The following is a 72,089-nucleotide window of genomic DNA, read 5'->3' as shown; positions in this document are numbered from 1 at the left end:
TTCATGTCAATGCTGAACCAGTCATATAATTTGGACCAACACAGTGTCCTGGAAACATCCACTATATGCTATTATGACTAGCTTCCAATGAAAACATTTGCTTTGCCAGAGAGCACTTAAGAAAGCCTAGTAATGTCTATGTGAGGAGAATTAAATATCCTAAAGTCTTCCTGTTCAGGAAAGGAATTTACATGGAACATATTTGGAGTTTCAGTTACCCTTCAATACCTTTTCCCTTGACATTAAAAAACTAGGTTTTCCTTTACAATTCCATATATAGGATCATAGGATAATAGATTTAGAGTTGATATATGTGCATGTGTGTCTGTGCATGTGTGTGTGTTCATATGATATATTTTATATGTCATGTTATATAATTAAATTTAATTTTTATTTTAATTATTTATAGATACTTACATATATTTATATATAAATCTGTACTTATACCAACATAATATAATTTATATGTTTAAAAGAATATCTAACTTTACTCTTCCTAATGTTTATGTTTACAGTATAGAGTTCTGTCATCTAAATTAATATTTCCTTTATTGTAATCTTCATTTCTTGTTTTATAAAATTTCAATACTGAAAATAGTTCTCCAATGTAGTCAGCCAGTAGGTGGAAAGGCAGTATATCATAGTGAATAAAATCCTGAAGTTGAAGTTAGAAAGGGCTACAACAAATTTTCCCTTTTTTTTTTTTTTAAACTTGATCTTCCAACGCAGTATCAATACTCACCTGAATGGAAATTTTGATCTGGTCTGTTTTGTGCAGATTTTGTTGATTTGACTCTTCTTAAATAGTCTGGTGCTGGCCCACTCCACATCCCTAGTGGACTTAGTGCAGATCATCAATTTACGATAGTCCAAAGCTCAGAACTCTGAACTCAAGCAATTCACCAGTCTCAACTTTTTTTTTTTTTCTAACTGCTATGAGCCACCAAGCCCAGTAGTCTTTCTTATTTTATTTTATTTTATTTTTTTTTTGCTGAGGCAAATGGGATTGAGTGACTTGCCCAGGGTCATTCAGCTAGGAATTGTTAAGTATCTGAGACCAGATTTGAACTCAGGTCCTCCTGACTTCAGGGCTGGTGCTCTATCCCCATAATCACCTAGCTGCCCTGTCTTTCTTATTCTTAAGAATTATGCAACCATAGGTAAGTTATTGATACTCTTTGAGCCTCAGTTTCTTCATCTATAAAATTAATGCTACCTTCAATTGAGAAACAGCTATACATAATGTGATAAATGAATGTAAAAAGCACCATAAAAATGTTGGGCATTAAGAATACACAGAAGCATGAGAAGATTTTTATGAATTGATGCAGAGAGAATTAAGTACAGACAAGAAAACACTAATTTCCATAATGTAAATGAAAGAGACAAGAACCCCAAAATGAAAACCACATAATTATTATAACCAAATTTGGCTCTGGAGATTTAAGAAAATGAACTTATCTTTCTTCATTATAGAAGGAGGAGGCCATGATGTGGATTGTTGCTTAAGCTATTATAACTTTTAATATATTAAAATTCAGGGCCAAGACCTACAAGATATCTTTTCTGATTCTCCCAGATAAATAATCTAAGTTCCTTGAAGCTGGGGACTGTTTTTGTTTAATTTTTTGTCTATTTTTTATCCTTGTACTGGCAGAACCTAGATGGCAGAGTACAGGTTGAGACCTGACCCAACTCTTCCAAGATTTGCCTCCAAATAACTTTTAAAAAATACCTTAAGTAGGAGTAGCTAGGTGTTGCAGTGGTTAGAGCACCAGCCCTGAAGACAGGAGAACCTGAGTTCAAATCTGGTCTTAGACACTTAACACTTCCTAGCTATGTGACCCTGGGCAAGTCACTCAACCCCAATTGCCTCAGCAAAAAAAATAAAAAAAATAAAAAAAAATCTTAAGTAAAGTTTTGGAGCAGCAGAGCCAATAAAAGATCAGAGAGAGACATTTTTTTAGTCTAAGACAATTTAGAAAGACCACATAAGAGGTCTGTATCATCTGGATAGGTGCAGAGTCAAACACAGCAGGACCATCAGTAGTGGGATTTGGAGATGACAATAGCAGCTGCAGCAACAGCATCTTCAGGAACTTTCAGCCCAGAAAGGTAAAGGAGTGAGAGAGAGAGAGAGAGAGAGAGAGAGAGAGAGAGAGAGAGAGAGAGAGATTACTGAGAACCTTGATTTGCATTCTCAGAGTGGAGAGGAGCACTTGTGATAAGTTATGAGGGAACAAGGGTCCTGGCCACATTTCCAGAGTCAAGAGGAGCACTAATGCTGGATGGGGCCCTTTCTGAGTCTAAGCCAAAGTACAGATCAGGAGAGTAGTGACCACACATCCCTCTGAGTACAACTTGAGAAAAAAAACTTGCTGATTTCCAGAAATAGAAAAAGCTTAAAGCTTAGCACAGTGGAACCCCCTCATCCTGATAGGCAGACCCCACTTTGACATAAAGTTTAAAGTGTAGAAATAGGCTGGGGAAATGAGCAAACAATGGCAACGATAGAACTTTGCCATAAAAAGATGTCACAAGGGCAGGGAAGACCAAGATATAGACTCAGAAGACAACAAAGTGAAAACAGCTATAAGTAAAGGTTCAAAGAAAAATGCTAATGGAATCCAAGACCAGTATGAATTTCTAGAAAAATTAAAGAGATATGTAAGAATGGTAAAGGAAAAACTGGGAAAAGAAATAAGTGATGTAAGAAGTTAAAAGAAGTAAGCACATATATGTGCACATTCAATTGTGTAAAGAAATATAACTTGCCCAATAGGAAAATAGGAGAAGAGAAAAAGATATGTAAGGCTGGGGATCATAAAAGGAAAAACAGATTAAGGGAGGCAGTGGCCAGAAAGAAACTGTTGATTTGAAAAGAAACAGGATAAAAAAGAGAAGGAAAAACAAAAGAAAAAAAAAAGAATAAAGGGATATAAAATTATCAGTCACAATTGTGAATGTGAATGGAATGAGTTAACCTATAAAATGGAAGTAGGTAGCAGAATGGATTAGAAACTAAAATCTGACAAAATGTTGTTTGCAAGAGACAAATTTAAAATAGAAAAAAAATTGGATAATAAAAGCACAGGAGCATAATCTATTTTACTTTAGCTGAAATTTAAAAAAAGCAAGAGAAGAAACATGATTCCAAAAAAGGTAAAAGCAAAAATAGATCTAATTAAAATCAATCATCAAAGAAACTACATTTTACTAAAATACATGATTTTTAATTAAGCAATATATGAGATACCATCTCATACTTATCAAAAATGATAAATGCTAGACAATGGGATGGGGGGGGCGGGGATAAGTACAGTAATGAATTTTCGGTAGAGTAGCAAACTGATCCAACCATTCTGAAAAACAATCTGGAACTATGTCCAAAAGTCTATAAAACTGTGAATACATTTTGATTCAATAATACTATTACTAGATTTGTACTCCAGTAGATCAAAGAAAAAAGAAAAGGGTCAATATTTACAAAATTATTTTTAGCAGCTTTTTTTTTGGTGACAAAAATTAAAATTTGAGAGGATGCTCATTAATTGGGGAATGACTGAATGAATAGAATATGTTTGTCCAATTAACTGATGTTTTATTTATTTAATATTTTTTTATATAAAACTAGCTCCTAGTTTTGAAAATATGCATAGTTTTCAACATTCACCCTTGCAAAATCTATTGTGTTCCTAATTTTTTCTCCCTCTTTTTCTCCTATTCTCTCCCCTAAACCATTAGTAATCCAATATATGTTAAACATGTGCAATTGTTCTATACATATTTCCACAATTATCATGCTGCACAAACAAAATCAGATCAAAAAGAGAAAAATGAGAAAGAAAACAAAAAGCAAGCAAACAACAAAAAAGGTGAAAATACTTTGTTGTGATTCACATTCATTCCCCACATTCCTCTTTCTGGATGCAGATGGCTCTCTCCATCACAAGTCTATTGGAATTGGCTGAATCACCTTCTTGTTGAAAAGAGCCAAGTCCGTCAGAGTTGATTGTTGCATAATTTTGTTATTGCTCTGTACAAGATTCTCTTGGTTTTATTCACTTCACATAACATAGTTTGTGTAAGTCTCTCCAGGCTCTTCTGAAAACATCCTGTTGATCATTTTTTATACAAAAATAATATTCTATAACATTCATATATCATAACTTATTCAGCCATTCCCCAATTGATGGACATTCACTCAGTTTTCAGTTTCTTGCCACTACAAAGAGTTCTGCTACAAATATTTTTGCATGTGTGGATCCATTTCTTTTTAATGATCTCTTTGAGACACAGGCCCAGTAGAGACACTGGTGAATCAAAAGATATGCACAGTTTGATAGTCCTTTGGGCATAGTTCAAATTTGCTCTCCATAATGGTTGAATCAGTTCACAGCTCCACAAACAATATATTAGTGTCCCAGTTTTTCCCACATTCATCCACTACCTTTTCTTGTCATCTTACCCCCTTAGACAGGGGTATGGTGGTACCTCAGAGTTCTCTTAATTTACATTTCTCTGATCAATAGTGATTTAGAGAATTTTTTTCATATGACTAGAAATGGTTTTAATTTCTTTATCTGAAAAATTTCTGTTCATAACCTTTGACCATTTATCAACTGGAGAATGGCTTGTACTCTTATAAATTTGAGTCAATTCTATATATATTTTAGAAATAAGGCCTTTATCAGAACTCTTGAATGAAATTTTTTTCCCCAGTTTTCTGCTTCCCTTCTAATCTTGTCTGCATTGGTTTTGTTTGTACAAAAACTTTTCAACTTATATAATTAAAATTATCCATTTTGCATTTTATAATGTACTCTAGTTCTTCTTTGGCCACAAATCCCTTTATTGTCCACATGATCTACTCATTCTTTAGGATTAGATTATTTAGTTTCAAATTAATGGCCATTTATTGAGTGTTATTTTTATTGCATTATGATTTAAAAAGGATTCATTTTTATATTTCTGTTTTTCTGAATTTAGTTGTGAGGTTCTTATACCTTAATACATGATCCATTTTTGGGATAGGTGTCATGAATTATTGAGAAAATAATATATTCCTTTATATTTCCATTCAGTTTTTTTCCGGAGGTCTATCACATCTAACTTCCTTAAAATTCTATTCATCTTCTTAACTTTATTCTTGTTGTTTTTTGTTGTTATTAAATTTATCTAGTTCTGAGCTAGAAAAGGTGAGATTCCCCACTATTGTAGTTTAATGGCCATTTCTTCCTGTAACTCCTTTTTCATTCCTTTAAGAATTTAGATTCATATCATTTGGTGCATATCAGCTTAATATTGATATTACTTCATTGTCTATGATATCTTTTAGCAAAAAACTATTTTAATTAAATCTTTTGCTTTTGCTTTGTATGAGATCATAATTGCTGTTTCTTTTTTTTTTTATCTTCAGCTGAAGTATAATAGATTTTTCTCCAGCCCCTGACCTTTATGTGTGTCTCTGCTTTAAGTGAACTTCTTGTAAATAACATATTGTAGAATTTTATTTTTTCTATCTACTTTCATTTTATGAGTGAGTTCATCTCATTCACATTCTCAGTTATGATTCCTAACTGTGTATTTCCCTTCAGTTTATTATATCCCTGTGTATTATTCTTTCTTTTTTTCACTCTGTCCCTCCTCAAGTGTTTTGCTTCTGACCACCATCACCCTCAATCTTCCCTCCCTTTCCTTGTTCCCTTCTCCTTCTACTTCCCAGTAAAATAAGATAGAGATTTCTATACTCAACTGAGTGTGAATCTTCCCTCTTTCAGTCATTTTCAATAAGAGTGAGGTTTAAGCATTCCCTACCTCCTCTCCTTTCCTTCCATGGAAAAAGCTCTTTTGTACTTTTTTAATGAGAGAATTTATTGCATTCTACTCTTTTTTCCCTACCCCTTCTCTCAGGACATCCCTCTTTCTGATCTCTAAACATTTTTTTTTTATCATCCCTTCATCACACCCATACCCTCTGTCTATGTATACAGCTTTTAACTACTCTAATAATAATAAGGTTTTTAGGAGTTACACATATCATCTTCCCATTTAATCCCTTTAATCTTTTATAATTTCCCTTTTATGTTTACTTTTTTTATTCTTCTCCAGTTTAATATTTTAAAAATCAAATTTTCTCCTTGCCCTGGGAACTCTGAGATTTAGCTATAATATTCCTGGGAATTTTCACTTTGGGAACTATTTCAGAAGGTGATGCTTTGATACTTTTCTAGGGAAGTTCTCCTTGATAATTTCTAACAATATAATTTTCTAGGCTCTTTTTTTGATAATGGCTTTTAGGTGGTTCAATAATTCTTAATTTATTTTTCCTTTATCCATTTTATAGATCAGTTGTTTTATCAGTGAGACATTTCTTGTTTTCTTCTATTTTGTCATTCTTTTTATTTGACTTTATTACTTCTTGTTTCATGAAGGCATTAGTTTCTACTTGCCCAATTCTAATTTTTAAGGCATTATTTTCTTCAGTGACCAATTTTTCCATTGACCAATGGAACTAAAGAATTCTTCTCTTTAGTTGATTTTTGTTCCTTTTTTCCCATTTGACTTATTTTGTTTTTTAAAGTATTACTTTCTTAAGCATTTTTTGGTGCTTCCTTTATAAACTGAAGCTAATTCTCATTTTTCTTTGATGTTTTGTATATAGCCATTTTTAACTTTTTCAACACTCTTCTGAATTTGTATTTTGATCATCACTGTCACTGTGGTAATTTTCTATGGTCAGGTTTTTTTTTGTTGTTGTTGTTATCATTTGTTCCTTTTTCCAGCCAATTTCTTGACTTTTAACTTTATGTTACAGTTAGACTCTGCTTCAGGGGTGGAGGAAGCACTATTTGAAGCTTCATGTTGTCTTTTTTTTCTTCTGTTGTTTCCAGAGCTATTTCTGGGCATCTGTAAGATTTCAGTTCTTCTGAGGTGTTACATGAGTAATCATAAGAACTGTTTTCTGCTTTGGAAGTATGGCTAGTGTCCCTACTTTTCTACAATTAGGAGCCCTAATATACAATTGCTACTTTTTACCTATGACTGTGGTTTGGATCCCTACATGGATAATACAACATAGTCTAATACCCAGTGTCAGCTCATGGATCTTTGTAAATCACCTTCTGATTAGTTGTCTACTAAGACAATTTACTGACTTTCAGATGATAGCTCCAAAAGTCACTGCACAGATTCAGTTGTCTTAAGATGTCCTGCTAGCTTGTGCTGGAACAGGATCTCACAGTTTGTTTAGGTACTTGGAGCCCTGATGCTGGTTTGTGGAGTGGTATATGCTGGACTGTGATTCATACTTACCCCAATAAAATAGATCTTTTCTACTACCCTTTTAAGTTGTCTTAGGCTAGTATATTATTTCATCCTATTCTTTTTTTGGTTTTCCCACTCCAAAATTCATTTAGAGAAATTACTTTAAAGTTGTTTGGAAGGAATATGAGAGTTCAGTTGAATTCCTACATTTATTTCACTATATTGGTTCTGCCTTTGTGGCATATGAATGTGATAGAATACTACTAGGCTATAAAAAATGACAAGTGAGTGATATGAGGGAAAAAATACATGGCAGGACCTATATGAGCTGATACAAAGTAAAGTGAGAAGAACTGAGAGATCATTGAGTACAGTTACATCAACATTATAATAATGATCAACCAGGTGAAAGACCTGGCTACTTAGATCAATACAATAATCTAAGATAATTACAAATAACTCATGTTTAAAAAATGTTATCCATCTCCAGAGAGAGAACTGATGACTTTTGAGTGTAAATTGAAGTATAATTTTCTGACCTTTTTTTGCTTTTTTGTAATATGTGTAATTGGGAAATATGTTTGCATGGATTTCATATGTAGGATGGGACATATGTGAGAGAATCTGTAATTCAAAATTTAAAAAGAAAATATTGAAAAATAAAGATTATATTTTTTAAAAATAAAAAATAAACTGTTATACAAATGATGAAAGCCTAGAGAGGTCTTGGGATTTGTCCAAGTAGCTGGGCCAGGATTTGAATTCAGGTGCCATCTAGTCCTCCTAGAAAGGAGTCCTCTTTCTAAAAGGGAAAAAAGTTACAGTGATTTAGAAATAATGGAGAAGAAGACAACATAGAAAAATAATTATATAGAAATGACTTAAATATATAGATACTTGTATGTACATTATATTTATAATAATATTCAAAGCATATAGAGAAAAAGAGTGAGTGACCGAGAAAGAGGCTGAAAGACAGAGAGAGAAAGACAGAGACAGAGACAGATTGACAGAAAGACAGAGAGAAAGGGAAAGACAGAAAAAGAGAGAATGAAAAAGAGGGGAGAGAGAGAGAGAGTGAGAGATAGAGAAAGAGAGAGAGAGAGAGAAATTTAGAGACAGAGACAGAGAGATACACATACACACAAAAAGTGTGTGTTTATTTGGGGGCAGGGGCAAGGAGGAATTGAGAGAATAAACCAGAGAAAAGCACTAGAGTTAAAGGGAATTGGAAAATCTCTTTCCCATAGAAGGTAGGATTTTTAGCTGAAACTTAAAGGAAGATAGGGAAGCTAAAAGATAACAACAGGGATCAAGACATTCCAGGTATGGCATGGAGACAACCAGAGAAGCTATACAGAGTTGAGAGATATAGTGTTTTGTGTGAGAAAGAATGAAGTAGCCATTGTCACTGGTTAACAATGTTAAATAGCAGGTTATTTGTCTGTGTCCTAGGAAGTAAGGGGAGGTGTAAAGTATCAGAAGACTAATAAATGTCTGAGACTGAATTTGAATCTAGGTCTTCCTGACTCCAAGTTCAGAATTCTATCCACTAAAGTATTTGCTCAATCTTTCTGGAATGGCAGGAATGAAAAAAATTACTATTTCATGATGATAATTTACTTTCTGACTAAAATTTATATCAGAATTTATTCTGTCACAAATTAGCTTCAGGTTTGGGGGATGTCTTTGCACCTTCTGTTTACTTGTTTACAAAATGAGGAGTTCAGATTACATGATCTCTAAATTTCTTTCCAGTTCCAAGTCTCTGCTAAGCTGGACCAGCCTGAGAAAATAAGCCCATTTTCATTATAAAAAAGCATCATTGTAAAGAGCAGAGTGCTACAATATACCCTTATGTTTCTTACTTTCCTGATCAATCTGTTTTTACTAATTTTAATTTATAATCAGCACAACCAAAGCTCCCTAATCATATCAGACATGCCAATCCTTTGAGAAACAAGTAGGGTTTCATGTCAGGAAGACTGGCTTCCATTCTCAGAGGAGTAGACCCTCCAGGCTACTGCTCTAGAAGGAGGGCTATGTGTGTTTCACACATTATCACAGCTAAGATTCAAATCAGATCTCCTCAAAGCCATGAGTAAAATGGCCAGGAAAAATAAAGTTGTGCCTTACCTAGTCAATACAAGCAGGGAAAAAGTGAGGCTGACCCATTCAGGCTAGAAATCTTTGTTTGAGTTTGATAGAGAATGCTTCTGATAAAGTGGAATTAACAGTGTCTCGGGAACCCAAGAATGGAAACCTTGGTTTCCCCATATGTACCTGAGAAAGAATGGAATAAATGGTTCCTGAGATTTCTTCTAGATGTATAATCCTTTGTCTAGAATAGAGAAGATTTTACTTTGAAACTGAATGCATATTCACCTTAGAGATCTTAAATGTCTTTTCCTAATCCTTCATTCATTAACAATTACCTTCAATTAAATATTTACATATATAAAAACATATCCATGTATAAATTTATATAAAAATATACTTACATATTCAAATAGCTACATATATTATAAATTACATAGTATATTAACATACACATAATATATAATGTAATTGCATAATATATACATATAATATATAATATACACCCATATATATATTATAAATTTATCTGTATATATGCTATTTTATCTCAGTATAATAAGTTCCAGGGGACAGGTACTGTTTCATTTGTGTTTCCATAGTGCCTAGCACATAGTAGATACTTAATAAATGTGCATTGTTGAATTGAATGAATTAGGAGGTAGGCGGCAATCAGGCTCATCTTATCTCAATTCAGTTTTATGTTTTGTGTCATATCCCAGTTTAACATAATAAATAAATGAGCCTAGTTCTACCTTGGGGGACATGTCATGGTCCAGGAGGGCCCTTTGGTGGATATTTTTGGCTTGTAAAACCAAGAGACAGGATGTGTTCTCCTTGCTTGCTGAAAGTGCCAGCTCGTGTCAAGCTTCACTAGGCACACAAGGCTCTGATTTTGTATCATTAAAGGCTCATTATCTCTTTTAACTTCTGTTGGAAGCATTCATCCATAGCCACAGCTACTCCTGAAACAATAGAGCTTCCAAAGCTTGGTAATAATGCCCATTTATTTATTTATTTTATTTATCTATAGCAGCTTAAAGAGCTTTTAAAGGATGGATTGGGTTTCACAATATAAAGACAAAAAAAAAAAAAAAAAGCCAACACTATTATTGCTCATGGAAAATCTGGAAGGTTATTTCTGTAAGTCATTTCAATCTTAAAATGTGGAGGAAAATCAGTCCAGGAAAGTTTCTTGGAGCCATGGGTCTGCATATACCTGAATGTTAAATTCCTGTTGGGGAAATATTGTATTTTTCTGAAGGAGAATGGCATGCTTTGCTTCTGCTTAGCCACAAAGAGAAAAATACTTTAATAAGAATGAAACGGGCTCAGCGTATTGATCTTGCCAATTTGTTGGGTATTAATATATATCCGACTCGCAGCTAAACTCTCCATTGAATTCAACAGTGGATTATATGAACAGTAATTTCTACATTTGTGGGCTTTGTTTACACTTTCATTATACCTCTACTGCATTATCTGATGCCTTCGTATAGTTTTCAATCTTATAGCCACTTTAATCTCCTCCTGCACTCAGCATATCTGAGTGAGTTTGTTGGCATAAGGGAATTTTGAAGGTTATATTACAGTACATGAATCAACGGCAAATGAAATGCACTAGAGACACGATCAGCCAGTTTTAATTCATTGCAGAAAGTTATAGATACCAAAATGCATTTAATGTAATCTGATCTCTTTATTCAGTCCTGAATTTACGAGCAATTCACCAGGAGTCGAATGACAACTTTGTTTTAAAAATAGTAGTCTATATCGAATACCATTTTAATATATCTCTGACATATTTACATTTAAAGAGTGGGAGGGGGGCAGTGGAATCTTTAGACATAAATTTCTCTTTTCATAGGGAAAAGCCTGGGAAATATGATACTTTTGTTCACTAGAACATGATCTGTCATTATAACATAGGTCAGCTCGGTGATAACAGTTAAATAAATCCAACTCATCAGTACAGCTGGTAAACAGATTAAGAGATCCCAAGATGACTGAACATTTCAAAGAAGAGGCAAATTGTGTCATCATGCTCTATTCCATAATAGACCATTTTATGCCAACAGAAGTAGGATTGCTCATTAGTCTAGAATGATCAAATAGTCCTGGTGGAGGTTGGTCAATAAGTAGAATGACCAATGACTTTCAATTGAGTTTCTTATAAGGGAATTCCTACAAAGGCCAAACATCTGTCAACTATTGTGTGAATATTGGACTTTATCCCTCCCACTGGGTCCAAAGTCATGTTTGATAACATTGATCCTGTCATAATCATTAGAATGATACCACCCAACTGGATTAAGATAAGATAACTTCCTTTTCTTCATATAGTAGAATCTTTCTTTATTCCCATTAAGTACTTGCCAAATAGAATAATGAGCAAAATGAAAATTGTATTTGCTATTTCCATTAATCTTAATCTCAAAATCCTAGGACCAAGAGCAAGAAGGAAATTTAGTGATCTCTTAAGCCACCCATGTCCCATTTTAAAGATGGGGAAATTGAGACACAGAGAGAATAAATGAGGTACTGTGTATCATATAGGCAGCAGAGCTGAGATCTGAATCCCAGTGTTCTGATAGCAAAACCATGCTATTTTTCAACATTATGCTATGGGATTTTTTTCTCCCAAAATGAAAATGATTTCTTGTCGAACAATTTAGAATAGTTTATAATTTATTTTACCACAATTTATTTATCCTATTTATCTGTCACTCAGAAATACAATGCATTTTCACAGATTCTTATTGTTAGGAAAGACATTTAAGGACATATCAACTGATGCTAAAAATAGAAATCCCCTCTACAACATTACCAATATATTATCTCCCAATTTATATTGGAAGGCTTCTGGTGACAGGAAACTCATTACGGAATACTACCCCCTTATATTTAATAATAAATAAATAAAATTTTAAAATCTACCTTTCAGCAACTTGACACACATTTCTCCTAGTTCTGTGTTTTGGAGACAAAGTAAATCTCATCCCTCCTCCATATCAATAGGCCAACAAAAACCTATTAGATGCCTACTCTGTGCCAATTAGGACAAGCTTTGTGGCACAATGGATAGTAAACTGCTCCTAGAGTTAGAAAGATCTGAATTCAAATCCAGACTCAGACACATATTAGCTGTGTGACCTTGGGCAAGTCACTGTCTGTTTGCCTCAGTTCTTCATCTGTAAAATTGGGGACACATTGGAGAAAGAAATGGCAAATCACTCCAGTATTTTTGCCAAGAAAACATCATGGACACTTCCATGGGAATCACAAAAAGCCAGATATAACCAAATAACTGGAAAAACAACAATGTGCCATTTCCTTCAAATGATCTCTCTACAGCATGATTTGGAGTTCCCTTTACTATCCTGTTAGTTCTGCTTTTCTGTAATAAATACAATGATAGTTTCTCATCAGCACCATCCAAATTGTATGAAATAGAATCTGTCATTTAGTACAAATTTTATATAATGGCAAAAAATTACAGTAGTAGAAGTCTGAATAAAGGAAATTTAGTATAATTCAATAGGTCATTTTGGGGACTAGAATACTGTGCTATGTCATTTTGAAGTTACAACAGCCACAGACAAGATTATTTTCAAAATAGAATTGAAATTGCTAGCTCTTGCTTAATGGATGGTGTTCATTTCCATTCAAGAACTATTCCAAACCAAAAAAATGAATTCTTTTCAAATATTTATATTTGATTTGTTGATTTTACTGTGGTAGGATTGTGAAATGAGACTAAACTTCTTATTCAATTATCCTTTTTATTAAATTACATCTCTTTTTAAAAGCTCAAAGGTTGGTTTGGATAGGGATTTGGTGGAGGATTAAAAAAGAGAATAGAGAGAACTGGAAGAGAGAAACATTTATTTTCAGAATGAATCGCCAAATGCCCTAACATATTTAGTTCACAGAAATAAAAAGAAAAAAAAAAAAACATTGAGTTAGAATAGTCCACCTTCTGCCAGTTAATATAGATTTATAAACCCTCTAAGAGTGCTTGGCTCAATCAAGTTTAGATGATACAAAGAAAGAGTGGGGCTGGGTAGTGGTTCTACCATTTCCCTTAAAAGAAAACTGATTTCAGAGACCATGAAAACAAGAAACTCTAAAAAAATGTTTCTTAGTATATTGTCCAAGTTTTCCTTTGCTCAATTTCATCCAGTTATTTCTAATTAATTATTCACCCACTGTATTAGTTCCATTGTGTTTCTGTCCTTCTAATCCTGGCTGACTGGTCAAATCTCCCTTGGATATCAGCCAGCCAAGCTGAATTGAGTTATTCAAAACTTCATTTATAGATTAGTCTTTCTAATCAACTTTATTTCCTTCTCTCAATCTGACTTATTTTTGTTTTATTTTATTTTGTAAAGGCCATTCTATAAACCCCAGATTAGAGATGGTACAGAAAGTGTTCTAAATATCAATCCTCAGTTCACTATCATGTGATCTCTTTCAGAGTAGGCCCAACCAGTTGGTGACACTGAAATATCCAAGTTATTCTTTTTTCTTAACCTTTTGTTGTATATTGTCAGTTTAGAAAGGTAATTTTTAGGGATTTTTAAAATTCTCTCTCACAGCCACTACAAATATTCAAAGCTATTTTCATGCTGCAAAATTATGTATCAGAAGCCAAAATACATTTTTGATAAAAGATGAAAGCAGCAACACATTCTCTTAATACCTACAATCTTTTGTGGGGAGGATGAGGGGGTGGGGAATGGGGGGGTGCTGAGGCAATTGAGGTCAAGTGACTTGCCCAGGGTCGCATAGATAGGAACTGTTAAGTGCCTGAAGCTAGATTTGAACTTAGGTCTTCCTGACTTCAGGGCTGGTGCTCTATTCACTGAACCAACTAACTAGCCCAGTCCTAATTTTTTATGATCTTAATTATTACCAAAAACCACAAACAATTCAGTATACAAAGAAAAAAGATAGTATGTGAATCTGTAAACTATTGTTCCATTTAATTTGAAAGGATTTATTAATTTTAAAAAAGAAATTAAAATTTACCCTGTTTACTTATGTTCTCTTAAGAATTTCTATTTATTTTTTAAAAATTCATTATTGTCCACTAATAATTCATCCCTCTCATTCTAAACATCACACTTCAAATGAGATAAAATGCTGATTTCTATGTGTTGCACGTAGTATGTGCATATATATGTTTGTTCCCTCCCGATTTTTTTGGTGTTGTTGAGTGTGTATATGACAATCAGGGTTAAGTTTCTTGCCTAGAGTCACAAAGCTAATAAGTGTCAAGTGTCTGAGGCTGGATTTGAACTCAACTCCTCCTAATTCTAGAGCCAATGCTCTATCCACTGTGCCACCTAGCTGCCCCCTCTCTCTTCCTTTTAATAAATAGTTAAGCAAAACAAATGAACATATTGGTCATATCTTTAAAAAGGACTTATGCTGTATATCTCTTTCATTTAACTCCCTGCTAAGAGGCAGTATATATACTTGATATATGATTGGTCAATTCATTGATCAGTGTTGTTTTGGTCTTGTTTGCCTTTATTAACTATAGCTATTATGGAAATTTTCATCCTAATAGTGTTCATTTCATTCTTCTTGAGTTCACAAAATCCTTGCCAAAATTTTGTGAATTCTCCACAATGTCATTTTTTAGTATAAAAACTATTCTATTATGTTCTCATATCACAATTTATTCAGCTGTTCTCTAAATCCCAGCTTTTTAAACTGTGGTTCATGACCCCACATGGAGTCTAATAATTGAATGTGTGTGTGTGTGCATGGGTGTGTGAAATTATGAAATTACATTATAGTAAATGTTTGATTTATATACCTATTTTAGATATCTGCATACCTAGGGTCATATAAAAATTTCTTGGGCAAAAAAGGAATTACAAATGGAAAAAGTTTGAGAAGCCCTGCTCTAAATGATGAGTAGCATCAATATTCTTTCCATTTAAAAAAAAGAAACAAAGATGAAACTATGCTTATTGGGTTTGCTACAAAAAATTATGTTGTATAATCTCAACTGGGCCCTCACTGCAGCAAGGCAATCTTTCTTAACCTAATTGATTTGTTGCCTTATTCACTATCAATCAATTAATCAATCTCAAAGGCAAACCCTGTCTTCAAGGAACTTACTTCTCAAGCCTCCCATGTAGCCCCGTTAACCTCATCTTCTCAGGTGAGGACATTGTTTCATACTTCACCAAAAAATTCAGAGCCTTCATTAAAAGCTCTCTTTAATCCCCTTATTCTTTTCTTCTAGCACTCACTATCTCCCTCCACTATTCCCTTAGTTTTCAAGAAATAGTTTCCTTTCTTCCTGCCCAGACCAACCCTTTTACATGCACAAATAATCTAAATATTTTTTCATCTTCTCCAACAGTTTGCTATTCCACTCTCTGTTATTTAGTCTTTCCCTATTCACTATGCCTTCCCTGCTGCCTAAAAATGGCCTCATTTTACTGCAATTCTTTCCAAAAAATTTTTACTTCATAAAAACAAATTCTGGAAACTAATATTTCATATCTCTCCTGTATTTCTTGGACAAACTCTTTGAGAAAGCCATCTATACTGCCCTCTTTACCTTTCTTCGCACTCAACTATAAACTATAATTTGGCTTCAAATTTGAACTTCAACTGAAACTGTGGCTTCCCAAAATTACTTTTGACCATTTGCCTAATCAAATAGCTTTTTCTCAAGTTTCACTTTTCTTGACCTGTCTCCAATATTTAATAATGAATCAATTGCCTCTCCTGATTAATCTCTACTCTAGGTTTTCATGACATTGTTCACTCATGATTCTGATTGTTGTTATCGTTCAGTTGTGCCTTTGTGACTCCATTTGGGGTTTTCTTGGCAGAGATACTGGAGTGATTTGCTACTTCCTTTTCCAACTCATTTTACAACTCGAGGAACTGAGGCAAATGGGACAAGTCACTTATCCAGGATGACACAGTTACTAAGTGATTGAGGCCAAACTTGAACTCAAGATGAGTCTTTCTGATTCCAGGACTGACACTCTATTCACTGAACTCATTCTTAGTCTCTTTTTCTTAGATCTTCCTTCTGGTCAGACGCAGGAACCATGATGGCATCTAAAGTTCTCTCCTGGGCTCTCTTCTTTTTTCCCTTAGTATTATTTTGTTGGGCATCTCATGAGTTTCAGTTAGTTTAATTATATATGCATGAATATAAATACTAATCTCTCTCATGAGCTCTAATTCAACACCACCAATTACCTTTGGACATCTTAAATTGTTCTATTAAATTATTGGTATCTCAAACTCAATATGCCTCACACAGAAATCATTTTTCCCCCTAAACCCTGCTTTCCCTTCTTTCCAACATTCCTGGTTGTGTCAAAGGGAATTCTCCTAATGTTTCCTTGTAATGATAGAGAAAAATTCTCATAATTTTGAAGACTCATCATGGTGGTGATATCTAGTTTGTTTCTTAGTTCTAAAATAAGTGAATAGTTCATACTACAAATAAAAGCAAAAGCATAGTCTTTGAAAACATGAACAGCACATGAAGTTAGCCTTCAGGCTACCAATGGTCTCCATAATACACTTGTGGAACCCAATGCTTACAATTGATTGGTGATTATGTAGAGAGCCTTTGGACAAAACTGGCTCTACATATTGGAAAGCTGTCATGTGGAAAAGTAATTAGACTTATTTTATGTGGTTTAAGAGAATAGAACTAGGAGTATGGCTGGAAGTAGCTGGACCATAGATTTTTTTTTTCTCAGCATAAGAAAGAATCATCTAGCAATTAAAGCAGGCCATTGATAACATGGGTTGTTTAGTGAAGTACTTGGAGTAATGTAAGTGACCTGGTTGAAGCAGACATTGGATGACTACCTGCCAAGGACATTAGAGAGGAGATTCTTAAATGTGAGAAGGAAGTGGACCGAGGGATATTTCAGAGCCTTTCCATCACTCTAATTCTAAGAATCAAACCAGAGTGGTTATATTCAATTTGAAAGGCAGTCTAATGTTGCAGAAAGATCACTATATTTATTTCAGAAAAATCTAAGTTTTAGTTACAATTCTAACATTTAATTAATTATCCATTTATTAAAAATGATTACTTACTGATCATTTCCAAAATAGAATGGATCATGTTTTTCTCCAAATGTACATTCTTCTGAATTTCCCTATTTCTATTAAAGGCACAACTTGTTTTCACATTATTAGTATTAACTTCTATTTCCCATTCTCCCTTTCCCTGAATATTCAAATAGTTGTTGTTTCTATCCCTATAAATACTCTTATATTGTTCTCATTCTCTCTCTCTTTTATTTATTTATTTTTTAAATAACTTTTTATTGACAGAACCCATGCCAAAGTAATTTTTTACAGTATTATCCCTTGCACTCACTTCTGTTCTGATTTTTCTCCTCTCTCCCTCTTCCCCCTCCCCCAGATGGCAAGCAGTCCTTTACATGTTGAATAGGTTACAGTATATCCTAGATACAATATACATGTGCAGAACCGAACAGTTCTCTTGTTGCACAGGGAGAATTGGATTCAGAAGGTATAAGTAACTCAGGAAGAAAAACAAAAATGCAAGCAGTTTATATTCATTTCCCAGTGTTCTTTCTTTGGGTGTAGCTGCTTCTGTCCATATTTGATCAATTGAAACTGAATTAGCTCTCTTTATCGAAGAGATCCACTTCCATCAGAATATATCCTCAAACAGTATCATTGTTGAGGTATATTGTTGGGAGTTCAAATGTTGGGTTCTTGTTCTTCTATAAAATATTATAAAAGTTCTCTCTGGGTGCCTTCCCTGGAATCAGGATTTTGTCGGTCCCTGTTCGGGCGCCAAAATGTGGTGAGCTTTTTCTTCTCAAAGCACAGCCAGGTGATAAAAGTTCAGATCTTTTATTATCTCCAATATAGCCCGGTTAGCTTAGAGGTCTATCTCTCTGCTTGGTTCCAAGAGCTCCCTCCGAATGTCGCCAAATCCAAAGGTTCTGTCCTTTAGCCTCTGCCTCTGCTTTCTTCAGCCTCCAACCAGCACAGAGATGGAATTTTACCTCTTGTCTCCTTCACTTGGGGCTTGGCTAGCTTTCTGGTGAGTCTTTCAGACCAGCTTGGTATCAGTGGGGGGCGTGCAGGAGCCCAGCCACCTACCACAGTGGTGTGAGATGAAGATGAATCTGGTTGTCCACTGAACTCTCGACTCGTAGCTTCTTCTTCTGAAAACTCTTCTTCTGCCACCAGCCAGCCAAGTGGAAAATATTCTGCCTTGCCTCGGAGAGAGGGCTTCTGGCGTAATTCCACTGAAATCTGACCGAGAGCCTCTTCACTCTGAAAAACTTCTTTGACTGGCCCATTGAAGCTCTATTTATGCTCCTTCAAGAGAGGGGTTGTGGGTTTTCTCCCATAGTGCTCTCTGGCCCAAAGTGCTTCAAGGGAGGTGTGAACTCACAAAGTACTTTGTACTTTCCCTTCTTTGATATCTCTTTGGGGTATAAGCCCAGTAGAAACACTGCTGGATCAAAGGGTATGCACAGTTTGATAACTTTTTGAGCATAGTTCCAAATTGCTCTCCAGAATGACTGGATGTGTTCACAATTCCACCAACAATGTATCAGTGTCCCTGTTTTCCCACATCCCCTCCAACATTCCGCATTATCTTTCCCTGTCATTATAGCCAGTTTGACAGGTGTGTAGTGGTATCTCAGAGTTGTCTTAATTTGCATTTCTCTGATTAATAATGATTTGGAGCATATTTTTATATGTCTATAAATAGTTTCAATTTCTTCATCTAAGAATTGTCTGTTCATATCCTTTGACCATTTATCAATTGGAGAATGGTTTGATTTCTTATAAATTTGAGTCAGTTCTCTATATATTTTGGAAATGAGGCCTTTATCAGAACCTTTGACTGTAAAAATGTTTTCCCAGTTTATTGTTTCCCTTCTAATCTTGTCTGCATTTGTTTTATTTATACAAAAACTTTTCAATTTGATATAATCAAAATTTTCTATTTTGTGGTCAATAGTGATCTCTATTGTTCTCATTCTCAGACTCACCATTCTATTTCATTACATCCTACTTGTAAGATAATTTTCTAATTGGATTTCCTGCCTCCAGCTTCTCCCTATTCTAATCTATCCTCCAAACAACTTCCAAAGTTAGTTTGCTTAAACACAGATATAATCATATAACTTCCCTATTTAACAAATGCACTCTGTTGCTTTTAAGATAAGAAGGAAAATCTTATGTTTGACTTTTAGAGATCCTTATAACCTGGCTCAACCCTGTTTTTCTAGTCTTATTATACATTACTATACTTCCTGCAGCCTTGCTACATCCTGCAGCAAGTATCAATCCTTGCACTAACTTGCTCAGATTGTCAGAAAAGCACTTTGAAAAGTGTAAGAGTTTATATTTATATGATATTCTTAAAATGAAAAAAGAGATACTAAAGAAGGGAAAGGGACCTGTATGTGCCAAAATGTTTGTAGCAGCCCTGTTTGTAGTGGCTAGAAACTGGAAAATGAATGGATGCCCATCAATTGGAGAATGGCTGGGTAAATTGTGGTATATGAATATTATGGAATATTATTGTTCTGTAAGGAAGGACCAGCAGGATGAATACAGAGAGAACTGGCAAGACTTACATGAACTGATGCTAAGTGAAATGAGCAGAACCAGGAGATCATTATATACCTTAACAATGATACTGTTTGAGGATGTATTCTGATGGAAGTGGATCTCTTCGATAAAGAGAGCTAATTCAGTTTCAATTGATCAAATATGGACAAATATGTATCATCTCATATGATACATATACAATATATGTATATTGTATACATATACATATATGGAGGTACATATACAAAAGTGCATTAATCCTCCACCACAAGGAGTTTCCATTCTATTTAACTAGAAGTATAACTTATGGGCAAATTGCTTAACTAAGTTTTCTATAAAGTGGGGTTATCAATCCTTGCACTAACTTGCTCATATTGTCAGAAAAGCACTTTGAAAAGTGTAAGAGTTTATATTTATATGATATTCTTAAAATGAATAACATTAAATATATAATCAATAATATAAATACCAGATAGACTTCTAAACTTGACTTTCATATAAATCTCTTGGATTACATTGAAATATAAAAAGAAAAAAAATTAGCATGAAAAAGAACTGTTATGGAAGACTAAATGGAACACAAAAATAAGCCTGAATGTATAAAGATGACTTTTATAAAAGTTATAATTTTAATCATACACATTAATTCAAATAGTGACTGTATTAATACACTTGAGAAAAGAAAACAAAAGAAAGCAAACAAACAAACAAACAAAAAAAACTTGATAAAAGTGAAATGACCAAATCCAATTATATGCATCAATTCTATCTTCTTGAACAATTATCATTCTTTCGTAAACTGCAATTTCGGCCACTCGTGTGTACCAACCCTTAATTGTGTGTAATTCTTGGGTTCTCAGACAGTTAGTAATGAGACATTTAGCATACAACAGTGCGGCTGCCAGCTATTTACATTGTGGAGTTGAACTCCCAAACAGACATCTAGAAATCATGGATGGCTGCCACTTGCAGCATTCTGATATGCCCATGTTTTTTAATTTGATCTCTAAAATTGGTAACTTATTGCAAAAATTGGTCACTTCTCTGTAGGAATGTAGCCTAAGGATATTATTTTTTCTGATCCTCCCTGCAAATTACCCCATCTCACCACATCCTTCCATGCCATGTCCATTATACCACTATTGAGTAAGAATGATGAATTCATGCTTTACTACAAAGTACCAATAAATTAAACTAAAAAAAATCATAATACTATCTCTACCCAATATTTAGGCATTTATGGGATTCTTCATTTTTTTCTCACTATTTTATGCACACACACACACATACACACACATAATGAGTGCATATCCTTAATTTCCCAAACAACTTCAGTCTAGAGCTACTTTTTGGAATAGTAGCAATGTAGTAGTGCCATAGAAGTTCAAGTTATCATTTCCTGCACTAGTTTTTAGTACCTTGTTTAAGAATAGATTTTTCATTTCTCTCCTTTCACATGTTACACAACTTTTTATAAACAATATCTGGCCTTTGAAAGAGATAATATGGTATAATGGGAAAAGTAATGATCTGATTGCTAAAACATCAGGATTCTAGTCCTACCTTCATTGCTAATTAGTTGTATAATTTTGGCATAATTCACTTAAATTTTCTGGCCCTCCATTTCCTCAAACAAAAATAAACATATATTGGTTTTACAGTGGATGAAGAAACAATGTAATGAAGCAGCTAGAATGTTGGCTTTGAAGACAGGAAGATCTAGGTGCAAGTCTTGCCTATGATACATACTAGTTTTATGACCTTGAATAAGACATTCTAATTTTAGTATTCTGAGCATCTAAATTGATAAATTATAGAGAAAATGCCAACATGAATGATAAAGGTTGTTTCCTAATCAGGAACTAGTCATTTCAATGAAATCAATCATAAATCCAATCCCTGTCTTTTTCTTCCAAATAGATTTTTTCCAAGTAACTTCTACCTCTAAAATTCTACCATTTTAAAAAATTATCAAGAAACTATTTAGGAATATTTGTAGGAGTTCTCTGCTTTTTTTGTCAGAGTATTTTTGTAGCTTTTAATTAAAAATATTTCTGCTTGTTCTTCTCTTTGTGATTGCTATCCCTCTTTCTTGGATCCTCATTCAGTTGATCACTCTAATTCATGTACCTATTATCCACAGTTATTTGATCTTTCCAAATATGAACCTCATTCTTTCAACAAGTATCTGCTGAATATCTACTGTGTGCTTAGGATTATTTTAGTAATCAGAGGAAAGCAAGACAAGAAATAAACCCTGTCCTTTTGAGTACACAATAAATTTGTGAATGTCATAAATACGAGACATAACATTAAGTATTTCAGAGAGATAGTGTACAAAGGACTTTGTAATCTGTGAAGAAGAGTCTTATCAATAGGGAAGATGAGGGGAGTCTTCTTGAAGGAGGAACCTGATATTAATAAATGCTTACTGGATAATTGATTGAAGATTTGATTTAAGATTTAAAAGATAGATAGGAAATTCCAGGCAACATAATTGGGAAATCTGAGTATTCCAGGCATAATTAACTGTGTAAATCATAGGAAATGATGCAGTGTATGTTCAAAGGACAGAAAGTTATTTTGTTTTCTCAGTGCTCAAGAATTTGTTACAGTATAGCTATGAAAAAGAAAAATCAACAATAAAGCTTTCTGAGTGACTTAGTTGTGTTTTTTTTTTTTTTTTTGTTATTTTTGCATTGATGTTGCTCGTGGTTGTTTTAATGTTCCTTCATTAATAGAAAGTGCCACCTTAGATTGCTTTTAAAAGAGACTTGGTCTCAGAGGGAAGAAAGAACTAAAAGCAATGGTAGAACAGAAAAATAGATTTAGACTTAATTTAAGAAAATATGCTCCAAAGATTGGAGCTATGCAAAAGTAGAATATACTGTCATAAAAAGGAGTGGATTCCTTTTCAGTAAAGATCTTTGCGAAGATTAGATTACTCCTTTTCAGGTAATTTTAGCCTTGTTAAGGTATTGATTGGATCACTTGGCTTTCTGACATCTCCTCCAACTCTGAAATGCTGGGTCTTTGTGATCTCATAGCAGCATGTATTTAGAGTCTGATTTATATTGTATATGCTTGGATGAGAAGTAGCCTAGCATAATGGATAGAGAACTTGCCTTGGAAGTAGAAAGACTTGGATTTAAAAATTGCCTGTGACAAAAATTTCCTGTGTGATCCTGGACAAATCACAAATTCTAGTATTCTAGGCAGTTCTATGAGACTACAAGTTACAGAGTAAAGCTTCTTAAACTGTGGGTCCTGATCCCAAATGGGATTGCAAAATGGGATGTGGGGATTGTGAAAAGATGATTTATGATGAGTAAATATTTGATTTTTATGAATATTTTATATACATATAAACTCAAGAACATGTAAAGATTTCTTGGGAGAGAATGGGTCATGACAAGAAAAAATTTAAAAAGCCTTGTTACAAAGGTGTCTACCTGCAGTGGAAAAGAAATTTTCTTTTTTGGAAGCTCCCTCTGTCAATGAAGTCTTAGGTTCTCTCCCTATAGCTATAATTCCTTGCTGCTTCCAAGTATTGCAAGCTTCCTAAAGTCAGGGAATATATATCATTTGTCATTTGGGTCTCTTTGTTCTCACTTCTCCAATCCCCAGCAAGGAGATTACAGTTCTAGAGCTGAAAGGGAGCTCTGGAATCATCTTCTCCCTTCATTCCCCACTTCTCCCATTTTAAAGATGAGGAAACTGAAATGCAGGGAGGTCAAGACTTTTTCAAGATCAAACAGCTCATAGGTGTTAGAGGCAAGATCAACATATTGCTTTGTACATAATCTTTGCTTAATAAATATTTATATTAAAAATTGGAATTAGTAAATCTGACCTGAATTTTTTCCTCTCTTTTCTCCTCTTCTTTAAACAAGAACTTACCAGTTCTAATGAAGTCACTAGTTGGCTTTTTTATGCTATAGTATGTTGTTGTTATTAAATATTTCATATTTGCAAAGTACTTTGCAACCATCTATTATCTAACATAAAATACTACTTTCTCTGAATAGCTATTATTACATTTCACAGTCCTTTCAATTGCTAGCATTGAAGCTTGGAACATCTACCATGTATATTTGGTGTTTACTTTAATATACTTAACAGATACAACTCTCCTGAGATTCCATCCTTTTGAAACATGCTTCCTCTCCCATTAAAGGTCTTAACACCAGCATTTGAGGATTTCTCTCTGGCTTAGGCTAGAGAAAAAGATTGTCAAGGGCCTAGTCTCTGAGTATAGATTTGGAGTTGGAAAGGACAATGTCCCAAGCTCTCATTTTACAGAGACTGACCTTTACCATATTGTTTAGGGCACAGTCACTCACCCTGGCTCCTGTGCATTGTTGACTCTTTACTATTTTTCACCATTATCCCAATATTCAATGTGTGGAAAAGTTCTATCAATTTTACCTCCATAGTGACTCTGGTATATTCCCTTTCTCCTCTCGGATACTGCTACTACCTTGATATAGGTCCTCCTCATCCTCTTATCCCTAGTCTATTGCAATATCCTGATATTTTTCCTGCCTTTTGTCTCTCTTTGATCCATATCATCTTGCACTCAGCTGTCAAATCAATCTTCTTAAAGCACAGATCTGACCATGTTACCCCTTCCCTTATTCAATATTCTCCATTGGCTCCCTATCATCTTCAGGATTAAATGTGAACTCCTTTGTTTAACATTCAAAGTTCTTTACAATCTTGCCCTTTTTATCTTTTCCCTCATCTTATACCTTAGTTTCTCCTTCATACTTTGTGACACCGACTTCCTTGCTGTTCTTTAAACAATATGCTCTATCTCCAGACTGTACATTTTCACCGACCAGTCCCTTTATCTGGAATGCTCTTTTCCCTAATGTTTGCTTCCTGGTTTTCCTGGCTTCCTTAAAGTCTCAAGTAAAGTTCCACTTTTTAAAAGAAATCTTTTCCAATCCCTCTTAATTCTTGTGCAACCTCTTTTTTATTCTTTCTGCCTTCATTTATTAAATTATAAATAAGCATCATAGTAGCACCTATCTTCTAGAATTGTTGTGAGGATCAAATGAGATATTTGTGAAGCTGTTAGTATAGTGCCTGACACATAGTAAATGCTTAATAAGTTCTTCTTTCCTTCCTTCCTTCCTTTCTTTTTTCCTTCCTTCCTTCCTTCTTCCTTCCTTCCTTCCTTTCTTCCTTCCTTCCTTCCTTCCTTCCTTCCTTCCTTCCTTCCTTCCTTCCTTCCTTCCTTCTTTCTCTTTCTTTCTTTTCTTCTTTCATTTCATTTATTATTTCCAATTTCTCCTGTATATAGATTTTTTTATATATAGTTGTTTGCATTTTATCTCTCATTAGAGTGAGCTCCTTCAGAATAGGAACTGTCTTTTGCTTTTCTTTGTATCCTTGGTGCTTCACATAGTGCTTGGCAAATAGCATTTAATACATGCTTATTAATTTATTTATTTGCCCAGATCTCATGGTAATAAGTGAAAAAAACCAGAATTTGAATCTGTTCTTAAAATTCCAAATCCAGTGGCATTTCATTGGCTTATACATAATGTCTTAGACTCAAGGATTTTATCCACTAATTTCTTATGCATGACAAATATTTGCCTGTCTATCCATTGAGCTGATCTTGAATGGAAAAAAGTGAAAAATCTGTGAAATCTATACTTCACTATGTCTTCTACCTTTGTATTTATTGTGGAATGGATAACCAGAAGTATGATTAGAAAAATGTTAGGGATTGTACAGAATAATCCAGTGCTGAAAAAAACTGGCATAATTCTGAATTTCTCAGGCAATAGAGTTTATTTAAATAGAATCAAGGAATTTTCCAAATTTAGAAGCTGAGGTTTCACCTAATCCAATTCTTTCATTTAACAAAAATTTAAATGAGAAAAGTCCTTGCCTTAAATGAGTTTCCATTTTATTAAAAACAAAGAAAATCTCTATCTCTCTGTTAGATTGTCTATTTCTCTGTGTCTCTCTGTACACGTATATATACATATATACAGAAATGCACATATACCTGTATATATTTACATAAATATGTATATGTGTACATAGTCATTTCAAAAATTTAAAAAATTAAATAAAATATATGCAAAGTAATTCCCATAGGGAGAATGTTAACAATTGGAGAAATGAGAATAAAATTCCTAACACTTTGCAGAAAAGCACCAGACAGAGTTGAGGAGGGAGGACTTTTCAAACATGAAGGGTAGCCTGCGCAAAGACACCAAGACTGTGGTCCAAATACTCACATAGATAGACTGTCAAGTACGCCATTTTTGCAGGAATCCAAAACATGTGCCGTGAAAAACAAGAAGTCTGGTAAAAGGCTATAGTTAAATTGTAAAGGTCCTGAAAAGCTAAAAAAAGGGGGGGAGGGGCTACGTTATATTTTATTCTAAAGGCAAGAGGGAGCTATTGGATTTTATAGAGCAGAGAAATTTTGAAGTCACCTATGCTTCAAGAATATTAAATTAACTTGAAAGCTGGAGGAGGGGGGCAATGTTGTTTCTGTCTTTGTATATCTGGTACTTTGAATATAGTTCACTCTTCAAATATTTGTTTAATCAAATTAAATTTTATCCCTCACAATTCCAGATGATAAAATCCAAAGACATGAAGTAACAAAGGATTTTAGTGATAGAACCAGTATTAGATTCAACATTCTGACTTCTAGTCTAGTGATCTTTCTATAGTACTATATAGCTTTCAACATCATTCACATTCTACTTTTTTAAAAAAGAAAACAAAAAAGAAAAAAGAAAAAATGCTTGAAATGCAAAATATGTCACTTTTCTTCTCTTTATCACTTTATTATAATCCCAAACCCAATCTTTACCTCTTGTGAGTAATCTAACTTTTCTTCAATTAAAATAATATTATTCATAATTTGGCTTTAGAAGGAGCTATAAACTTTCCTTGTCAATCTCATTTTTGACTAAATTCATTCTTTGTTGCTCCTCCTCCCCCCAACTCGCTATCATCATCTAAAACCACATTTATTATTCCTAGTGGTAAAGGGTTAGTTGAAACACTGCTTTAAACAATAAAAAATACTTTTCTTCTAGGTTATTTGTCACCCCCACCCTCACAAACTCTCATTTCATAGCCTAATGTTCTCAAATCATCAGAGTATTCTCTCAAATTGTTCAAACACTTCCAACAGAAATTCACTGTTTTAGTCCCTCAATAAGTCTCCTTTAGAGATTGTACCAAATCTTAGATTTCTTCTGGAAAACATTGTACTTTCCATTCCTTTCTTGCTTTATAGCTGCAAACCAATACTGCCATCCACTGTTGCTTTGAATAATCTTTTTTTTTTCTCCTCAGTGCTTTCCAATGTGGTCTGAAACAAAACTTGACAACAAAATTAAACCCTTTTAGACTATAAGGAATGTGTTGTTTCTCAGCAAGATCTTCACTATAGATTTCTTCTGAATTGAAACTGCCCAACTTTTTGCCTTTTCTTCAAACACTCAAGCTGAGAAAATACCCTTCTTTGCTATATTATTACAGAAGGGGAGGGAAGAAGAAGCTCCTAAACTTAGTTTTCTTCTGTTTTCTATTTATTCCATTCAGATGAAAAGTGGAGTCAGAGTGTCCTGGTTTTGCCCCAGAAGCCCGGGATTCAAATTTCACTTCTGGCACCCACTAGCTATGACCAAAAGCAATCTGTTTAATCTTTTTCAACTCAGGCAAGTCTCTAAGAATTGTCTAATTTATAGATAAGGAAGAAAGTTTCCTACATGAATTAAATACCAAATTCTTAAGTAAAACCTCTATTCAGCTTCTGGTATTTCCAAAAATTCTTTATTTTTTTTGAAAGAATATGGCCTAGGATAAAAGTATGGACCACAGGAGTAACCACAGATGGATTAGGAATCTTACATCACTGTGATCACGGATCTTCAACATATTGCCACTGTTTAGCTCTCCAGACTAAATTGTCAGAATCTGAACAAATTTGTATCTTTCAAAATCCCAACTATTTTCCCTATATAAACCAATAGGATGACTCTGTCCTTGATTGCACTGTAGGTATAGTCTTCCAGATTTCTCCAAATAGAAATAACTATTTTTAATATTTAATATCACAGGCTATTTATTTCAGATTCCCTTTACCATAGCATTTGTTTTTTTTTTCGGCTCTATCCCACTTTTGGCATGAACCTGCTTTCAGTCTCTCTTCATTTTTTTTTTCTTTTTAGTTCAGCTTTTTTTTTTTTTTCTGGTGATTGAAAACAGAACTATTTTCTATTTTCCACCTTCCACTAAATTAAAACCACCTTCCACTTAGGGCAGATGGAATCATTGCATACAAACAGAATCTGGGAGTAGTGGAACTGCAGTATATTTCCAACAATGGCCTATGAAAAAGAAGTGGTGAAAATATAAGATTTGAAAATTAGCCAGCCATGTAGTCAGCGTGAGATATAGTGGATGGTGAGTCAGTGCTGCATTGTTATCTATTTATCTATCTATCATCTAACTATCTATTTAAAATGGGAACAGGCATTCTTAAACTATCACATATGAAAAAATTTTAAATATATAACTAAATTTCAGTATAATTGGGAATTGGGCAGTGCAATAAATTTAGGATTTAGAGTCAGAAAGACAAATCTGAATCTTGTGCCTCAGACCTCCATTAGCTGTAATACTCTTGGCAGGTCATTTAACTTCTGCTTCAGTTACCTCATCTGTAAAATGGGGATAATAGTAGTATCTGCCCCATTGTGTTATTATAAGAATCAAATAAGTGAATATATACAATGCACTTTGTAAACCTAGCTAAATGAGTGCTAGCTATTATTCATTTCCTATATCTTTGATTTTATGCATTTAAAAACATGCTGAGAAGAACCCCATAGGATTCACTATACTGCCAAAGGGTCCATGGGCCACGAAAAGACTAAGCATCCTTAATCTAGGAGGGTCTACAGAAAGAAAATAAGTATTCTTATAGGACCTACTGAATGTTAGGTACTGTGCCAAGCACTTTACAAATATTATCTCACTTTTTCTTCCTAATAGCCCTGGGAGGTAGATGCTGTTATTATCAACATTTTATAGTTGAGGAAACTGAGGAAAAGGGTCTCTCTCACACACACACATCTGTGGCCAGATTTTAACTCATTTCCTTCTGACTCCAGGGTCAGCAATCTATCCACCATACCACCTAGAAATAATACCAGATGAGAAAGCATAGCTAGATTGCAAATTGTGCAATATTGTTAGGTCTGACTCTTTGTGACTCCATGGACCCATAGCATGCAGTACTGGCCATGGGGCCGAAGGTACCAAAATGGTTTGTCATTTCCTTCTCTGGTAGAATAAGCAGAGTTTAAGTGATTTGCTTAGGGTCTAGGACCAGTGCTCTACCCACTGAACCATTTAACTGTCCCAGTGGCATAAATAACCATTTAACTATTCTTTATAGCTCTTGATTATACCTAGTTATTTATATATCATCTGATCTCTTAGATTATATGCTTTTTGTGGGATAGAGACTTGCTTTTTCTTTTTCTTTTGTATTATCTTCAAACTTTTCTTTTCTTTCTTTTTTTTTTTCTTTTTGGCATCCCCAGCACTTAGGACAGCATCTGGCATATTCTAAGTGTTTAATAAAATACATATCACCTGACTCTTAAGTGATCCTTGATAGACAAAATCACAGATATATATGGAGCTAAAAGGAACCTTTCAGTTAACAGAATCCACCCCTTTCAATATAACGATAGGGAAACTGAGACCTAGAGAAGGGAATTTAGTCACCCAATGTCAAAAAGCTAGTTATTGCCAGAGCCAGGATTAGAAAGCAGGACATCTGCTTCCTGAGCTTTTCATAATTCTTCCACAAGAAAACATTCTAGTTCCTTCCTTAGGCAGGTTGAGAACAAAAACCAATGAATTTCAAATTGCATTCTATAAAATTCAATGAAGATGCATTTATCCATCTCTCTAATAATGTTTCCTTCTTTTCCTCCTTTTATCAATTGCTCCAGAAACAGCAGCAGGTTCTCTAGGTTGTTTTGAGAATCAAATGAGATAGTGTGTGTAAAGTGCTTAAAGAACCTTAAAACAATATAATCTTTCTTTCTTATTTTTACTCAGAAAATATTTGATGGAAGAGATGGGTCACAACTGAGAGAGTTGATAAGACCATGCAAAGAAACACTGCTGGAGGTATAAAATAGTCCCGTGAAAGTACCAGAACACATGAAGAAGAGGACTTAGGGGGAAGCTAGGTGGCCAGCGTATAGAGCACCAGCCCTGAAGTCAGGAGGATCTGAGTTCAAATGTGATCTCAGACACTTAACACTTTCTGGCTATGTGGTCTTGAGTAAGTCACTTAATCCCAATTGCCTCAGGGGAAAAAAGAAAGGGAATTAGTTGACTAGGAAATAAGGAATAATAGCTCACCTTCATATAATGCCTGATCAAGCACCCTTTTCGCCAAAATCCAGAGAGTATTATCTATTAGAAAGGACAGGGACTATATTAATTTCACACAAATTAAAAGTACTTCATAGATCAGAGGAAGAGCAAATTACCCCTGGTTGAACTGCTCAGAAATATATGCACAATCCAGAGAGAGGATTGTGGGGACTGGTATGAGTCACAACATAGTATTTTAACTTTTTTGTTGTTTGCTTGCTTTTTTTTTTCCCTTTCTTTCTTTTTTCCTTTTTGATCTGATTTTTCTTGTGCAGCATGATAAATGTGGAAGCATGTGTGGAAGAATTGCACATGTTTAAACGATATTGGATTGCTTACTGTGTAAGGGAGGGAAAGAAGGGAAGGGAAGGAGAAAAATTTGGAACACGAGGTTTTGAAAGGGTGAATGTTGAAAACTATCTTTGCACGTATTTTGAAAATTTTTTAAAAAGTATTATGAAAAAATTTTAAAAGAAATATATATGCACAGATTAGATAGAATTTAAGACCTGAAGAATGAGCAAAGACATGGAATGAGTATTATCTTTTTAATAATGACCTTAAAACAATAACTGGTTCAGGTTTCTTATTTAGTCTGCTGGTTTGATGCAATTTTGGTTAAATGACCTTAGGAATTCTCAAGTGAGCTGAGATGAGTGTTCAAGACAAATGAATTATACTTACCATCCAATATGCCATACAAATTCAGGGTATAGTTATAATAGTAATATCTTATCGCATATATTTATAAATATATTTATGTGAAACAAAATAAACAATGTATTTGACTGTTCGGCTGAATGTTTCTTACCACATGCTTGTCTCAGTAATGACTAGGTAGTTAAAAAATTATATTCAAGAAAATTCTCAAATTCCCATCATTCTAACTCACCTTTCCACTTCTCCAAATTTTCTTTAATAAGATTCTACATAGTGACAGGCCTAGAATTGCAATTAGGGATGTGTCTGGGGCAACAATTTGACATTCTTGTGAATTCTCAGCCCAGACTTCTAGTGTGAGTCTGTGGTTTAAATATGCCCTAGAAGGCAGATATACTTGAGACTGCTGAACAAGCAATGTCTTTTCCATAGAATCTGTAATTTTGTTCTCCAAGTAAGACAATGCTTAGGGAACTATATGAGTAATTCCTTTCTTTCTCCAAGGCAAATGCTACATCAGGAAATTCCCCTCTGTTTGGAATGCCTGGTGTCTTAATTCTCAACCTTTGAGAGTGCACTTGGGGTAACCCATGAAACAATCCCTAAGACTGGTACTATCCAGGAAATTTCCTTTCTTTGACTAAAAGACTAAATTACAATATCTGATTACTTATGGAATTCAGGATATCCCTCCCTCCACATTGGAACGGGAAGTCCTAAATAATATCTATATTTTTTTTTCCCATGAGTTTTAGGCTAACAGTATGCACAGGCTTACTACTGCCAGGAAATCTGCCAGTGCCTCAGTTTTTGCCATCTATTGGACCAAGAAAGGAAAACAAATCTGAAAAATGGGTGATAAGGAAGAAGGGGACAAAAAAGAGCTTATAATGAAAACAATTCCTCAAATTGATTGGGTCCTCCCTTGATTACTTCCCACAGTGTCACATTTACTTTGAGCGAATTTCAAGCTAGTTTGAAAATTTCAAGGGTTTTACCAGCAGTGAAATACTGTCAGTCCTCAACATTTGTATTTTTAAGTTTTGCAACTTCAGATCAGTAATCTCATTTTCACTTTCTTGTTGGCAATCCTGCATATTTGTAGCTACACATAATATAGGGAAAAAAAATTGATTGTGGAGCAGCTGGTATCGTACTAGGTGCTTCACTGGTTTTGTTCACCTTGCCATTATAAAGATCTTTCAGTGCATTCATTACATATTTTCATTGTTAGCCTTTAAAACTCAAGTTTCATGTTATAATTATGTCTCCAAAGCATAGTGCAAATCTCATAGGATCTTTTGAACAAGAGCATTATATCAATATATCTCATTATCACATAGAATCTTTATAAAAGCATATTAGGACACAAACAAATCATAAATAAATGCTTTTTATGGCAGAAGTTCTAAATACAACCTTTACAAATCATACCACAATAAAATTGTAATCAATACTGGGATCAAAAGATTTTATTACTTAGAAAATTTATTGAGCACTTAGTATATGTTATAGTTTTAAAATGCTAGGGATACCCACACAAACAAAAGGAAAGGTAGATCCTGCCTTCAAGGAGCTTAAATTCTAATAAAAAAATGATATATTAAAGAGAACTAGAAAGAACTAAAAGGAAGATATCTACCTGGGCTACATGGCAGAAAATTAGTCTAGAGAGTAGAAGGCTAAGCTGCTTTAGAAATAATTATTGCAAGTGCTTTCTCACATGGAAATTTTCACAGAAAGAACTCACCAATCAGAATAGGAGCTTGCAGGAATATATGCATTGCTAAGCAACAAAAAGATACCTTAATGAAGATATAATAATGACAGCTAGAACATATTTGAAGTATTGTGTTCAATTAAGTTTTCTGACTGTTTTCTCATTTTTAAAATAAGAATAGCAGCACCTACCTAATGAGATTGTTACAGAAATCAAATGAAATAACATATTTTAAATCCCTTAAAGCAAGATATAAATATCAGCTCTTATTATTCTGAGTGCCACATTTTAGGAAGGACATTGATAAGTAAAAAACACTAAGAGAGGGGCCACAAAATAATGAAAGCTTTTAGATAATATATTCATGGACTGGATAAAATAAAAGGACATATTTATCCTTGAGAAGAATAGTAGAAACATACAACTTTTGTTCAAATATTTGAAAGGCAATGACAATATTATGTATGAGGATATAGAATTTTTTTTCTTATTGAATTCTTAATGAAAAAAAATGAGGTACAGTGGGGCACAATTGAAAAGAAGAAAAATTTAACAATATTGGAGAGGAAATCTTCTTATTAATTAGAAGTAACTGAAAGTCAGCTGGTCTGTCTGACCTGATTCATAGGATGACTGACAACTTGCTCACAATTTTTTAGAGCATATTCATCTTTTGGTTAGAAGTTGACCACTCAGGAGTCACTTCTTTATTTTAACTTTGAAATTCTATGATTCTATGAAGTCTTTTAGTTCTGTAAGTATATCATAAAGTACTTTGGTATAAGAGATGAATGAATATGGTCTAGATAAATACATCATCAGGTTACAAGGGAAAGAATGCTAGATAGGGAGTCTGAAACTCTTACACAGTGGAAGATAAAATTCAGATTTTAAAAATATTTTAGTTTTAAGAATTTCATTTGCTGCACAGTATTTGTGGTATTTCCTTCCTACATCACTGCCTGGTCATGTTGGAAAGGTTTGTGCAGTTCAATAAAACTGTGAGCTATGCTGAATAGGGTTATCCAAGATGGACAGATAATATAGGAGAGCTCTGAAAAGGGGTACTCCACTAAAGAAGGCAACCATTCCAGTATCTTTGCCAAGAAAACCCCATGGACAGTATTGAAATGATAAAAAAAATATGGCATTGAAAGATGAGCCCTTCAGGTTGGAAAAGCCTAGAATACTATAAATTACGAGGTCATAAGCAACGGGACATGACTGAATGACAGAATAACAAATTTATTGTATCGCATATTTCATGTGTTATAAAAAATAAATATTGTCTGAAATAAATGGTGGTTGTGGTGTTTTAATTAAGATAGCACAAAAGGTTAACGATTTCTAGGGAATTTTTTGTGAGAAAAATGTTTTGCAAATTACTAATTTCATTTTGTGACTGCATTTTATGAGTTATTTCATGGTTAATGTTTTAGGAAAAACTGAATATTATCAGAACTAGTCTTTATGATGAAGAATCATATGCAGAAAAGTGTATTTTCAACAATCTCTAGCAAAAGATTACAATTTTTGATGGTTGTAGGATCATCATTATCTCCCATGGGTTCAATATACCAATTTTTGTGCTACCATTTTCTAGGAAGTGCTACCCACGAAAAAATTCAGGATTGATATTATATTGATAAGAGTGCTTGATATGGAAGCCAGAGGGCTAGAATGATAATTTTGCCACTTCCTATTTTTGTAACCTTGGGCAAATATCTGGGACTTAGTTGCTTTATTTAAAAAATGAGAGGGATATACCAAATGATCATTAAGGTTGCTTCTATCTCTAATTCTGTGATCCAAGTCTGAAATTCATCTAGATCACCTAAGTTTAAATGATGCAAGACAGAATACCTGTTCTACTTTGAACCTACACTAATAACACTTTTATTTAAACACTTTCCAAAAGTTCAGTATTCACAATTTATGAATTGTTGTTGATGATGATGATGCTGTCTAGAAGTTGAGGAGATGGCATAGAAAAGGAACTGAAAATTTTTTTTATCTAAACTCAGGAAAACTATTAAGAAGAGACAGAATTTAAAATCCAACCAGAAACATATTTCAAAGTAATCCTGAATGCCTAGCATAGGGCCTGGCACATAGTGGGTATTTAGCAAATACTAGATAGCTTGCTTGCTTGACTATAATGAACATACCTTCTCAATTAGTTTTCTCAGTGAATTATATCTGGAGTTGTAAGCATAAGAATCCATCTTCACTTACTTCAAGAACATAGCAGAAGTCACTAATTTTTTATGCTTTGTCTCTACAATTGCTTCTGTGAGGAACCCCTTTTATCTGTATCCAAGTTGCTTAAAGAGATTTCTTTAATCTCATGCTCCTTTTATTCTTTCTTCATTTTTCCTGTCCCATTCCCAGAATGGCAAAAATAAGAGTACTCCTAAATAAAACTAAAAAGTAGAAAGAGTTTGTTTTGGGTACTACTTGTCTCTGATTCTTTGTTGTTTTTTTTGAAATGTTTTCTCTATAGCCATTCATAACTGCACCTCTTTTTACAGCAAAATCTTGTTTCAAAAAATGAGTTAAACTCACTCGGGATAAAATCTAAATTAATTATTTCAACACTACAATGAATTTAATTCGTGTGGACGCTTCCTCCAGTAAGAATGCAATCCATCCATTCCTTCTCATCCTAATTTTTATCCTTTTACAAACACCCTCATCTACAAGTTCAATGGCACCCTTTTGCTAGATCTTGTATTGTTTTGCATATAGTAGGATAACATTTGTATTTTGGGACATCTACAACTTTGATTCTTCTTAGTTCATTGTGTTCATGATTTATAACCATATAGGGTTACTAGAAGAATACAGATGTTCAAAAGATATGCCCTTAATTGTAATTGAACAAATCAAATTAGAATATAGGTTAAAATGTGTTTTAAAACTTTTCATAAACTATCTTCCCAGTCATATTCTACATTTTTTCCTTCATATATATTATATAGTCTAGCAAATTGGCCTTATTACTATTGCCTACAAGCTTCCATCTCCCATCTTGGAGTCTGTACTGGTTGTCCCTCATGCTTTGAATTCATTCTCACTTCATGTCCCCCTGTTTATTTTTTTACTTGATATTTTTTATATTACCAAAAGTTCAGTTGATATCCTCTTTGCCAGAAGGCCATCCCATATAATAAAGGATATTTTAAAAGAAACAAACCAAAAAAAAAAAAAAAGATGAAGAAAAAATACCAGCAAAACCAATCAAAATTTAAAAATACATTACATCCATGGCATATTTACCTCCTGTGCTAATTCTTACATGAAGCCTGTTCTGTCACTGTCCCCTTTCTAGCTGCTAGCACCTTTGCCCTCTAAAAAGTACCTTGTGTGTATTTGTATGTATGTATGTATGTATATACATATCCACAAATATGTATATATTCACATATTATACAATATAATCATTGGTCTGTCTTGTTTGGCTGTGTCTCTAGAAATTTCAAAATAATGGCAAAGAACCTTGAGGAGATTAAAGCCATCCTGAAGGACAAAGGTTAAGAAACTAGCACAGGTTCACATAGTGAGTATCTGTGACTCAGATCTTCCTGACTTCAATACCAGTGCTCTATCCACTGAGCAATCTAGCTGCATATATATATATATAAACTATGATTAAATTTATTAAAAGTTATGACAATTGACATCTTCCTGGGACAATCTTCAAAATGGAAAAGAAATGCAAATTACATTTTGATCCAGTTTATTTGAAAAAGGAAAAGAAATTAGGTTTACTAATTATCCCAAATGTTATTAATGAAAGTAGAATGCAATGACAGAATCTTGAGTTTTTCTTCAGAATCTCAAAGCAGTTTATTTCTTTAGAAAATTAGGAGAAGAGAATAAAACACTTTCCCATGTGCATGTTTATAATACAGAAATCTCCTGCCTATTGTGGAATTCACAACTCACCCCAGACTGCCCAGGACTTTGGCTTCCCTTCTGCAGTACAACCCCACAGTACTCAGGTTACATCTGTTTGCAGTGCAGCCAAGAAGTCAAGCCAGAAGAGATGTATATGGAGCATATCACTGATGAAGAACTGTGACAGAGACAGAGGGAGCTGAAGATACAGCCACAATTCTTGAGGAGTTCCTAAGCAAGGAACTATGAAATTATAGCTCCAGTGTGCATAGAACCATTAACAAATTTTTATAATGTGTTCTATGCAAGACTGGAAGAGGGAGAGAAAGGTTTTGCAGGCTGTGATGGTTGGGAAAGGATCCGTGGTGGCAATACTTGGGCTAGGTCTTGAAGAATGGGTTGGATTTGGAGAGGCAGTAACTTGCCAAAGTTCCAGGGAGTTCTAATTAACACATGTTGTGTTGGACAGCTGCAGATTACCTGTTCTATAATAGTATGAATTGATATCATAAATGGCTCTGATGCCATTATGATGTATCATGTGTGAATAATTCATGGATAGACTAATGGAGCCATACAATGGAACTGCAGGGGTGTTACAAATTAGAATTTATGTGCATTGACAAAGTGGTGGGTAGAAGCTGGTTCAGTGCTTACTTCCCCCTCTATACCTAACCCTTACCAGAGCTAGTATTTTAATGATCATTGTGGGAACAAAAACCCAGCTATGCTGTGGATTCATAGTCATCTTTCTCACAGTCATTTGTAAAAGCTTGCTTGTAAAATTGGAATTAAAAGACAAACAGGAAAAAAAAAAAAAAAGAAAAGCCTTCCCAAACTGAATTGCCCCTGCTCCTCTCTCCTTCCCCCTCCCACCTAGTTACTCCATGCAATCTTCATTTCCATATCATTGAAGTCCAGAGTTTCTGATTATGTCTGTGTCAGGGAAATCTGACCTGCTTAATTGTCTCAAAGTGGTTTAAAAAAATGAAACATAGAGAGAGGGGAAAGAAAGATAACCATATTTGCAATAATTCTAAAAATTCATCATTGAATTTCCTTTAGTTCAGGTTTTAGTGGAGAAGACAAATTGATTAAATTATTTTAAAAAGCCATTGAATCTTTTCAATGACTTCAGTTTCTTAATGAAACTTTGCTTTCTTAATGTTATACTAGATTTGAATATTTAGTCTCTAATGTCTCTAAAACTAGCTATTAAGTTGCTGTTTCTCACTTATTTCATCTGTGCTAGATGTGGCCATGTTTGGCCACAAATATTAGAGTGGTTTGCCATTTCCTTCTTCAGATCATTTTACAGATGAAGAAACTGAGGCAAATAGGATTAAGTGACTTGCCTTGTATCACATAGCTAGTAAGTGTTTGAGGCCAGATTTGAACTCAAGAAGATATCTTCCTGACTCTGTGCTCAGTCTTATATCCCTTCCTATACGAAAGGGTTGGTAAACCACAGTTTGAAAGACATTTTAGAATGAACTATGTGCTCAGTGGAATAAATCTTGGAAGTAAATGAGGCACTTAGAGGAAAAAACAATTTAAAATAACTTAAAAATTGGCAGTAGCTGTTGTGTAGTAGATGATGTGGTAGATAAAGTACTGTGCCTGGAGTTTGAATGACCTGAGTTCAAATCTAGCCTCAGACCCTTATTAGCTATGTGACCTTGGGAAAACTACAATCTCTATGTGAATCAGTTCTCTTATCTATAAAAGGGTCATAAAATAATAAAACTTCCATCTCTCAGTTTTTGGTGAGGATAAAATGAGGTAACATTTGTTAAACATTTTATAAACTTTAATATGCCATACAAATGATGGTTTTTATTATTAAAATTGTTTAAAGGATATTTAAGTGACCATGATCACCAGAATCATAGACTCTTAGAGTTATAGGAGATTATAATGTCCATTTAATTCAACTCCTTATTAAAGAGAGGTATGGTATTAGTTTCCTCACAAATAAAATGAAGATTTAGACTAAATGATATCTTTGACTCATTTTTTTTTCTGAATCCCATGACAGCATTATTTTTAGAATTCCTTCCAATGCTAACATTCTATGTCTCAATTAAACTACTGCTGTGATAACCTAAGTATGCTGAAAGAGGGGCTCACATAATATTCAGAGAGTGACTTTTTCATTCTAAAGGATGTAGGCTACACAAATGAGAGACAGAAGTATTAGAGGGGGAAGAGGACTTGCAGTTCTGAAAACCTACTCAAATCAGGAATGAGTTAAATAGACAATACTCTGTGTGTGTGTGTGTGTGTGTGTGTGTGTGTGCGTGCGCGCGTGTGTGTGTGTGATGAGGAACTGATTCACACAGAAGTTATAGTTTTCCCAAGGTCATATAACTAATAAGTGTCTGAGACTAGATTTGAACTCAGGTCACTCAAACTCCAGGCCCAGTACTTTACCTACCATAGCTACTGCCAATTTTAAAGATGTTTTAAATTGGGAGGGACGGGTAGAGGGAGGAGTGCATTTAAATATCTTGTTGGAAAAATAATTGATCTCAAAACAAGATTGAGGAGAGATAATAAAGAATTATCAAACTATCTGAAAGCCATGATCAAAAAAGAGCCTCGACATCATATTTCAATTATGAAGTAAAATTTTCATGACATTTTAAATCCAGAAGATAAAAGAGAAATTGAAAGAACTGTCTGATCACTTCCTAAAAAAGATCCCAAATTGAAAATTACCAAATAGGGAAATAGGAGGGAAAGGGAAATAAGAAAAAAAGAGGGAAGAATGATAAAAGAAAGGACAGATTAAGGGAAGCAGTGATCAGAAACAAACAAACAAAAAAAAAAAAACTTTTGAGGAAGGACAGGTTAAAAGAACAGAATAAATAAAAGAAAATAGGATGGAGGGAAATATATAATCAGTATTCATAAATTATTTAGCATAATTTAATAATCATGCAGATAATCCACCCATAAGATAGAAGCAAATAGTAGAATGGATTAGACAATGGAATCCAACAATATGCTGTTTATAAGAAACACACTTGAAAGCAAAAGATACACACAAAGTTAAAAATAAAGGGCAGGAGTAGAATCCATTATGCTTTGCTGAAGTAAAAATAAAAGGCAGGCATAACAATCCTGATCTCAGACAAAGCAAAAGCAAAAATAGACTTATTTAAAATGAATAACAAAGCAAACTACATTTTTTTTTTTTTTTGCTAAAAGGTACCATGATGGTAAAATAACATCAGAAATATTTATATCAAATTTCTCATTTATCAAATATGTAGGGGGCTGAGTCAAATTTATAAAAATAAGAGCCATTTCTCAACTGATAAATGACCAAAGGATATAAACAGGCAGTTTCTACAAGAAGAAATAAAAGTTGAACCTTAGTGAATGAAGAGGCAAAGATATTGCATGCAAGTGAAATTTTTTGATAGAATATCCTTCCTATGCTATGTATGGCTAGCTCAATGTTCTTTCTTTACTTATTATATGGTCTGACAATGGCTCATTTCAGCTCAGTTCCAGACCTCAGCTACTAGAATGTCCTAAATCAGTTCTGGACTATATAGTAAAGAGAATCTTAATTTCTTCCAGTCCTGACTCTGAACAACAGATCGGTCTGTCAGGCCTGCCCCAGAACACTAGATGACAATTTGAAATGGGACAAAAATTGCTTTGTATTTCCCAAATGCCCAATTCTGTATCCTTTCTCCACTTTATAGCTATCCTCTTCCACTTAGACATTTACTATAATTAGGCTCTTTTCCTTCCAAAAGCTATTTTTAAGAAAGAATCAATAGCTAAAATATAACTAATAGCATAAAGTGTAGTCTTCACTCTTCCAGAGAGATTTCCTTTCTGACAGTGATTAAAGCTTTAAGTTAATGAATGTTCTTTTAAAGAAATGCAAGATAACATAGTAGAAAAAAGAATGGCAATTCTATCATTGACTAACCATTTGACTATGAGAAAAATCTCTTCCTCTTCCTACCCCTAAAATTCTATATAAAATGAGGAAAGGGGACTTTGAATTAGATAATTACTAAGATCCTTTCTACTTCTGAAATTCTGGGATTTGTGAATTTTAAGCATCAAGGAATGGCAAAAACAGAATGAACTTTTTGATACACCTGGAATCACAGCAAATATACTACTGCCTCAATTTCCTCATTTGTAAAATGAAGAATCTGAACAAAATGGTCTCTTCTGGTTCCAAGTCTTTGAATCTATAAAATATGTATTAATAGGATTTTTCAAACATCCACAGCAATCTAGAGATAGCTTACAGAGTAATTGAGGAAATGGATAGGTCAAAAAGTATAGAACCAGACAAGCCCAGTCTAATGAGTCTCTAAAAGTCTCTCTGCAGATTTTTAGCAATGTAACATCTATTTAATTTAGACAGCATTGTTTTTAAGGTTTCGTTTTCCTCTTTAAAAATCCTATACTCTTAATCATCATGACTGACTAGTTGTAGGTTCTGAAAATGCAGGCATTTAAAGTCTTGTAAAAATATATCTGTGCCACTTTCTTTACCTGTTTTTCAGGCAGAGGTCCCTAACCTTTGAACTAAATCAAATCAGTTTCCCTGAAGGGTCCTGAAAGCTACTCTGTGTAAAGTGTTTCTATATTGATTAAAAAAATGCCTTAATCGATAGTGCACACGGTTCATACCCAATCTCAAAGCGTTTTGCTTCTAACCACTTTCTCCCTCTTAGGGGCTCTCCAAAGGACTTACCTTTCACGTTTCCATTTTTTTCCCTTATTCTCACCTACAGCAATGCTTTTGGCTCTGCCAATCGCAAGATATTTAATTGTAAACATTTGAAGGCAATCAATGAGTCCATCTTATAATTTTAAAAAAATGTACTATCTGACAGACAGGGACCCATCTGGGGTGGTTGGACAATTTTTTAGGTGTGATCAGTGCCTGTTATTTCATAAGAACAAGTATTCTGAAGGGAGGTTATAGAAAGCCAACATACTTCTTAATTGGCACAAATTCATCCCATTGCTATATCTTTGCAAAGAAGTCAGATTTTAGATTGTTTTGGTACAGGCTCATGATGATAGGGACCTCTCCATGCCTGAACTCTAACCACCAATTTGGGGGGAGAATAGAATGTGCAATGGCATTAGAAACTTGCTTAGTTCACGAAGGGATTCACTCTCTTGCCCCATAATCACAAAGCTAGCATATATCTCTGAGAGTATTTGGACTTAAATCCCTCACTCTCTAAGATATCATAAAACCTCTTCACGTCTTTTGCATTTTGTTTTCAACTATTATTTTATAAGTGTGGGATATTCCAGGTAGGGAAATTCTCCCAGCTTTTAAAGATGGTACCCATTCTGAGATTTAGAGTATCCACAAATTGCAAAGTAGATAGGATAGGGATAGGAAATGGGCCATGGATTTCCAGATGAGGAATCTATTACCAATGAATAATGGTAGCATCTGATAGTAGTAAAACATTGGGAATCTGCAAATTATTTCTAATTTGGCATATTATGGTTTAAATTATATGCATATTTCAATATTTTAGGGTTCTTTAGTGATTTTAACTGTGAAGCAGCTAAGTAGCTTCCTAATGCCTCCAGCATCAGATACCAAAGGTTCTATTTAGTGATTAAAAATCCTTCACAATCTAACCCCATCTTACCCTTCCAGTCTTCTTATGATATACTTGCTGACACATACTTTTCAATCAAGTAATACTTGCCTCCTGGCTGTTCCATGAACAAGACATTCAATCTCTTAATTCTGGACATTTTTGTTGACTGTCTTCCATGCCTAAAATGCTCTCCTTTCCCAGCTATGATTATTGATCTCCCTAGTTTCTTTTAAGTTCTAACTAAAATCCCATCTTTGACAGGAAAATTTCCAAATCCTCTCCAAATCTTCTCTTTGTTAATTATCTCCTGTTTACTCTGTATATAGTTTATTTGTGTATGTTTGCATGTTGCTTTTCCATTGGATTGTAAATTCTTTGTTGACAGGGATTGTCTTTTGTCTCTTTTTGAATTCCTAGTAATTAACAGTATTTGGCAATAATAGATATTTAATAAATGTTGATTGATCCACTAAACCAGTGGATATAATGCTGGGCCTAGCATTAGGAAGACCTGAGCTGAAATCTGACCTTGAAAACTTATCCTCAATCAATTAAAATTATACACTATTCAATATTAATATGAATGTATCAATTATATAATTATTTATAAGTTATACAAATACATTTACTTACATATAATTATGCCATATTTATGATTTAAAGTCTGGTAAAAGAGTAGACACAACTAGATCATTAAAAGATGAAAGGCTAAAAGTAGAAAAAATAAATGAGATATGTAATCCATCACTAGGTCCCTACTTGAAAGCTCTCCAGCTTCATAATGCCTGCAGATGATTTGGATCCCATCTTCCTGATTGCAAATCCAAGACTCTATCATCTTGGGCTGCCTATACCTTAGGAAGGTATGCTAATATGGCATTTTGGTTTGTTTTTTTAAATTTTATTTTATTTTTAATTTATAGAATAAAAGCAGTATGTCCATAATATAGTATGATTGCACAAGAAACTGTAAATTTACTATGTATAACTTGCTATTCCTTTCACATATATTATCATCCAAGTTTCTTTTTTCTTTTTTTTTTCTTCCCCCCCAACCATACCATAGAGATGGCTATCATTGGAAACATATAGGTGTACATATATTAAATTATCATAGATAGATGGATATACTCTATTTATCTATTTATCTCTGGATGTAAATAGCATCTTCATCTACCATTTTTTTTTTTTTTTGCTTTTTTGCTGAGGGAATTGGGGTCAAGTGATTTGCCGAGTCTCACACAGCTAGGAAATGTTAAGTGTCTGAGACCACATTTGAACTTAGGTCCTCCTGACTTCAGGGCTGGTGCTCTAGCTACTGCACCATCTAGTTGCCCCTTTTCATATATCTTTTATAATTAATTTGGATTTTTATGATAGACAAAATAATTCATTTACTCAAAGTCATTCTTCAAATAGTATTGCTGCTACCGTATACAATGTTCTCTTGGTTCTGTTCATTTCACTCTTCATTATTTCATGCAAGTCTTTCCATGTGTTTTCTAAAACCATTGAGCTCATTATTTTATATAGCATCACAATATTTCATCACAATGATATACTGGAACCTATTCAGCCATTTGATGTGTATCTCTGCAATTTTCAGTTCTTTGCCACCACAAAGAGAGCTGCTACAAACATTTTAGACATAGAAGTTTTTCCCTAATCAGCTTTGGAAGTAGACCAAATTGTAGTATTGCTGGGTCAAAGGATATAGGCAACTTTAAAACCCTTTGGGCATAATTCCAGACTACTCTCCAAAATGGTTGGATTGGTTCACCAACAGTGAATTAGTGTCCCAATTTTTCCACACCCTCTCCAGCATTTGTCACTTTGCCCCTTCTATCATTTTAGCCAACCTGGTAGGTGATATCTCAAATGATATCTCAAGGTATCCATGAAGATTTTGGTTTCTTTCCAATAGTTCAGCCCTTGAAGACTGAGTTCAAATATCTGTAAACTAAATGCATATCCAGTGATGGGGTTTGGTAGTGAAGTCTAGTAGTGTGGTAGCTGACAGCAGACAATGGCTGCTACTAGGCTATACCTTTCTCTGCGTCAATATAAATGCCAACAGTAATACTTGTCAAAATCAGCCCTTCATTGCCAAGCATTTATTGTCTACTGTGTCAGTAATCTGTGTTAGGTTCTGGAGATACAAAAGACAGAAGAAATAAAATGGTTCCCGCTTTCATGGAGTTCACAATCTATGGGAAAATAAAAGTACATGTGAAATACATACACATATATAAAACAAAATAAGTGTAAACTATTCCCAGGGTTGGGGGGCAGTCTTAAAAAGTGGAAGAAAGGGTCAGAAAGGCTTCATACAGGAGTATTTGAATGGTATTTGAACTGAATTTTTACAGAAACTACTACAGATCCTAAGAAGAGGCGACTAAGAGGCCATATATTCCAAGCATTAGGTACAGCCATGGAGATAAGAGATGAAGTCCAGAAAAACCGTTTTAGCTGGACCATAGAGTGCATAAAGGAGAATAATGTAAAATAAAGCAGAAAGATAGACTGGCATTTAGAGACTTTAGTTAGAGTTAAAATAAATGGCAGATGCATTTAATTCTATAGGTAAGAGGGAGCTACAGAAGTTTATTGAACAAGAAGATGCTACAGTTAGAACAATTTTTTGGAAATATTTTGCCAAAAATGGCAAATGGATAGGAAAAGAAAGAGACTAAAGGTTTAGTGACTTAAAAGTCAATTACAGTAGACAAGATGGATCAGATGAGAGGTAACAAGAATACTCAAGGGGTAAGCCCCTTGAGAGTAGGGACTGATTTATTTATTGTGTTTATGTCCTCAGTGCCTAGCACAGTACCAAGAATATACTAGGCACTTAAATACTTGATTGATTGATTGAAAGTGTGAACTTGATCTCATAAATAGAAAATTAGGTCTATATTTAAGTAATTATAGAAGGAAAGTCTATTACATTTGGCACATATCCATTTTATACTATATTTATTTTAAAAATTATGGTCTATTTATCTTAGTTTTATACAACAATCATTCCAAAGCACCTTAAAAGTAACAAGATTAAGGAGATGGAATTTTTGTACAGACACTGAATATGGCTTTGATTTTTTCAAAGCCTGTAGATTTGGGACTGGCCCATAAATAATAATAACACCAGTGGCCTACGATTATAGCATTAAACAATCCAGTTTAACAACATGAAAACCCTAGACTGTTCACTCTTTCCATTAGAAGTCAGTAGACATGGAATTAGGATAATCCAGGCTTTGCATATACCCATAAAACTCTTGAAACCTGATCTCCCAAGGTTACAGAAATTCAAATTTGAGGGCTTAGGAGTCCTTGTACTCTGTGTGGTCAAGTTCCAGCTTTATGCTTGCTGAAATATCAACCAGAGGGATGCTGAAATGGTTTCGAATTGTATTTCATGGACCTCAATTGCTCTGCAGAAGTCTTTTCCATTTTGCTGAGTTGTCTTATTATTTGATTCCCATTTAAGGTTTTCCAGCCCAGCCAGGGAAAAATGTAACAGATCCTCCCTAGTACAGAATCCTCTCCTCAGGCCTCCAAATTCAATGGTTTATTCACAGTGCACCGGCACACACACACACACACACACAAAAGGTGGGGCCTTTTTCCTATGGAAAATTTCATACAGACTTTCTCTCGACTGGGTTCTACCAAGGGGACCCATAGGCATTTTTCAAGGAGCAATAGTTTTATGACTGCAGCTTGAACACAGCTGTGTCTTTTCCAATTGAAGGCCAAAAGACAAAATGCAACATGAGATTTTTAAACATTCCAAGGCCCATCTGCCATGTAACCCACTTATCTTTGTGGCTGCAAGTTCTTTATTGATCCAAAATGGTAAAGGAAAAAAAAAAAAAGACAACAAAGGGGGGAAAATGCAGGGGGAGAAAAAAAGACATAAATCCATTCTTTTGTTGTTCATCCAGCAGCATCTGTGAGTGATTGTCACAATTGCTAGTCGAACTGGATTTGACTTGTTGCCAACGAGAATTTTCCAAAAACCCAATGTAAACAAACTCTGTGAGTACTTCCTCATTTGCCAAGCCAGTAATTATTTACTTTGTTTGGGCCTAGCATTACTGTCAGCTCAGCTTTACAGCCTGTAATGTGTTTGTTAATGAAACCGTGAGGTCTAAAGCTACATATTAACCTTGTCACCCTTCAATTTTGAGCTCAATAAAGTTGCACCATGGTTTTGTAAACTAGTGTTGGGGGACAGGCAAATGATTAATTATATTTTTCCCATTTCCTTTATCCAAGGAAATTGTTCATCTTTAAACCTGCCTTGCATTTTCAAGTTCACAGACGGAAATCCAGCCGCCGGCGTGATATGATATCATTGAGACAGACACGGGGGCCGCTTGTGTGCCCCCCCTGGAACCTGGCAATAGCGGGAGTGCCCATCTTCGGTAACAGCACAGGCCCCTCACGCTGTCTGAATGCCTTCCTGGGAATGAGTGGAAAATATCCCAGAGACTCAGGGAATGTCTGCTTAGTAGGACAGTGGTGGAATGTAGGAATGAGCTCTGTGCCCTTGGTTGCCTTTGGGTTCCAATTTCCTCATTTGTAAAAATGATTTCTAAAGTCCCTTGGCTCTTATTATCTAAGATCTATGATCCAAGATCCATTTGAAAGGCATTTGGTTTGACTACATTGGATAAATTTATTTCTTCTTTCTTCTTTTTCTTCTTCTTTATTTTATTTTATTTTTTGATTTGGTGAGGCAATTGGGGTTAAGTGACTCACCCAGATTCACACAACTAGTAACACTAAGACCAAATTTGAATTCAGGCTCTTCTGACTCCAAGGCCAGTGTTTTATCCACTTGCTGCATGAATTCACTTCTGAAAAGGAAAGGGGGATAACCTAGATATAGAAAGGAATCAAGCCATCTAATAGAATGCTAGGGTTTCAGAACCCCTTATTATACATGAGAATAAAATAAGCAATAGAGAAACAAAGTGAGGGACTTCTCATCTCTACAGAGACTATGTAATCGTTTCTTTTCTCTGATCCAGCTTTCTTTTTGTTCCAGATTTGTGAATTCATACCCAGGTATGGAAATTCCTTCTATCAATGTAGACAGTCCTGCAGTCAAATGATTCGTTCAGGAGGACTTTAAATGTAGGATCTGAATCTAGGTTATTCTTACTCCCAGCTTTTCTCTTTGCATTCATTTTTTGTTGTTCAGTCATTTTAATCACATACAACGCCCCCTGACTCCATTTGGGTAAAGAGACTGTAGTTGTTTGCCATTTTCTTCTCTAACCTATTTTACAGATGAGGAAACAGGCAAACAGGATGAAATTATTTACCCAGATGTCACATACTTAGTATTTGAATTCAAATTTGAACTCAGGTCTTTGTGATTCCAAGAATAGTGTTCTATCCACTGCACCAGTTAGCTATTTAACCCAGCCTTATTTAGGAAACTCTGGATATCGAAGCTTCCTATATCACATAGTTAATAACTTCCCTATAACTTAATAGTCTTAGAAAATTGAGTAGGTGCTAAGAAGTTATATGAATTTTTCATGATTATGAAACTAGTATGTATCAGAGCTAGGATTTGAAATCATTTCTTCCTGATTCAAAAGGTGATTCCATTATCAAGTTTCCTTTTACTTTGTTGATAGTAGGCATTTAATGTTTATTGAATTGAATTCTGGGACCCTAGAGGGAATCTAGCTATTGTACTGTGATTTATGAAATTTTCCACCAAAGGATTTCCATCTGTAAGCCAACAGGTAATGCCATGCTATACGGGGCATTACTGTGGAAAGACTTGATTTTAGGAATCAAAGAATTTGAGTTCAAATGTGAGTCTACAATTTATTATATGGTTGACCTTCACCATGGGTATCACTTAAAATTACTGGACCAAGGTCTTTCTTCATCCAGATAAAGGTTTTTGACTAGGTGATCTTGAAGACATGCTCTTGGTACTGAAATAATAGATTTTTTAGTATTACACTTACATTAGTAATACACATTAGTATTGTAAGGAGGTAAATGTTTTAAAAGAATAAATTTATGTAATGTGTATGCTTTTTTTTTCTTCAGAAGGTATGGAGCAGGAAATGTAAGAGGTGTGGGATAAGGATAGTGGGGAACATCTGTTAAATACCAGATGCCCACTCACTAGAAAAATACCTTCTTCATGACCATCCTCTCCCAGGAGTATTGAGAAAGTTTAAAAAGCCTCCGGATGTGTCTGGAAAAATCCTGACTTACATATGAGATTTAGTTCTTTCATTGGGAGTTGTGACTAGTTGATTTACCTGACGTGTAAATTGACTCCAGATAGAAGTGAATATTTTATCTAATACAAACCCATAATGTTTCAGGAAGTAAGACAATTATTTCCCCTTTTATTTTCAGAGAAGGTGTGAGTAAATTCCCCCAAAGGGATAATTTTGTTTAGCATCAGAAACTGATCATTCTGTTTGATTATGTAGTTCTGGGTTTAGAATAGGCATTTTATGCAAAAATCAATATGAATTATGGGGGGGGAATCAAGTGTTTTAGTTACATAATGTAATATATTTTTATACTCAACTGTAAGATGTGAAAGGAATTATAAAAGGCAATTATAAGAATCATAAAAATCATAGGTTTGGAACTAGAAGTAACCTTTGAGCTCTCTGATTTCAGCTCCTTCATTTTAAAGACTCTAGGGAAGTCACTTAAACCTATTTACTTCAGTTTTTTGATCTATCATATGAATTGGAGAAGGAAATGACAACTGTAGTGTCTTTACAAAGAGAACCCCAAATGGAGCCACAAAATGTTAGATATGACTGAAATGACTATAAGAACAAGAAAACTATAGGATCATTAATAAGAAATTGCATGAGGGTATTTAATCCAACTCCCTAATTTTGAGGATATCGAGGCCCAAAAGGTAAAGTGACCTTCCTGGCTCATAGGTAATTGGTGATAGAGGGAAAAATTGAACTCAAGTCTTTTGGTACCAAATCTAGAGTTCTTTCTAGCATGTCAGAATTACAAAGATCTTTGCGCGCTCTCTCTTTCTCTGTCTCTCTCTCTCTGTCTCTCTCTCTCTCTCTCTCTCTCTCTCTCTCTCTCTCTCTCTCTCTCTCTCTCTATTTCTCTCTCTCTCTCTCTTCTCTCTCTCTCTCTCTCTCTCTCTCTCTCTCTCTCTCTCCTCTCTTTCTGTCTCTTGCTCTTTCTCTGTCCCTCTGTCTGTCTGTCTCTCTCTCTCTTCCCTCTCTTTCTCTGTCTTGCTCTTTTTCAGTCTCTGTCTCTGTCTCTGTCTGTCTGTCTCTCTCTCTCCATCCCTTACTTTTTTCCTCTTCTGTCTCTACCTCTGTGGTGAGTTCAAATGTTTGGAGTTCTTCTTTCTCTTTCTCTTCCATTTTCAAAATTTTTTGTTTTAAGTAGCAAAACTGCCAACTGAAAAAAATAAATGATAGCAGAATAAGAAGAAGGGAGTAAGGAGGATTTCTTTTTCTATTATTATAATTATATACAGCACTTTAAAGTTGAAAATCCTTTGAGTTGTTATCTCTTCTGACACAACAATACAGGTCATATTATGAGTAAGAATACTGAGGCTGAGAGGTTATAACTAGCATAAGATCCTGCAGATAAAGAAGCATCTGAGACTAGATTCAAACTCAGGTCTAGTTGATTCCAAATTCAACATCTGAACCACTGTCCAACCTAGCTGCCTAATAGCTAAAAGAGTCTTTTTCCCAAAGTAGATGATTCATGAATGCCTGTTATTTAATTGAAAGAACCTTATAAAGAATCCACATACCTAATGAAAAGCAAGTTTCTGTTTTGTTTTGTTTTTCTTTTCTGGGGAGGTAGGTACATTATTATTCGTATTTATTTTGAAATGATTTTAGCTCTCAGGCTAAATTTTTGCCTTGCCATGTCTCTTGCCAACAAACCAATGAACAAACAAACAAACAAACAAATAAATCTTAAAACCCAAGCGTATATAAATCACTGACAGGGCCTACATTTAGGAATAATTGGATTGAGTTCTGAGCTCTGAGTTAAAGGAGACAAAAGCATATCTGAAAGCTACATTTGATGGTTTTAGTCTCATCTGGGAATGTTTTACACCAGGCAGGAGGAAGCAGTATTTGTTTACAGTGATTTGTGCAAGTTGAAGTGACATTTTATTTGAGCTAGTCTCCTGTAGTCAAGCCAAAATATCTATATGTGAGTGTTCTCTCCCTTGCCCCCTCATAACTTCTCTTTGCTTTTGGTTCTAATAAGATATTGAACCAGTGAGACCTCTCCAGAAAGTCATACTGGCAAGCCATGGAGGTTGTAGCTAACACTGGGGTATGATCTGTATAGCTGTGATGATAACTGACTACAGTGGAGCATCCTGATGGTTTTCTATCAGCTGTAACCTTTCACTGAGCCAGAAACCAGTCTGTAAACAACCTCTGCAGAGGTTAATCATGATCAGCACTGAGAACTTTCATAGCCTGATGCTGAGAGTGACACTGAGCTGCCTCTCCTGCCCCACCCTCTGTGCTTTCCAAGAGAATTATTGGAAATCCACATCCATGGAGATATTACATTTTTTTTAAGCATCATCATTTGTGATAATGATAGCTGGAAGACACACAGAGGCTCTTCTAAGTTGTTTATGGTTAGCATTTGAGAAAGGAACAGCACTGAAGAGTGAGGTATTCTTTCTTGTTAATGATTCTATGAGCCACACATGTTTTCCTGAATATAATTGAGCCATGCTACACAGATGCAGAGTGTGTAATGCTCAAGGTATTTTTCTCCAATTTTTTTTTTTTTTGCTCATGGCTCTTAAGATCTTCTTATTTCTGCCTCTTCCCTACATCCCTCACTGTTTCTGGGAAATTATTCTTTGAATCAGTGAAGGAACACATTTTTAAACTAACTGTTAAGAGATCATATTTGGATATAGAATCAATGTAATAAACCTTCACATTTGCTCTAATGCTGATTAAATTGCTAAGATGTTCATTCACTCTCTTATTGAAAAGCTATTTGGACATATTTTAAAGTGTGTATTTTTACATCTGTAAACCTTAGCAAAGCATGCCCACCCATTGTTTGATACACAACTACTCCAGGGCCTCATCATTTACTCATTCAGTTATTTATTCCTCTATTCATCATTTATTAAACCCTACTGTGTGTCAGTCATTGAAACAGGAAATAGACCTGTGATTTCATTTATAAAAGGAAATGTTAAGTGAAAAATCATTTTCCATAAAGATAATTTGACTTAGTTCCTTCCCTGCACTTAGAATCTCATATAGTCACCTAGAATATTTAGAGATTGTTATTCGTCTGTAGTCACATATCCAGAAACATGGACGTGGGACTTGAATGAAGGTCTTTATTGGCTTAAAGTCAATTCTCTATTCTTTACAGCAAAAGACCCCTTACTTTGAGACATATAAACAGGTCCTTGAAGGATAAGAAGAATTTTTAGAGGCAGAAATGAGGAATAAGAATATTTCTATCATGAGAGAAGGAGCAACTTATGTGGAATAGGTGGAGGTGGAAGAGGTCAGAACATTCAGAAAGTAGTAGTACAGCTAGATCCAAATAGTGTGAATCATTATCTCCTGAAGTGATTGCATGTATTCAAATTTTTGCTATTCAAAGTTATAATTATGTAGAATACAGTAATTGGTCCCAGCCCAATGAAAATATACAGTGCAAGTTCTATTCATGTAAACACTTCAGGAGGGAATTTCCTATTTATGCTTATCTGGGCCTCCCTGTAGTCCAATGCACCTAACACATAAGCAGCTACAAAGGCCTATACATTGAAGAATAGTGTCTAATTTATACTGGTCGATGGGATTTTCTCACAAGAATGAAAGGAAGTCACAAGTCAAAAAATAAATAAAACAAAACAAAAAGCACTCATTGAACCAACAAGCTAGATGCTTATGTGTCTGTATGGGTTTGGGGGGCTGGAGGTAGAGGGAATGTTATGGATATCCATATGAAATGGTCCCTGCCTTCATGGAGCTCACAATCTAGTATTTTAAGATACTGCATGCATATTGCTTACTAGATACGTTTGTCTGGAAAGAGACCAGTAAGATCAAACATTAAAGAAAATGGAAGGGGAAAAAAAAAAGGAATAGAACTACCTTGGGGAGAAGTTTTTAAATATTAAGGCATTTTGTACCTGAATAAAGAAATTAGAACTGCTCCAGGGACTGCTTCCTCTTAAGGGAAATGATTAAAGCAGAACCTGGTAGTCTATGCTCTTAATTTTTAACATATTTTCCCATCCAAGATGGTTGTTGTACACCATTCTGTGAATCAAATGGAAGGAGTGTAAGACCATTTTAATGTTGGAATCCTATGTCATTAAGTTACCTGGGTAGTCTATAAGATGAATCAAATGGAAGGAGTGTAAGACCATTTTAATGTTGGAATCCTATGTCATTAAGTTACCTGGGTAGTCTATAAGATTTTCTTTATGGATAATCCAAAGATGGAGCAAATTGAATTACAGACTGACTGATCAGATTGCTCAAATATCATCAAGAAATATGGAGTTTGTCAGAGAGAGTCCTAGAGTCAGATCTGAGAACTGGGTATTGTGTGCTGGTCAGGAACAAGGCATTGGGAAAGGCCAGACAGGCCACTTAGCACCGTGAATGAATGACCTGTCCGATTTTTCTGCTTCCATAACAAGGTTAACCTTGAGGTTCACTGAGTTTTAGGGAAGAAGACTCCTTTGGGTCTGAGCAAGTCAAATAGTTAGCTAAGGAAGTATTGCTGAATTATTTGTGGCTCCATTTGGTGTTTTCTTGATATTTCTTTCACTCCTTGTACAGATGAGGAAACTTAAGGTAAACAGAGCTTAAATGACTTGCCTAATAGCACACATATTAAGGATATAAGGCCAGATTTCCATTCAGGTATTCCTGACTTGGCCCAATGCTCTATTCACTGTCCCAACTAGCTTTCCAGTATGTTCATCCATCCGTTCATTCCCTCCTTTGTTTGTTTATTCACTTATACTACACAGCACACTCACAGAATAGGTTTCCTATTGGCACACAAGCTTTAACATGTTTAGTTTTGATTTGATTTTTGTTTGTTTATTTGTTTTTTAAAATAAATTTTTATTGACAGAACCCATGCCAGGGTAATTTTTTACAACATTATCCCTTGCACTCGCTTCTGTTCCGATTTTTCCCCTCCCTCCCTCCATCCCCTCCCCCAGATGGCAAGCAGTCCTATATATGTTAAATATGTTGCAGTATATCCTAGATACAATATATGTTTGCAGAACCGAACAGTTCTCTTGTTGCACAGGGAAAATTGGATTCAGAAGGTTTTTTGATTTGATCTGGTTCTTCCCACATTAGACATCCTAGTATCTCCCTGCTTACCATAGGAATGCTGATTTTTGTGTGGACGCTTGACTGGCAGATTCCACTGAAGTTTAGGACTCCTAAATTCAAGAGATCCACTAATCTCAGCCTCCCTGGTAACTAGGATTACATTCATTTGTCACCATGCCATGCTTGCTGTGGAACATTTGCTTATGTTCTCCTATAAATTGTGAACAGAGAGGGGCTAGGTGGTGCAGTGGATAGAGCACCAGCCCTGAAGTGAGGAGGATCTGAGTTCAATCTGACCTAAGACACTTGTGTTACCCTGGGCAAGTCACTTAACCCCAATTGTGTCAGGGAAAATAAAAAATAAAAATAAAATAATAAAGCAAAAAAAAAAATTGTGAACAGAGGTTCTGTCCGTGATGCTGGAAGTCTTCTTCTGGGTGTTATTAAACATTGTGTATGCTAGTAGAGCAAATATTATCATTCAAGACCAGCCTACCTCTTTTTCTGATCATGTTTCCTGGAGATAATATCCCTTAAATTGCTTAAGGAATTACAGGATTTTATGCAAATACCCAAATGAGGAAATGATAATTATATCTATCCAAAGGAAAAAGTGTTTGTAGACTATATACATACACATATGCATATTTGAACCTAGACTATTATATTTATATATATATATATATATATATATATGCATGCATACATATACCTATATACATTCATATATATATATATATATATATATATATATATATATATAATATCAGCTAGATGATTCATTGGGTAGAAACCTGGATATAAAATCATGAAATATGAATTCAAATCCAGCTTCAGATACTTACTAGCTGTGTGACCCTGGGCAAGTCACCTAATCCTGTTTGCCTCAGTTTCTTCATTTGTAAAATGAGTGGACATTGGGAATATAGAAATATGCTTAGAAGAATTGCACATATTTAATCTATATTGATTGCATGCTATATCAGGAGTAAGGGGAAAGGAGGGAGGAAAATTTGGAACAAGGTTTTGCAAAATGAATATTGAAAACTATTTTTGCATGTAATTGGAAAAATAAAATACAATTAAAATTAAAAAGCTGCTGAGACAGAAAAATAATAATAATCAAATGAGCTGGAGAAGGAAATTACAAACTACTCCAGTGTGCAATAGTCATGTTGCAAAAGAAAACAGATTCCCCCCCCCCAAAAAAAAAAACCTCAAGAAAAATAAAGTTTAAAATAATGCATACTTCAATTTGCAACCAGACACTATCAATTATTTCTCTGGGGATAAATAGCATTTTTCATCATAAGTCTTTCAAAGTTGCCTTGGATCATTATATTGCTGAGAAAAGCTAAGTCATTCACAACTGATCATCTTACAACATTGCTATCACTTTGCGTCAGCTCATATAAATCTTTCCAGGTTTTTCTGAGAGCATACTGCTCATCATTTTTTTAATAGTACAATAGTATTCCACTACAATAATATACCATAATTCATTTACACATTCCCCAACTGATGAACCTCCCCTCAATTTCCAATTCTTTGCCTTCAGGAAAAAAAAAAAAACCCTGCTACAAGTATTTTTGTATATATCAGTCCTTTTCCTTTTTGTTTTTTACCTCTTTGGGGATAATGACACAGTAATGGTATTGCTAGGTCAAAGAATATGCATGGTTCCATAGCCCTTTGGATATAGTTCCAAATGCTCTACAGAATAGTTGATGTTATATATTTTCTATGACTGGTCTATATTATTAAGAAGTGCTTGTGTGTGTGTGTGTGTGTGTGTGTGTGTGTGTGTGTTTTTACTTTGCATTTTTTTAGACAATGTAATTTTTGATGGTTCATGGGCCTGTGGTAATTTGCATAATTGGAATGATACATAAAAATGATTTGTTCTGTTAAATGCACTTCCTATTTCCTGAGATCAAATTGTGGGCCAGATTCACAAATGATATCCCTTGAACAACTGGATCCCCAGTGCACAGGCTTATAGAGATTAGCAGAGGGAGACTTAAAAATAATTCTGTTATATGTAACATCTATGAAATGAAACATTGCCTTATTTGTATAAGGTGAATTTTTTTCCCTTTATGACCTCAGTGGATAAGCATGTTTATAGATGAGGAAATTTATTTTCATAAGAACCTGATTTTGGCAGCAACTTAAAAAATGCTGGCTCACAATGTTCTTCAAGAAGGTTGAGCAATGTACCAGAGCTGCTCTAAAAGCTCAGAGATTCAGGCAGCTGTAGAAGCCAAATCACTTTGGGTTTCTGTTGGGATGTCCTGATGGAACAGGAAATAAAGCCATCAGCAATGCCATCTTCAAACGATTAGGATGACAGTAGTGCTCTAGATTCTAAATCTTCCTTCAAAATATGCTCCTAATGTTTCTATTAGTGATAGAGCATACTTTGAAGGAGGATTTGGAACTGGACAGAATTATCTACCATGTGAACTTAGAAAAACATCTGGATAAATTATGTAGTACATTGCTAAATAAGGATAAATGTTGAGGAAGAGGGGGAAGACCCTTACAAAATGGTACTTAGTTTATAAATTAATTTACTCTTGAAATTCTATAGTTAAAAAGGACAAAAAAGTAGCTCATGGTGGGTCACCTACATGGTCCCTTTGAAGACAATACAAAGAATTACAAGGTATGCTCTTTTTCTCCAGGAGCTTATAATTTAGTTAGGGAATTTAGAGATGCATAGATGTAAAGACAATTGATATTATGAGACATTTTTGTTGATGTTTTTGTTGGACTAGATTTGTGACTTCATTCAGTGTGTTATCTGGGAGAGAAATATAAAAAGAAGAAAAATTAATCCTCTACTAATATAATACAGCAAATCATTTACAATTTATAGTCTTAGTTGCTAATCTTAAATGACCAAATTAGGCTTGCAAACAAGTTCAAGACAGTGCAGTGAAAAGATCAGGATCGGGGCAGCTAGGTGGTGCAGTGGATAGAGCACCAGCCCTGAAGTCAGGAGGACCTGAGTTCAAATCTGGTCTCAGACACTGTCTAGCTGTGTGACCCTGGGCAAGTCACTTAACCCCAATTGCCTCAGCAAAAAAAAAAAAAAAAAAAAAAAATCAGGATCTTAGCATCCTTAGAAATCTTAGCTTTGTGAATTACTAGTCATGTGACTGTAGCCAAGTAATTTAACTTTCTGAGCTTCAGTTTCCTTCTCTGTGAAATGGGGCTATTAATTCTTGCCCATCTTCCCTAACAAAAGATAATCTGAAGATTACATGAGATGATAAATATGAAGAAATGCTTTGCAAATCCTAAAATAAAAGCTATTGCTGTTGTAAAGTAGAGCACTTTATTTATCTAAGTTGCCAAAGAATACTGTTAAATGAATGGGCCTAAAAGGTTATTTAAACCAAATCTATATCCCAGGAAGCTGATACTATTCTTCAGAGAGAGCAGTAATAGTTGCAAATAAATGTCTTTGTTTTCAGTTTCACATCTTATATTTAACCCGTAGTCATTGGAGCTCTGCTAACAGGTACAATTCTCCCAAGGGGTTTCATTCCTCTCTATCAAGAGAATTTCTCACCACATTTAAAAGCATTGAATGTCAGTATGTCCTAAGCTCAAACTTATCTAACTATGTTAAGAATACATTCCCAGACTTCTCCCTTTTCTGAGACAATTTTGCTATTAGAATTTTGTGAAATGTTACATTCCTTTCTACTCTTATAGTCTTTAGTTCAGCATTTATCATAGACTCTCAAAATAGTTCTTTACAGCATACTTTTGGTAAATAAAATTTACTTTGGAACACATCAAAAACATTTTTCCATAAGAAGGGCCTTGAAGCTATCTATCTATAGAATGAGCAGGGGTGGATAGAGAGTATTTATCAGCAAATTTACTCTAATTTAGGAGGTGTCTTGGCAAATCTGTTTAAAGAGGCCTCAGTTTTGGAAGAAAAGGATTTGCTGCTATGTGTTTCATCCTAGACTGAAAAAATTCATACTGCTTCTTTCAACTTCCAACATGAATTTACACTGGGAAAAAGTAAAGCATTGGGTAATTTTATTTTATTTTTCTGATCTAACATCCTTCCTTTGACCACATAATTCACAAGAAAAATTGTGCAAGCAGTTCCATATGGAGATGAAGTACGTCTAGCCAAAACAACTTGTTTAGCAAGTTAGTTCTGGGCTGAATAAGTTCATTGGAGAATTTGGCGTGGACATTCTTAAAGAGAGAGAGAGAGAGAGAGAGAGAGAGAGAGAGAGAGAGAGAGAGAGAGAGAGAGAAGAGAATGGTTAACTTTTCCTTTTCTTTCTTGTCTTTAAATTTTGGATCAGAAAAAAATTGAGTGTTGGTGAGGCAACTCCACAAGCCAGATGCACTACACTCACATTCAACTATTTTTTCTGAACATTTGAAAAGCTTTAACAAATGCTACTGTGCAGAATTACTTTGCACTTGACTGACTTCATGGTGGCTGGCATGCTGTAAAATCTTCAGTTATGTCCAGTTTTATTTGTTAATAGAACTGAGTCGTGGTAGCTTTGGTTTGAATTTTGGCAAAATAGCAACAACAAAAAAATACATCATGAAACAAAAGACTCTCTCCCCTTTTAGAAAATACTGTGAAAGGCAAAATAAATCAGTTGAAAGAAAATCAGTTCAGCATACATTTATTAAAATCTACTGCATAAGAGGACCAAATGAGATGATAGGGGAGATTTAAAATTGAAGAAACATATACCTTGTGTTCCAATTTTTTTTTCCTCTCTCCCATCTTACCCTTTTCCCAAGGGTCTCTAGACATCTGAAGACAGTTTAATATCTGTCAACTTTATGTTACATTTATAAATAATTTTTCCTTAGTGAAAGAAAATATAAATTTAACTCAAAAAAGATTTTTCCCTCTTTGATTTCAACATACATTCATCAGGAGATGGAGCCAAGATGGTAGATTAGGGAAAGCCATTTAACTAAATTCTCTCAATATTCCTCTCTAAAAAACTTTAAAATAATCCTGGACTGACATAGAAAACACAATGTCAGTGTGAGATGCTTTTTTTCTAGCCTAAGAAAACTTAAGAGGTCAGTAGAATCTGTAATACAAGATAATGGTCCATCCAAAGTTCATACATCTGCAGTAGTAGGAACTTTCAGACTGAAAATAATAAGGGAGTCATATAACTAGTCAGAAAGAAGTGATAAAGAACCATTTGTTGCCATTAGTTACCGCTGGTATAGAGTGGTAACTCTATTGCCCATGTGCAGTTCTAGATCACAATTCCAGAGTGGAGAGAAGTGCTGATAGTCAGTCACAAGGAGCATAGATCCTGGTCACAATTCCAAAGCAAAGAGGGATGCTAGCAATTGTAGTAGCAAGAGATCAGGAGCCCTTCCTAGGTAAAGGACAGAGCATATTCCAGAAGAGCAATGGCCACAACTATTCCATTGTCACAACACCTTAAAAGCACCAAAAACTTGTAGATTCCCAACATTAGTTCTGAAAATACTAGCATGATAAAGCCTGGAGTTTTTTTTTTTTTTCAATTTTAAACATGTGCAATTCTTCTAAATATATTTCCACATTTGTCATACAGCACAAGAAAAATCAGATCAAAAGGGAAAAAATGAGAAAGAAAAAAAAACTAGCAAGTAAACAAACAAATAACAACAAAGGGGAAAATACTAAGCTTTGATCCACACTCAGTCCCCGCAGTCCTCTGTCTGGATGCAGATGGCACTTTCCATCACAAGTCTATTGGAATTGCCTTGAATCTACTTGTTGAAAAGAGTGAAGTCCATCACAGTTGATTGTCACATAATCTTCTTGTGACTTCTTATTACTGCCAACAATGTTCTTTTGGTTTTGCTCACTTAAGTCAGCATAAGTTCATGTAAGTCTTTCCAGGCTTTTCTAAAACCAGTCTGCTCATCATTTCTTATAAAACAAAACAAAACAAAACAAAAAAACCACACAATCAAAACAGCAATGAAAAAGAAGAAAATGTGAAATATTTTATTGGAAAAACAACTGGCCTAGAAAATAAATTTAGGAGAGATGACTTAAGAATAATTAGATTATCTGAAATTTTTGAGGAAAACTGCTCCAAATTCCTAAAATTAAAGGATAAAATAGAAATTAAAAGAATCACCAATCACCACACAAAAGAGATCCCAAAAAGAACATTACCTGGAATATTGTAGTAAAATTCCAGAGCTCACAGGTTAAAGAGAAAATACTGCAAGTAGTCAGAAACAAATAATTCAACTATCATGGAGTCATAGTCAGGATCACACAAAATTTAACAGCTCCCACATTAAATGAGTGGAGGGATTGTAATATGATATGGCAGAAGGCAAAGGGGCTAGGATTACAACTAAGAAAAACCTATCCAGAAAAATTGAGAATAATACTACAGTGAGGGAAAAAAAATTAATAAAATTGAGGACTTACAAATATTCTTAATAAAAAGAATAGAGTTAAATAGAAATTTTGACATTAAAACAGAATACTCAAGATGCATAAAAAGGTAAACATGAATGAATAATCATAAAAGACTTTATATAAAATTTAACTGTCTATGTTCCTATATGGAAAGATAATAGATATAACTCCTAATAATTAAATCATTATTAGGACAGTTAAACAGAATTTATATGAACAGAGAGCATAAATATGAGTCAAATATGTTGGGAAGATCTTAAAAAAATGAAAGGATGAGAAAGATGGCTGCACTGGGAGGAGGAAAGGAGAAGTAGAATGGTAAAAAATAAAGATATGTAAGGAAAAGCTTTTATAAAGGAAGAGAAAATGGGAGGGGATTGTGGGCAATGATTGAATTTTTCATCAGAGTTAGTTCAAAGATATATATGTTACTTCATATGAGATTGTTTGTGCAACTGCTCATAAGTCTCCATTAGAGCGTATTTTGAGTTTGATGCTCACCTTGATCATAAAATTGAGTACACTGACAGTCCAGATAGTGATAGACAAAAATAAGCTATAGGTTGAGATCTAGAAGTGTTATACACACACACACATACACACACACACACACACACACACACACACAGAATTGTATATAGAAATGTAACTTATTCAATAGGGAAATAGGAGGGAAAGGGGAAGAAATAAGGAGGGTGATGAAAGACAGGACAAATGAAGGCAGGCAGTGTTTAGAAGCAAAATAAACTTTTGAAGAGGGACAAGAGAGACAATGACAGAGAGAAACAAGAAAATGAGATAGAAGGAAATGAGTTAATCCATAAACCAGAAACCAGTAGCAGAATGGATTAGTAACCAGAATCCAACAATATATTATTTAAAAGAGACATTCTTGAAACAGACACACAGAGTTAAAATAATGGACTGGATAAGACTCTATTATGTTTCAACAGAAGTAAAAAAAAAAAAAAAAAAAAAAAGCAGTGATGGCAATCATAAACTCAGAAAAAGCAAAAGCAAAAATATTTTTTTAGTAAAAGAGATAATCAGGGAAATTACATTATACTAAAAGGTACCATATTCAATGAAGCAATAGCAAAAAAACAAAAACAAAAACAAAAAAACCCAAGAAACAAAGAAAAAAAGAAAAGACATTATAGAAAGTTTCTCTGATAAAGGCCTCATTTCTTAAATATATACTGAGTGTAGAACTCGACAAAAATAAAAACCATTGCCTGATTGATAGATGGTCAAAGGGTATAAACAGGCAATTTTCAAAAGAAGAAATCAAAGCTATCTATAATCATATAAAAATGTCCTAAATCACTATTGATTAGAGAAAGACAAATTAAAACAACTTCGAGGTACAACTTCACACTCATGGGAAATGATGAATAGTGGAGGGAATGAAGGAAAAATTGGTACACTATGGAATTATTGGTGGAATACTGAAGTGGTCCAACCACTCTGGAAAATAATTTGGAATTATACCTAAAGAGTGATGAAACTGTACATATAATTTGACCCAGAAATACCACTACTAGATCTGAATCCCAAACAGATTTTTTTTAAAAAGGACAAGGACTATATATATATAGACACACACACACAAAAAGCACTTATTTTTGTGGTGGCAAAATTGGAAATCAAAAGTATGTATATCAACAACAAATGGCTGAACAAGTTGTGACATTTGATTGTGATGGAGTAAGTACTATTGTGTTTTAAGAAAATGATGAAGCAGGGTGGTTTCAGAAAAAAAAAAAAACATGATAAGATCTATACAAACTGATACAATGTGAAGTGAAAAGAACGTGGATATTTTGTGTACAGTAATAACAATGTTGTAATAATGATCAACTTTAAAAGATTTGACTATTCTGATCAATGCAATGACCCAAGATACTTTCTAGGGCTTATGATGAAAAAAAAAATGCTCTCTATCTCTAGAGAGAGAGCCGATGAACTCTAAGTACAAACTGAAGTATAATTTTTCTCAATTTATTTTTCTTGCTTTTTTGTTAATATGGCTAATATGAAAATGTTTTGTGTGATTTCACATGAATAATTGATATCACATTGCTTGCCTTCTCAGTGATTGTTTAAAAAAGCTGGAAGGAAGGGAAAGAATTTGAAACTCAAAATTGAAAAAAAAATGTTTAAAATAAATAAATATTAAATTGAAATGTTAAAAATTCATTTTTCATCTGTCTAAGGTACTGTGTTAGGTACTATGAGGCATGGAAAGAAAAATGAATTAGCTCTATATTCATGTAGTTTATTAATAGAGGAAAATAGATTCTATCATAAGTGTTCAAAGATCTCAAGCTGAAAGGGATCTCCAAGGCTATCTATTTCAATCTCATTTTACAAAAAAGAAAACTGAGACCAGGAAAATTAAAAGACTTGATACATAGGTAAATTAAAGTCTCTCATCTTCAACAAAACACTTCTCCCACATGCTCACTGAAGCCAAAAATTCCACAGTTAGAAACTTATTCTTTTGGTTTAAATATTTGTTCTTTTAAAATGCAAATGCCCTTGAATTACATTAGTTCAATGAAAGTATGGGTGTCTAGACTGTTAGATCCAGCAGTATTTTTTGCAAGATTCTTATTACTTTTACAGTAATTTTTGTATCCATTCTATTAAAAAAAAATTAACGTACATATGCCAAAGCATTTATTTTTATATTTTCTCTTCTTCTTCCCAACACCCAATTTGTACAAAGACTATTTTTTTTGAAGAGCAAAATGTCTACATTTAACTAGGAATGCTGGGAGGGAGTGCTAAGGGAATGCTAAAGGGAATGCTGGAAGTCTAATCCTGAAAAATAGTACAGGCACGTAATACACAATTCCTTCATAAACAAAGTCCGGGACTGAATTCTGAAGCCATTTGTTCTGAGTAAAAACTTGGCCAGACTCCCCCTTCCAGAAATGACAATGTTTGCAATGACCTGATCTGGATTCAAGTTATTTATTGCAGCCTTCTATTATGTGAGGGGAGACTTTCCAGTCCAGGCTCCAACTTTGTGATACTAGTTCTCTGGTGCCGGCCACAGTTTGCTGTCTAAGTAGAAGGCCATTGGCAATCAAATGCAGTCAGGGAAAGCTATATAACTATGCTATATATCCCCTCAGCTGCAGATGATATGTCTGTCAGTCCCCAACAAAATCTGAGTGCCCAAGTGATGCTCTGAGGGTACACTTAAGAGTAATTATGGCAGGAGCCCACAACAAGACTCATTTTGCATGGTGGTAAAGCTTTCTCATGGTATCCAATTTGCTAATAATTATCTTATTTTGAGGGAGAATGACTTACTTATTTGTAAATATTTGTGGTTGCTAAGTTACTAGATATACTCATTTAAGTTCATGCACTGTGTCATTTTGTGGCAAAAAGATGTGTTGTTGGCTTCATGGTGAGAGAGCCAGACAGAGGAGGGTAACTGCTAATGTAGGCCTTTTCTGAACTTTCCAATGGAAATCTCTTCTAATGTCTTGTGGGCTGAGTGAATTCAGTCTGTGCACCCACTGAGCTTTGCTTTCTTTGCTATTGCAGTTTTAAATACTTCATTTGGCCTCATGGTACAGAATCAGATGTTCCACTGGGGACCAAGTAGCTCTAAGTTGCTCATGTGAAAATGAGAAGTGTCCACAGCCTATGCTGGAGTACTATCAAAAGAGAGAGGTAGAGGCTATGTGCCAGGATTTGGGGTTCGAATGACAGATTTGCCAACATATAGGGATGGCAGGACTTAGACATAGTCAGACTGTATTGTTGCCCATGTGATATGATTTCCAAGTTATTGAGAACTCCACCCTACAAACTCCCTCTGTGGCCTGGTTACCCATGGCACACCCAGGAATCATTCCTTTGGTTTAAAGCTCTTATTCTGTCTATTTATTCAAATATATCTACTCTCAAGAGGTAATATGCAAACTCAAATCTCACTGGCCCATAGATACAGAGCGAGGAGAGACTTTCAAGGTCATATATGAAAGTTACTACCAATATCATCTCCATCATCATAATTATATCATAGATTTATATTTGGGAGGGACCTTTAGAAGTTAATTAATCCAAATGTCTCATTTTATAGATGAGAAAACTGAAGCTACTAAAGGTTACATGACTTGCCCAAGCACATACAGATAATAAATGGAAGAGCCAGTTTTAATCCATGACTTCTGACTAAATCCAGCACTCTTTCTAGCAGCATGTTGATGAGGTAGATTGAAGTCCTAAATCCTATTCTTCCACATCTAATCTAATCTTCTTCTTTTAGAGAATAAACTATCTCCTGTGCTTCAGTTCCTTACTCCTTTGTCCCTTGAATGATCATGTATCCTTAAGCATCCATTTTACCATTTTCCTGAGGAATTTGGACAAAGTCATTCAGCCAGATAATCAGATACTTTCCTAATAGCAATTTTTCACAGAGGAAAAAGGAGAGAGTATTAGGAAGGAAAGACAGAAGGAACTGGAAGGAAGGAAAGAAGCAAAGATGGAAGTAATAGGAAGGAAGGAAGGAAGAAAAGAAGGAAGGAAGGAAAAGAAAAAGGGAAAGAAGGAAAAAGGAAGGGAAGGAGAGTAGGTTGCTACAAAGACAGTAAAAGAATTATAGGATCATAAAGTTTACAGTGGAAGGGACTTTGTAGGTCACCAGCCCAAGCCTAGGCAGAACGGAGGCAGAGAGCTCCGAAGAGAAAGACCTATTTCAGATTTTGCCTTTATACAACCTGCTTCATTTCCAAGTATTTGGATCATTTTTTTTTTAAAACAAAGTTGACACTGAAATAGGAAAACAAACAGGGAGGGGAAAAGTCATGATCCAGAGACCTTGTGTTCTGGACCAGGAGCTGAACTTTCTCTGTGTTGAATCCTTTTCCAGAAGCCCTTATTCATCTGAATCTGAATCCCAGGAGGAGCTGGTGGAGAAGGAGAAAGGGCAGGGCTGTGCTAATAACTGAAGGACAACAGCCATAACTGGCAGCTTCCCTTGCTGTCTCTTGCTGGTAGGTTGTCAGCAGCTCCCCAGCTGCCTCTTGGTGGCCCCCACTGGGTGTGTCAAGGAAGCATCAGGCTCCCTGATTCAAATTGCTTTTTGGCTTTTTTCCTGAGAAATTTCTCTTCATGGGCCCCACAAAGAGGGTTGACAGAGGCATGCATTTCTATTTTTAAGTGCCTAATTGATATTGCAAAACTATAAAGAAAAAGGCAGAATCAAGATGCCCTGCCAGAAAGTTCTCTGGGCTCATTCAAAATGTTTAAAATGCACCAGCCTCGATGAACTTCACTTTTGTTATCACCCAAGGATAAATGGCCCTCTAAAATTTTCTAAGATCGTTGTGCCACAAAGGGTATTAGATGGATATACAGGGTTATTTTTTAAGTCAGATGAAGCTAGGAAGCTCTACAAATGCGCTTGAAGTCTGTCAGACATGAGAGTTAAACATGACATGGACCACAGGTTGATTGTTGTCCTTCATGCTCAAAGACGACTTTTAAAATGATATCACAATGGTCCAGTAAAATATAATGTGTCCAGTAAACTGTGGCTGATCAGACCAATATGAGCCTGCAAAGCTGTACCCTGGGTTGGGCACAAATAGTCCACATGAACATTTGGTGTGGAGATGTCTCTAAATCTGTTGTCCTCATTTTTCTTTGGAGCTACTGCAATTCAGATTTGTTCCTTAGAACACAGGTCAGATAGGAAGATGAATGGACAGAGAAACAGAGCATTTATTAATGCCAATTATAAGCACCGTCCTAAGCACTGGGGACACAAATACAAACAAGGACAGCTTCTGTTTTTAAACAACTTCAAAGAAAATAATACATAAAAACGTTATGAGGGGGAAGAGTTCATATGTTGTTTTATAACATGGAGCCTTGGCAGATTTCTATATTATCTACTTTGTGTGTGTCTTGTTTATAGATAGCCTATTTACTCTACATGTGTCCATTTGTTTTCATATCTTTTCCTCCATTAGAATGCAAACTACCTGAAGGCAGGAAATGTTTCTACTTTTTCTTTGTATTCTCAGAACTAAGTGCAGTACCCGACATATAATCAAGACTTGATAAATGTTGACAGATTAATGAAAAGGGTGTGCTAGATACTGTGCAAAGGGAAGTAACGTGTCAGAATCCAGCTTTGTACACTGTCCAAATGAAGTATGCTCCTTCATCTCCACTTTTTAGAAACTTAAGGTAAGACTCAGCTCATGAGACCTTCTCTAATTCTCAATCCTATGTTTTTTTACTCTTTCCTTCTTCAAATTATCTGACCATTTATTACTGGGGAATATACCGTTTCTTTCATTAGTATGGAAGCCTTTTGAAAGCAGGGACTATTTTTTGAATCCCCACCTAGTTAGGCAGCGTAGTAGGAAGAGCACTGAATCATGAACTCTCCTGTCTAACAACATCAGTCTATCTTGGTATAAAGGACTCTCAATCTCTCGTCTCCATGCTTTTGTCTTCACTGTGCTTCATGCCTGGAAATTCCTTTCTCCTAACTCATCTCTTTTAGCATCCTTGGTTTCCTTCAAAACTCAATTCAGATCAGAGATTCTTTATTTGCTTATTTCTTTACCTATAAGATTACTTTTCATCGAGTCCTTATCTATGTGTATGTTGTCACCACTATTAGACTGAAGAAAGATTCAGAGGAAAAGATCCAGAGCTTCTACTTCTTTCTATCATCAGTACTAAATATAGTGTTGGCATTTAGTTAAAAAAAAAAAGTTAAAAACTTGTTGATTAACTAAGCCTTTGTCATCATAATTATATAACAGTTCCATTTTTTATATTTGCTTTCATTCTTTTCATTGACATTGTTGTAGTTCAGTTGCTTTCTTGGTTCTGTTTACATCACTTTGCATCAATTCATAGGCAGTTTTCAAAGTCTTAAACTTCTTTGTATTCTCTTTAGCACTTAGAACTAGGTATTTTGTACTTGCTAGGCTCTTGAAAATTGTTAATTAATTGGTCTGGTAAGGGTAGGATAAAGGTCTGAAGGCACTATTCTATTGGAAATCAAAAGCCATGTGTGGAAGGATTGTAAAATGGAGGAATGCCCAAAAAAATCCTTCATTTTCTTCACACTTCTGCCTAGAGTCAGCCCTAACAATCCCGGAACATCAGTTTTCTTCTCTCTCACTGGTCCTTAAATGTGTCTCTTTTCATTCACCAAGGTAGGTATATTGTCAAATTTCAATTTCTTCATCCTCCAATTGGAGCTTTGGACTAGAAGGGCAGATAATAAAAGCAATCCCACATTCAAGGTTAGGACTTGATTAGGGCAGGTCAGATTCCCCCTAACATTTGAGAGCAACAGACCATTAGCTTGGCAGAGCAGATTTTTGTGTAGTCCAAGAGATCCTGGGGTTTGGGGGAGAGGACCATGGAAGACATCTGGCTGACATTCAGAGCCTGGCAAGATTTTACTTCTCCAGGAAACACAAGCTGAATGTGAGGTTCAACTTCATCAACAATTTAAACTGTTGCTTTGGAACTGAAAATAATCGGAATGTTTAGGATGCAGGGGTGCCCGTTTGTAAATCGAGAAGCAAAGTACTTTGCGTTCTTGCTGAGCAGTATTCAGTTGCACTGGTAAAGGATGATTGCAAGAATGCTGAATCAGCACGCTGGCCAGTAAAGCACAAAACACGAACCTTTTTGTTTGCATTCACATGAGTTTTTAGTTTACTTGGAGCTGGTAGAAAAATTCAAGTATGCTATTGACTCTGGCAATGAATACAAGAACATCTTCAGAAACTTTTGGATGTTCGACTCCAAAATGAAATCGAAACACTTTTTAAATGGTATCTCTTCTTCTCTCCACTTACCCTCCCAAAATTGGTTTTCCTGGGCTTATTGATTTGTTTGTCATGTTAACAGATGAGAGAGAGAAAAATCAACAATAAATCAGACCTTCATACAGATTTCTATTCCTCTTTCATTCCAATTGCCTCTAATTTATGCATTTGATTTTGTTGATCTGAGTGGCTTCATTCCCACTTTTTTCTTTTCTTTTTCTTTTCATGTAATAGTCTTCTTTATCAGTCAATCCCATAAAAACCCTAGATGTTACGCCTGATATCATGAAGGTAGGGAAACAGAATCCCAAACCTTAACTGTTTGAAGAATTCTGAGGGCTCATACCTTTTGTTTTCTTTCTGTATGTAAAGTGTATCTCCATGCATTGACCTGCCTCATTTTACTTTATATTACTGGCTAAATTGGTTCGAGAATTAGTTTAATCACTTTCTAAGGCAATTTAGTCAAATAGCTGATGCAAATATTCATATTGGATAAAATAGAGAGTTGCTTTCTGATTTATTTTGGATTTGGGTTTTTTTTAAACTGCTAAAAGAAGATAGAGTGACTATTATATTTAAACTCTCCTTGAACTTGTCTCTGACTTTTGACCTCTACAAAGATTTTAGGAGATCCAATTCATAGGCAGATATATTGGTGAAAATAAATATAGATCTGAGTATATCTCCCGGATCTGGCATAAAGAGATATCTTCTGAACGATTTAGTATTTTTATTGTGAGATTGGCCTTGATTGGCCAAAGGAGCTCTTTATGCAGAGCATTATACAAAGCACACTGTGGAGAGAGACAAAAGACATAATAGAAACAGAGGAACTTAAGATTTAAAGGAGAGAAAAAAAAATACCCAGACAAAAAAAATAATAAAAATACATGAACAGAAAAAATGGATTGCCCTAAAATTCTTAGTATACTTTAAAGCCATTAGGCATTAAATACAAATAAGTAAGAATATAATTTGTCATGGGCCAGTGGATTGTCTAGGAATCTAATACTGGCATTATCTATTGGAGATAAACTGGTTTTGTTGTAGATGGTAAGTACCATAAATTGTACATACCTTTTGGAGTTCAGAGGTACTTGTATGAAACATAGTTGAAATAATGTGATGCTTTGAATTACTACATACACACACACACACACACACACACACACACACACATATATATATATATATATATATAGCCTTGTCACATAAAGAGCTTTATCAATTTTATTTTCTAAAATCTAAGAAAAAATAAATGCAAGAAAGGAAAACTAAATTTCTTTGACTGCCCAATCTACAATATATTTAAATATATTAACATTTTTTATTAATAATTTTTTACATTTAATAATGTTTTTACATTATTTTCAGAAGTTATATCCAAGATGGCTGTCTGACGAGGCACAGACTAGTTTCCACATCCTTATTCTAGTAAATATATTAAAACAACACCAGCCAAAATAATAATGAATAAATTCAATGAACTACTTGATTTCTTTTACCCTCAAATTACATAAGGAGTCAATGAGAAGCCCACAAGCAAAAGGAAAAGATGCCAGCAAAGAAAAAGAGAGTGAAGGCAAATGAGACAGAATATTCCCAGTGTATTGGAGAAGAGCCAAAGACTTTGTAGCCTGCAAAACTGAGAATCAAGTTCCAGCAGTGTAACTACTAGGTTTAGATCCCAAAGAGATCATAAAAGAGAGGAAAGGATCCACATGTGCAAAAATGTTTGTAGCAGCCTTTTTTTTTTTTTTTTTTTTTTTTTTTTTTGCAGTGGCAAAGAATTGAAAATGAGTGGATGCCCATCAGCTGGAGAATGGCTGAATAACTTATGGTATGTGGATGTAGCGGAATATTTTTGTTTTATGAGAAATGATGAGCAGGTTGATTTCAGAAAATACTGGAAAAACTTATATGAACTGATGAGAGCAGAACCAGGGTAACATTGTACAAATTAACTGTAAGATTATGTGATAATCAACTATAATCAATTTAACTCTTCTCAATACTACAGTAATCCAAGACAATGTCAATAGACTTGGCACAGAAAATGCAATTTGTATTCAAAAGGAGAACTATGGAGACTGAATGTGGATTAAAACATGCTAGTTTCACTTTTTTGTTTGTTTCTTTCTTCCTTGTGGCTTTTTTCCTCCTTTTGTTCTGATTTTTCTTGTACAATATGTTTAAAATGATAGCACATGTATAACCTATATCAGATTGCTGTCTTGGGGAAAGGAGAGGTAAAGGAGGAGGGGGGAAAATTTGGGACATAAAAATCTTATAAAAATGATTGTTTAAAACTATTTTTATACGTAATTGGAAAAACCACATACTATTGAGGAACATAAAAGGCAGCATTAAGAGGCAGTAAAGGGCTCTAAGGAGAAAGTACCAGAGTCATAAGAAATGCATGGTGATGACCTTAAAAGTTATGGGGAACTACAACAATATGGTTGAAGAGGCTTGAATCATTATTTCTAAATATAGCCTTCCTTCTCCCTTTCTTCTTCCTCCTTTCCCCCTTCCCATAAGGCAGCTTTACCTTTTAACAAGGTTTTTTTAGAATAGTTTAGCAAAACCAACCAATACATCAACAATATCCAGTGGTATCATCATTACATATATAAATTACCCCATTTCTACAAAGAAGAGGGGATAGATTAATTTTCTTGATTCTTTTCCAAAACCAGGCTTCTCTATCACTATAACTGGTGTTTGATTTCATGTGTTTTTTTTCTTTTTATTTATATATGATACTGTTTCTGTTTACTTCACATTGGATTGGTTCGTGTCTTCCTTCTCATGTATTAAAGTATTTTTCAAACTCACCAATTCTTGGAAATAAAGAATCATTTCAGTCATGTTCAACTCTTCATGACTCCATTTAAGGTTTTCTTGGCAAAGATATTGGAGTGGAGCTCATTTTACAAATGAAGAATTAAGGCAAACAGGGTTAAATGATTTGCCCAAGGTCAAACAACTAGTAAGTGTCTGAAGTTGGATTTGAACTGAAGAAGATAAGATTTCCTGATTTCAGGATCAGCATTTTATCTATTGTGTTACCTGGATTCCCAATTGCTTCACCTTTTCTTATAATGAAGTAATTAACATTCCATTCCATTAATATAGCCCAATTTTTAAATTCTTCCCCAATTAGTGGATATTACTTTGTTTCCATCTGTCTTGTACTTGTTCAAAGAGTGCTGCAATGCATATTTTGGAGGGCTACATAAAGAACCTTTCTTTTTTTGGTATAGTATTAGAATAAGACTTTTAGGTCAAGAATATTTTACTATCTTCAATCCAAAATTGTTTTCCCAAATGGATTGAACTTTTTAAATTATCTCTCCACTAAAAAGAGACAAGCACTAAATTTCTTCCTGAAATCCTTGCATCAAGTTTTAGATTTTATTTTGTGTGTGACTATTATAAGGGTAGAATAGGGATTGAGAATAGTATTTAACCTTGCATTTAAACAAGGCATACTTTTGAAAGTGGGGACTTTATAATTGGAAATTGATTGAAAATAAGAAAACCAAAGTTTATTCCAAATATAAAGGACTTCTTATTACTAGTAAAAGTACTAATATATCCTAGAAGATAACTTTCAACTACTGTTTTATCCTGAATTTTTCAGCACCCTTTAAATAGTTTTTGACCTGAGATGTAGGAATAAGTGAAGCATTGGAAGTAGTTCATCTTTTCTCACAAGTTTGTCCATTTGATGAATTTCTGTATTTTCTTAATAAAATTAATTCCAAAATACTCATTAAATGCTTATTAAATTGATTTTAACAATTTTATCAGTGTCTCATTAGTTGTTACTTCATACTTTTAAAAAGGCAGCCTTTATTCACACTTTTGCTATTGTTATAGCAGTACTGTCACTGTTTTTTTTCCACACTCAAAATTTTAAAAAGGGATGTTTAAAAAGATTTTATATAGATGTAGTTTTTTTTTTAAGACTTAGAAATAAAAGATTTAACTTAGACTTTTAGATGTCAAAAGCTGAAAGGAATCTCAGCAGGCCATCTAATACAATTCATCTTACTCCAGGCTAGACTGAATTTAAAGATTTTTTTTTTACTTTTATATCTTGTTTCTTAAGATCTCTAC

The sequence above is a fragment of the Antechinus flavipes genome, chromosome 2, assembly GCF_016432865.1.
Source record: "Antechinus flavipes isolate AdamAnt ecotype Samford, QLD, Australia chromosome 2, AdamAnt_v2, whole genome shotgun sequence".
NCBI classification, from domain to species: domain Eukaryota; kingdom Metazoa; phylum Chordata; class Mammalia; order Dasyuromorphia; family Dasyuridae; genus Antechinus; species Antechinus flavipes.
This window is presented reverse-complemented; position numbering follows the sequence as displayed.